The 72,089-nt window shown below is 40.1% G+C and overlaps 2 protein-coding genes across 2 annotated transcripts in view; both read left to right on the top strand.

Annotated features, from left to right (window-relative positions):
• The window catches only part of LOC124117088 (C-type mannose receptor 2-like), a 7,937-nt gene extending 4,697 nt beyond the window's left edge, over positions 1–3,240 (top strand). Inside the window, exon 4 of the mRNA XM_046478801.2 lies at positions 1–3,240. This exon is cut by the window's left edge and continues 389 nt beyond it. The gene's annotated coding sequence lies outside the window, so the exon portion shown is untranslated.
• Positions 3,241–26,019: 22,779 nt separating this feature from the next.
• On the top strand, positions 26,020–71,817 carry LOC124117081. The gene is made up of 34 exons (XM_046478790.2): positions 26,020–26,239; positions 31,983–32,114; positions 32,674–32,921; positions 33,302–33,433; positions 33,602–33,740; positions 34,038–34,145; positions 42,110–43,399; positions 43,696–43,797; positions 44,076–45,476; positions 46,331–46,429; positions 46,783–46,945; positions 48,277–48,461; positions 49,622–50,933; positions 51,104–51,177; positions 51,378–51,476; positions 53,451–53,595; positions 54,787–54,977; positions 55,489–56,943; positions 57,184–57,512; positions 57,732–57,950; positions 58,782–59,092; positions 59,512–59,626; positions 59,834–60,016; positions 60,390–60,689; positions 61,188–61,599; positions 61,891–62,108; positions 62,359–62,523; positions 63,134–63,398; positions 63,524–63,794; positions 64,424–64,570; positions 67,441–67,729; positions 68,496–68,564; positions 68,989–69,184; positions 69,348–71,817. Exons 1-34 carry the CDS (start codon positions 26,167–26,169, stop codon positions 71,123–71,125), a joined length of 12,615 nt encoding a protein of 4,204 aa, XP_046334746.2. The 5' UTR covers positions 26,020–26,166; the 3' UTR covers positions 71,126–71,817.
• Positions 71,818–72,089: the final 272 nt, after the last annotated feature.

Here is a 72,089-nt window from a genome sequence, read left to right as displayed (position 1 = left end):
CACACGTGAAGTCCTTTTAATGATTTCAACAGCTATACTTTTTGTGCATCCCATCGGTCGCGCCAAGCACACAATTTCTCAATTTTTGGCGCCCGAAAATCCTTGAGTAATTGTTTTGCTGTCAAGGAACAACAATATTTCGTGATTTGTCAAGGATCGATAATGAAATGTAGGTTTTTAGATATAAGTGAATGGGTGACTGAGTACGGTTTTACGCCGCTTTTATCAATATTTTAGCAATATCACGGCGGGGACCCCCGAGATAGGCTTCACACATTGTACAAATGTGGGTGGCGAAGCGAACCCGGGGACTGCCGTCACGATCGAAGGCTTTAACCACTAGGCTACACCACCGACCCTCAGGTATGATGAAATGAAGGACTAGCCTTCAATAGATTACATATAATACACAATATTTCATTTTGAAACCCGTTACATACATAAGGCATACCATTTGTTAGAAAATGTAACAACGTCCAGCAAAAAATACACGTGAAAAAAGCCAATCACCGCCAACTATACTACACTAGCTGACAAGAGAAACTATGCTCAATATAAAGTTAAAAGAATATTCTGAAATTAAAAAATGCATCTTTCAATACATATTCATGAAGACATCCCGATTTTGAGGTCGCGATTCAAAGTTTGCATGTGCATGCACGGCGCATAATTTGGAAGTTTGCGTGATGTTGGGAGCATAATACTCACACACGTGGTTTTGTAATGCAAACAACACACCATGCTTGTTTATCTGTCAAATGCTCATAAAGACCATATAATGTTTATCCGTAAATAACGCTTAAGTAATGCAACGACTTGCTGAACATCAACGTGTACTCACCGTGGATATGCTTCAAATAGGGGTGCCGCAAGACATTTTAATGTTCAACGAACGCAATAAAATCTCATTGGAGCCGGTAGTCCATGTGTGACGTCACGTCAACAAGACAACCATATTCGGTTGGTGCATCTACGGAATCGATACCAAACTGCAACAATTACAGCTCGGATAATTCCTGAGTTGTGACCAATTGCAGAACAGTACGAAACCAGTTTAGGGAGCACAATATCCGGCCCCAACGCCCAATTTTGCTTTCATGTCATCTTCTGGGACGCCTAGCTTGGTGCCGACACAGATGATTCCAGGTTTCATCTGGATTGCTCTGATTGTCGTGCAAGGGTCTACATGCGTCCCAAAGAAGGTCTTAGCGACGCATGCGTTACTCAGCAGCGTCGTCAGTTTGTGGTGTAGTGTCATGGTATGGGGTGGCATCGCAACTCATCATTGTTAATGGCAATTTGAATGACGTACGTTCTACCCTCTGTGCAAATGCAGGGACGTAACTTCACGTTACAGCAGGATAATGCCCGCCGACATGGTTGTAACAGACTTTTAAAGGCAGTTTTACATTGCTGAACTCCCATGGCCGGCTGTTTCTCCAGTGCTCACCCCCAGAGAACATGTCTGTGATAAGATTGACAGATAAGACAGATTGAACGGCGCCTATGACAGATTGAACGGCGCCTATGCCAGATTGAACGGCGCCTATGACAGATTGAACGGCGCCTATGACAGAGTGAACGGCGCCTATGACAGATTGAACGGCGCCTATGACAGATTGAACGACGCCTATGACAGATTGAACGACGCCTATGACAGATTGAACGGCGCCTATGACAGATTGAACGGCGCCTATGACAGATTGAACGGCGCCAATGACAGGACCTAATCGGTAATGCTAGCTTAGTTGTTTTCAATCATTCGGTGTCCTCAATGCGCCGCCGCTGGCTCGCCTGTATCAAAGCAAATTGCAGTCACATCCAATATTGACATTGTCAATTGAGTAGTAATACCATATCTGTTGCTACCAGGTATTAGTTTTGTCAATGAATTTGTAAGATAAAACATTGATGACAAAAATGACTAAATATTATGTTATTATTTTCAGTAAAATAATATTTACACCACTTTATATGAAGAAGTTAGTTTTCCCGTTAATATATATGTTTCCATTAAAATCATCAATTTAATTTTCTGACCGAACACATGTAATCTTTATTTAGAAAGCGACATTCTCATATTGGAACTCAGAAGCTGATATCAATTATGTAATGAAATGTGTAACTGTTCCGTTGTAATTCAGCTATGTGACTACCCTTTCTATTGCTTCCTTTGCTTCTTTGTATGACATAATATTCAGTGTTTGCGGCAATTTGGAGAAACATAAAGTGTTCTTGTTCCACTTTTCCAGCAGGTGTCGGTGATATATCAGACATTCATGAACGTATACATATGTCCAACAGATACATGGACGTTCGGAATATGTGAAAACAAAGGAATGAGTTAACGAATATTGTTTAACCCCGCATCAGCAATTTTCCAGCTATTCACGGCGGAAAACAAAGGAAGGTTGATGCTTAACTTATTTCTGGGTATTTGTGAGTTATAGAAAAAAAGGAACTAAAAAGAAATAGATTACTTTGTTCGAGTTTGGGCCCCACAAAAATGTTTTCAATTAACAGATATGCATCCTGTCAACGTTATTATTATTTTATGACTTGCTCCACTTTAAATATATTTTTACTTATATATATTGTTCTATGTAAATATTCACACTCGAAGGGTTGATTGTGTTTATGAAACTGTCAGGAAAAGTTTGCACCATTAAGATCCACTGTATGCTCCTCTATCCTTGACTTATTGTCTTTGACTGTGATAGTGTGAACGCTTTGGAAATCGTGAAATAAATTATCTCATTGTAACATTATAAATACATGTCTGATGTTTGTGTTCATATATCACAAGCACGCCTTTAATATTTAAAAGAGAGTATCTGAAAAAGTGTTCTGTCACAACCATTTATCATTTCCACTCAAGAACGACAAATACCCCAAACCCATTTGCTACGATAGCTTTGTGTTGAGTTCAAATGACACAACGCTGATAACCGTCCAATCTGGCATGATTAAAACAAGAAACGGTATCATCAGTACTCGACTCGTTTTGTTGCCAACGGTGTAAAAATACAACTGGGAACGCCTGGTAGCATGATGACTGCCCTCTTCGTCTTAATGTTCAGAATAACATCTTTCCAACTGAAAGTCTATTTATAAGCCAAATTCGACTCGACATTATTTTGTGGCACCCTTGAAGATCCCGGTGAGAATAGGTCTTCAGCAACCCACGCTTGCCGTAAAAGGCGACTGTGCTTGTCGTAAGAAGTGACCAGTGATCGGGTGTTCTGGCTCGCTGACTGGTTGATGCATAATCGTATTCCAGTTGCGTGGATCGATGCTCATGATGTCAATCCCTGGATTGTGTGGTCCGCTGTCATATAGCTGGAATACTCCTGAGTGCGACGTTAAATAAACAAACAACCAAACGTTATATCGCGGGCTCGCTGATACGAATCCGCAATCATGTATGTAGATACATACCAAACACTCCTTCTGATGAGTCATTTAGATATTTCCTTGTTATTTCATATTTATAAAGGGACGGTCGGGTAGCCTAGTGGTTAAAGCGTTCGCTCGTCACGCCGAAGACCCGGGTTCGAATCCCGACATGGGTACAATGTGTGAAGCCCATTTCTGGTGTCCCCCGCTGTGATATTGCTGGAATATTGCTAAAAGCGGCGTAAAACCATACTCACTCACTCACTCATATTTATAAGCGAGAGACGTTCTTATCCAAGTTGGTGAAAGGAGAGATAGTGACGCTACTGATCGACGTCCTGTTGTAAGGGAAGGAAGATATTAATACAATGGAAAATCGACGATGACCGCTTTGTTGGCATTATTATGAAGTGTATTATCCATTCTGTGTATTTGCAGTGATTGTATTTCCCAGTATAACATTTATGTCACATCTGTCATCATTTGAAGATGTACGTCATGAAGTAGTGTGAATAATTTTATCATGTCAGTTGAAACTTTTCTCATGATCTCTTGGTTGTAAACTATGTCTTTTTGATGACACAATACATGTCGTGGTAAACGCATTTATATTCATGTTGTCAACATTTCTGAGTGATGTACTCCAATTCAAGTAACAGCTTGTCGTCTCGTTCTGACGATATCACAGTCTACCATCTACTGCTGAACAAACATAAAAATCAATCACGACCTGACAAGTAAACACGCAGATTTGCATTGTCCGACCAGTCGACAACAGCAAGGGTGGAAGGTGTCCTTTTGGGCAAGTCGACGAGCATTCAGGGAGTATGCACCGCGTCACAAATGAGAATGGTTTTTTGAGGGTTGTTCAGCAGTAGCATTAATATTGTCCATGAATAGCAACTAGGTAAAACGCTGCAGCAAAAGCATGATAGACCAATAATTGTTGGATGTTGTTTTACGCCGTTGTCTGCATCGTTAAACTTATATTGTGGCTGGAAGTCTGTGAGGAGACCACATATTTTGTCAGTTTCAGCTGATATTTTATAATGTATGAGCCAACATATGTTATCTAACAAACATATTGCGACAATGTAACTTTTGTGGCAGACAAGATCTTATGAAGCATAATTATTGTTTTCACGGTTTGTCAAGGACAATATATATGTAGATAAAAACCCTGTGAGCATGTGGTGATGGTGAGGTTTATGTTGCTACAGGGAGATGAGCCACAACAAGCTCAAGCTATTAGCCCTGCATATATGTTGTCAGAGTGTAACAGAAATAAAGTGTGCACTTTCAATAGTCGTTTGACTTTTTTGTGGGTCCACGAAACTGCTGTACACCTTTCTATATTACAAATTCACTCCAACCATAATGATTAAAAACAGATGTTCCCCCCTGTTGTAAATCTACTTTACCATAAATATGTTTTGTAATATTTACAATTATATTGAACTCAAAAGATACTATTTTTCTTTCCTTTGTTTGGAAACCATATTCCCATACATTGTAACATTATTACATGGTTCATATAAACCAATCAACTTGTATGCATACGTTATTTGTGTCATTACACTCGTAATATCTCAACCAAAATAGTGCCATTGGCTGTATATGCCACCTGGCTGTGAAACTGATATAGAGGACGAATACCATATCTTAATAATGTGTCCAAAATATTTGGAGTTAAGACGGCTGTATTTGCCAAATTACTCATATGTGCATCCTTTTCTTTCCAAACGTATTCAGTTAATGCAAGACTGTCGCAGGAATGTCATTTTTCGATTGGCAAAGTGTGTGCACCACATAATGAATGAAAGAAAGATTGCATTTTGATCAAGATATGAAACTATTTATAATTATGTATACGCTTAGGCAAGTTTAAGTGGAGTGGGTGGGTCGGGATTAGTGGGGGTGCAAGTCTTCAGTCTTTTTTTTATTTCATCTGAAATGTTGAGCTGCTCATTGTGTGCTTTGATGTATACGGTATAACCATCTGTATCTGCCCTGAATCCTATAAATAAAATTTTACTTGACTTGTAAACAAACTTTTAAATTCAGGAAGACAGGTGCAATCACATGAATATAAAATTAGACACTCTGACTTTACCTTTACATTTATTTCTGACAATGTTTTCGTTTGTCGTATCATTTGTTGTTTGGGGCTGCATCCAGCAATATGTGTGGTTTCTTAGGTGAAAATGTTTATTATAGATGATTTATCATTTTTATTTTTATTTTGCAATATGGCCATATTTGATTTCCAATCAAAATGTCAAAGCTTCGTAACATACAAGGTAACAATTTCACCAACCAAGGGCCTCTATCCCTTTACGTAACCATATTTAAATTCCGTTTTTGTAACTAACAGCCTCGCAAAATTGCAGGTCTGGTCAGCTTAAAGGCATATTGGCGAGTGCGGCTTGAAACACCAAACAAACAAACCAAACAGCTTAAAGGCCAATGACTTGAACAATATATCATGTGTATATAACTTTTGTGTCCATAACTGCGATACTGGCATTGAGCCGTACTCACTCAGTCACTATTTATTTGGGTGTTTCTCTTTTGCATAATCAATCTGTAAGTAATAGCTCCCTCCCCCAAAAAAACAAACAAACAAAACCAAAAAAACAAGAAAACCAACAAATAATAATTACCCCCCACAAAACAACAACAACAACAACAACAACAACAACAACAACAACCCAAACAAAACAAAGCAAAAAACAACAACAGTTTGTTGAGAATACAAGTGATAGGTTTTCTTATCCAGGTTGTTTGATACTGTTTGGTATTGAGAGCTTTAAGCATTTAAAAACAGGAGCGCCAAAATAATTGCTGAGTTGACTATCTTCTTCAAATATGCTTACAACAGAATATTTTTTAATGTGAAGTTTACACGAACTACGGCTTTTCCATTGGAAGAGAGGCCGGTCACACAACCGCAAAGGTGACGTTCATAACCGTATTAACGACACGATTTGACATTCATACGTTTTTCACGGAACTGTATTCTTGAAATGACGTAAACACTGACGGACTACTTCCACATTCCTGGGGAAAACCCTGGGAATTCCTTTGCGCGTATACATACTCAAGAGTTATTTCTGGTCATTTAGGCCCTTTGATCTCGGATTCTGCGTTTTAGTATACATTGAGAAATGTCAGAGAGTTTGACTGCATGATCGTTCATAAATATCCTCACTACAACCCACCCTAGTGAACAAAACGTAGAAATGCACATCCACTATCGTAGTATCGATCCGTGTCTAGACTGACAGTTGCAGTCTACAGCAATCTATGAATTTACCTTAGTGTCTATTTGACACATCTGTATAATCACCTTTCATGCAATGATCGACCAACTGATCTATGATAAGTAACACATGTAACCGTCAGCGATTCATTAACAACTTCGGAAATCTCTCCCATCACGTTCATCCTGTCGGCCATTTTGACGTCATGTAAATGTATTGCGTTGGTTTGTTTGTTTGTTGTAACACCGCGCTCATCAAAATTCGAGCTACATGACAGCGGTCTGTAAATAATCAAGTCTGGACCAGACAATCCAGTCATTGATATCACGAATATCGATCCACGCAATTGGGATCGATGACATGCTTCAGCCAAGTCAGCGAGCCTGACCACCCGATCTCGTTAGTCGTTTCTTACGACAAGCATAGTCGCCTACCCCGAATCTTCACGGGTCAAATGTATTGCACTGTCATTGTGACTGACTTACTGAGATAGTTCTTAACAGACCTTTCACACCCAAATGATCATATTACTTAAACTTATTTCTTTTAATCAAACTTCAACCGATGTTAATGTAAAGCATGTTGAGCATACACACGCTCATGTGACCTCTCTTCTTGTGGAACTATTTTATTCCGCGATACAGCTGGATGTTGTATGGCTGTCAGTATAAACATAAAGTCAGACGTATAGATCTAGCGCTAAATCCCTCGAGGTATGAAATAGTGATATAAAAAAGATAAGAATTGACTTTCACTTTGTGTGAGTTCATTTGAGTATGTACCTTGATTGAGGGCCAAGCATTGTATGAACATGGCTATGAATGTTGGCTCATCCCAATTCAAGGTGGGTCATACTGTCGTTATAACTAATGTCATCGCTTTGTGGTTATGACTGGTATTTCACTGAAAACAGGATCAATAAAGAAGAGGAATTAATGCCTAGTTTTACATTATTGCACTGAAAGCAATGTTAAAGTGCAATGTTAATTTCTCTGAATTCTGAGAAATAACAAATCTTAATTATTGAGCAAATAGAATTTTTTCCCCAATTTGAATTCTAAGCGCAGTTTGGAATTCATGCCTTTATGTCCACACTGATTTCTTTTAATGGACTTGACTACAACAGATGAAGCAGGAATAACGGTCATTTTTTAGTTCATTGTGTTGTGAATTGAACAACTGATCGTGTCATGAACACACAATGCCCCCTAGAAAGTGGTCAAATGTAAAAATGTTATGTCTCGTTTAACACTTTCTCAGTAAAGTACAGATTCTCGTGCTTTGTTTGGTTGATCGTGACGTGCTTTTATAATTATTTGCGTAGATGTGAGATCATGAACGGAGCAAATATGCCAAGCTGTACTGACTGTTTAGATCCCACTGTTCGAAAGGATAATGTAGCCCTGACATTTTATATTTTAAAGGTTTCCAAATCTTATTTCCACATTATGATAAAATATTGTACGAGGTTGCTTAGATACTGAAGTAGTTAGAATGTGGACAATGGCATTTTAAATTCAAATTATACAATTAAATATGTTTCATATTTTAGGTAATCAAATGCTGTAATGTTATTATCATGTACAAATAATATAAGTGGTTTATCCCGTGACATCCGCCATTAGGTCAGTGTGGCACATTTCTGACTAGACAATAATGTTATAATTGCTTGCTTATTTTAAGAAAAAGTGAAACATCCATTAAAAGGCAAAATAATAAGGCCAATCTAACATCTAGGCATATTATACTCAGGAACAAATGTTCCTGTGACACGACATAAGACAAGAACCTGATCAAAGTAGACGCATACATCTGAAAGAATTCCTATTTTCAAACAGACAATTGACCAGTAAAACATCTTTACAATTTAATGACACATGTCACAGAAATGAGAACAGAATTGTCAATTCACATGTCAGTAGCGTGTTTGTACCCTCTAGCTTGTAGTCCGGCAGATATGTGAACTCTAGCAAAGCATTGTGCATTTTGTCATAAAAGCAAGAAACTTGGTAGAGTCATAGACCATGCCCTAAAGAACAATTCCAGAATAGGCGCCACCAGATAAAGTCGCTGTGTCAGCATTGGCAGCCATTTTGAAAATAGCGACTCAAAATCACTAGTGATGTAGAAACATTTTTGTATTTATTTATCAATAATGACTCTTTGCAGGTCCCAAATGACTGGAATATTGCCGCCAATATTAGTAGTATTAAACTACGTATGAATGATGCAGAAAATGGTCTTTTGTAACTCGAATCTGTGCAGAGAGTTAATGCTGAGTTAGCAGAAAGTGTAATTTCGTGGTGGTCGTCGTAACAGTGACAATGCATCAAGCCTATCAGCTTTATAGTCAAGAGCAACCTAGTCTATCAAAAAGACACCCAAAACTGACTGGACCAAGTGTGTTCTTTGCCAAATAGTCACAAGTGAAGCTTTGCAATTACTAGCAGAATCACAGCGACATGTTGTTGGTGTTGGCCATGGTTACTCACTTCAGACAACATTGTGCTTTTCCAAGAGCTGCATGAATTACCCATGCCCATAGATGTAAGAGCCTAGATGAAAGAGGTAGCATAGACAATACTCTGCAGGTGAACAGGGCAGAACAGAGGAAATCAAAAGGGAAATATAATGACCCTTATTCAGCAAGCACTAAAAAGTATACCCGACAAAGTCATCAACAGGATCCCACATTAGAAAATGCCTGCTTCTTCTGTGAGAAGGCATCTGTTACAGAGCAACTCCATGAAGTGTCCATTTTCCGCCTAGACAGTCGTGTTAGACAATGTGCATTACCTGCAAGACCTAGGACTCCTTGTGGAACTGATTGCTTGGGGCATGGTGTTGCAGGAGGCTAAGTATCATGCACCTTAAAAGCTTGCTTTGGCGTCCCTGTACAACAAAGCTGCAGCACTGCAAGATCAGGATGATCTTGGGCATGAAGCTTCCAAGGTCAGAATGTCATTGCCCTGGCTGAGCTGCTCTCATACACTGAGGAAGCCAGACTTGATGATAAGAAAGAACCTGTCTTAAAACTTGCTGATCTTGCCCGACGCTACTAGGCACGTTTAGAACAACTACTAAGAGTGGAGCAAAATGTGCATATCCATAGCGCCAGGGTGAAAAATCGGATTCTTGCTCACACTCCAGGCTTGAGTGCACACAAAGAAGGTCGTGATGTGCTTCTTGAATTTGAAGAAGACATAGGGCGTGTTCTACGCAAGACATGTGAAGACAACTATGACGATGAAGCCATATGCCTGTCAACCGCTTCCAAGATTCTTCGCAGAGATATGTTTGAGATGCGAGCAGTATTCACGAGCAGGATAATTTGATCATGACTGTCCGACTCTCAGTCACTCATGGCACTGGTATCCATGATCCTTGATGGCCCAAATATAAAGATCCAGGCAGATAGTGCAGTACATCTGGCAACTCTCAGTTTGGCTCAGCTACCTCTGTTCATCAGTTTCATTCATCGACAGGCTGACCGTACAGGAGTTCATCACACCAAGCAATAGAAACACCATTGCGCATGTATGTGGGGCTCACAATCGGAACTCGGAATTGGGACCTGGTACAAACGCTGTTTGAACTGGGAATGTCCATCTCATATGATCGAGTGTTGAACTGGGGTACCGAGTGTGTGAGTAGTACCATCGTGACCAGGTTGTGTGTCCTCCAAACCTGCGACAAGGGCTATTTACTACTGCCGCCATTGACCATATTGACCACAACCCCAGCTCAACAACAGTTACTGACCCCTTCCATGGTACAGGCATGTCACTTTTCCAACACCCTCATCCTTAGAATCTTGGAACTGACCACTGCGGTTGACAAAGAAGGATTTGTCGATACCCAAGGTTGATGGTCCATTCAAGGGGGGTGGCCAGGTGGTCCATCATGCATTGCAAGACGAGACGAGGTCAATGTCATTCATTGTGTAATTTCAACTTTAAAAAAGCTGATCGGGTTGATGTAATTTGGGAACGGTATCAGGAGAACAGTCTCAAGTCTCAGACCAGAAGTAAGCTGGACAAGGGCATCAAAAGGAGAGTTGAAGGATCCACCAGTCTCTCAGGAAACTGACAGCAGTTTCTCCTTGTTGATGTAAACAACGCAGAGCTGTTTGCATTCTTGTCAGAGTACATGTCACAAGTGGAAACTGACAAGCAGGTTGTAACCACATATGGCTCACAGGTTCTGTGCCATCCTTCACAAGACACCAGCCTACTGGCCCCTTGCCGTCACGAGGAGGCGGGTACAAGGATGATCCTGCACCTGGCAGATGCAGTGCACCATGGCTACCAAAAGATCCTCCTCAGGACAGTCAATACAAACATTGTTGTCTTAGCAGTGGCAGCAATAGTCAGGATAGAAGTCTAGGAGATATCGGTTGTCTTTGGAACTGGTCAGCACTTTTGCTATATACCTGCACACAAGACCTTTGCTTCGATTGGACCTGGGAAATCTAAGGCTCTCCCACTCTTTCACGCCTACACTGGCTGTGATACTGTTTCATCTTTCAGCACGAGGGTAAAGAAGACTGGTTGGGATACGTGGTAGGCTTTTGAGGAGGTGACCCCAACATTCCTAGCTTTTTCAGAAGGACCAGATGATGTATCTGAAGCTCAAGTGTCTGTGCTGGAGGGGGCACTTGAAAGGGTAGCCACATAACTGAAATACAATAGAATACAGTTACACGACATTTCATTACATAATTGATATCAGCTTCTGAGTAACACGTTTTTGATCAGAAAATTAAATTGGTCGTTTCATAAAAAGTGGTGGAAATGTTATATTACTGAAAATAATAATTTGCTTTGATACAGGCGAGCCAGCGGCGGCGTATTGAAGACACAAAATGACTGTAAACAACTAAGCTAGCGTTACTGATAAGTTCTGGTCCTGTCATATGCGTCGTTCAATCTTATGAAAGACGTGTTCTCTGGGGGAGAGCTCTGGAGAAACTGCCTTAAAAGTCTGTTACAACCATGTGGGCGGGCATTATGGTTGTATAAAATACTTTGAATGAATTTGATCACCAGACCAATGAGAACAAATCAAAACAAAACTCTTTCCTCAGCGAACATCTCCAATTTCCCCTCAGTCAAATAATGAATCATCCTAAGGCTTTGTTTTTGGTGTTTGGGTACATTTTTATTTGTTGGATTTTGTTAAATTTGTGACATTTAACATGATAATGTCACTGACATCATGATGGTCACACTACCCGGGATTTGACTTTGTCATTTCGTGAGTGAAATAACATAAACCGAGAGAGAATATTTTGACAGGTATAAACGCAATGATGGAATACTTATGGGTACTGGTCTCACCATGTCCGTGCCCCTGGATTCTCCAGAGTGGGAAATAAAAGCGACAAAACCATTTCTATAATCAGCTCCAGCCCTTGGTGTCTACATTTCACAACTTTTGAAGTACAATCGAGCATGTTCTTTTCGGCAAGACTTTAAAGAGCGTCATACAACTCTTGCTCCGAAGATGTTTGTTCAAGGTTACAACATTCAAGGCCTCAGTAAAACTTTCAAAAGGTGGACATTTCAAATTTTGACGGATCAGTGACGTGTGACACTGGTGGGGCAGGATACGCTCACCTTTTCGTGAACACCTGTTATCATCACTATTTCATAGTGATTCATAAGCACACATTTTTTCCGATTATGGAAAGGCTTGTCGCTTTTATTGTACACGGTCGGTAATGATTTTGTCACAACCTGTCCTGTTTGTTTTCCAATCAAACTACACGTGAAAATCATCTCCATTCCTTTAGGTCATTGTTGAAAATGTCCTCAGAAATTTCATATTACGAGTATCACTGTCTCGTTTCGTGTTGCCATGCGCCGCACTTTCAGAGAGATTAAAAATCTACAAACTCAAAGTGTTATCTTAATTGGCTTTAACGGATGTTATCCTCAATTAGAGAGTATTTAGATTTATTTATGTATATGCGCTCTTGGCGATAAAATATAAAAGCTATGATAGTATTGAATCCCCTTTATTCCATAAATCCTTTCAATGACCTTCTGTTTTCCAAAAAGATCTCTCTTGGCAAGTGAGCCACCATCAACGCTGCACGTTTCGAAAGCTTTGAAACAAGACATCTTTGTATGGTACAGTTTGAAGAACAGCTTTTCCTGACCAAAGTGTACTTTCAAGTACCCTTTTGGTCTAACTAACATGAAGGAAAAAAAGCATTACTTTTCCAATGTGGTATAGTTGTGCACGTCAGTAAAAAGTGCTATAGTTGTATCATTTCAGGCTATATCTAATATTCCAACCCTTTTCTTTCCTATCAGAGCTATCCCTTTTGTCCTGTGTCATCTCTGCATTCACTTGATTCCCCAACCTCTTCACTACATCCGTTTCCTACAGGTCATGTTAACCTTACATTAGCTAGCCCCTTCTCGTGGCTATTTGGATCACCTCCTCAAACCTAACTTCCTAAATATTTCCCTCGTCTACTTCTACTACATGTCCTTATCAATGATCTTCACTCTACTTCAACACTACCTCCTGCACTTTGCCCTTCTCCCAAACTCGCCAAACAGCCCACTGTACACCTCCAGTATCAAATAACTCCCATGTCAAGCTATCTTATGTCTGATAGTTCTAAACGTTTCCGGGGTGTAAAGTGTATGGGACATGTATATAAAATCATAAAAACATATAATGGATGTTTAAGATCACATTGTTATTTTCTATTATACTTTATTGTTACAATGGACAATGATACTCATATCATATTACCTACCTTCAGTCTTCGATGTTTTTGTGGTACAATTAAAACACATCAGGTTGACCTGATGACGAGTCTTGCAGATCATTTCAAGTTCAGGTAGTTGTTAGCAAGCAGCGTACCATGCAGTGCTGAACTCTGAATAATTTGAGTGCTAGCATTTGAGTCAATGCAGTGGGATAAACAGGATAGGCCAAGAGTGCTGGAAATATGGAAATAATATTTATTGCATTTGGAATATAGGAATATACTCTAATGGATGGAGACTTTGTATGTTTATTGTCGTCTAATCTGACCATGTACCTACAGTGTGATTATCCAAATAAAAATCATCCTATTCGACTGAACATAAAACCGTTCCAAAATTATATAAAGTCTCCCAGAGGAAGGTAAATATGAAGGCGTTAAAAGAAGTATGTCGTAAAACAATGCTAAATCCTCGATGGGATCCCGTGTTAGAATATGATCCCATCGACCTCTAGCACGCACTGTTCTCTTAGTTGGAGGATCCTAAATTCAATTGGTTGTCAGACTTGGTGACTCTGTGATTGTGCGTCATCGTACGCCGAGGGTTTGTTTGATTGTTTGTTTGTTTAAAGCCGAACTCCGCAATAACTTCCAGCTATAATATATGACGGCGGTATGTAAAAAATCGAGTATGAACCAGACAATCCGATGATTGTAAACATGAGCATCGATCTTCGCATTTGGGATACGATGACATACATCAACAAAGTCAGCGTTAGGCGCCTCTTACGACAAGCATGGGTTGCAGAAGGTCAGTTCTAATCTTCACGGGAGTCTATGTGTATGTTGTCATATGTGATTGATATTTGTATTGAAATATATAATGTATCCCATGTTCCTGAAGGTACATGTTTCCTCTATATAATGATGTTAAAAATGATGTTAGATTACTGCAGTCTTTTGCGTCAATAATAAATGTCCTTGAAAAATATTTTAACAAAAGAGGAAATGAAAGAAGAAATGTGAAATTCTTACCAAAAAAGATTCGCCACCTGTAAAAAAAGAGTCTTTATTGGAATAAACTAATTGAGCTTCGCAATACACCAATGTCGACGGAACTGTTTCAGAACTATTTACATTTACAAACTGATAGTTAAGCATTAAGAAACTCATTTCTTCTTCGACTGTGAAAATAAATAATCAGATTGTGTACTCACCGAGAGAATCCACCTCAAGAAGATCAAGTAATTATCTATCACGTGTATGCCTCAAGGCCTGTTATGCGTCCAGTGAGAATTGAGTGAGTGACTTGGGTTCAACGCACTTTAAACAGTATGTTTTGAAGTGTTCGAGAGACGCTGTATTCTTTAAATAAGTGTAAAGAACTAAAACGAAAAATGTCACTCACTTTACTCATTAAAAGTAACATTCAAAGGCGGAAAAACTTTCTATGTTCGTGAAAATATGAATTGTGCTTCGAAAAACTTGATTTATATAATACAATGTGCTGGATGGAAAGCGAGTCCACCGACAACAAATAAGGGACCCCTCTTGTCGGTGTATCCTTCTCAGTCAACACATTGATCAATGTGCCGGGAATCAAACACCAAATGTTATGATATTCCCGTTTTACAAATGTGAAAATGATGCACTGAGAAAGATAAAAGAAGTTAGTTTATTTATACTTTCAAACCAAAATTAAACGGCCTGAAATATTTCAATTAATTCATACAATTATTGTACATTTTACTTCCACTACAATACTTATTTCTGTATGTGTCGTACGCCTGCCCTATCGTCCTACGCCTGTCTTATTGTGACGTCACAAAGTTAGTTTGCACTATGACGTCATACTTTGTTCGAGTGCATTGTGACGTCAACACAGCATAACGGTGTAACTGTACTCTTTTATATTTATATCATCACGCGGCGTAATTGCATGGTTTGTCAAAAGTGATCTTTCTCCTGACGATCGATCATAACATTTATGTTTCATGATCCCTACTTTGGTTGGAGAGTATAAAACGACTTACCCATGCACTTTTTCCTGGTATCAGTTGAGTCTGTGACATCCACCACCAGTATTTCATATGATATAAATTGGTATTTCGGTTCGTTTGCATGATCATGAACACAATTACTCAAAAGGTCAGAATTTAAGTAACACAAAGCTCTCATTTGTACTTTTTGATGTTGTTAGGTCAAGAATGGGCATCGAACTACGATGTAAGTACAGGCATTTGAAGTATTCAATTCTTCGATAGGGAACGAGATAGTAGTGCACGGGCATGACTGCTTATGTGCATCACACGTTCAGGGAGGGATTGCACGGGCCACGGGCAATGTTTTGGGTGTATTGGGCGTTAGATTTGAACACGAGAAAGGCGACATACCAAAGAATTATGAATTGGGCGAATCTGTGATTCGACCCCTCGACCATTTGAATCTGGTACACAGATCTGTGCCACCGTATGTTTTGATAAGCGTTGTCCCAGGACTAGAAGTCCTACGGAATAGGTAAGGTCATAGTAAGCTAAGAAACATTGTGAGTCGTATGAACAATGGTTACGAACACATGTACAGTATGAGCATGTTCACACTGGCTGGCGCAACCGTTGGTATGATATCAGTAACCAGAGCGAGTGAGTGAGTGAGTTGGGTTTAACGCCGCTTTTAACAGTATTCCAGTTATATCACGGCGTGTCAGCTTAATGTGGGAGGAAAGCCCGAAGTGATGCAGGTCTCAGACGTTTACCACTTCGGTGAAACCCACGAGCACGGGTATGGTGCTGACAAACCTAGAAACATAATCGGGGTGAACCGGGATTCGAACCCACAATCATAGGTTTTTGGCGTGCCCAAGGGACGCAACTCTGCACAGCGAATCGCGGCGCCTCAGACGACTTGGCCACCCGTGCCCCCTCTGTAACCAGACACACATTATAGAGACTCCGAATCAGCCAGTCCTTGTTTTATCCCCTTAATGTCGGGCGCCAGGCAGGGTAACAACAATTATCATCTTTTAGTTATAACGCCCTTCCGACCCCGGGGCAGACGCACTGTCCTCTAAACCACAAAGGCAGTTTCTCTTCACCGATATATCTAAAATTGTAGAGAAACCTTTAAACGGGACATACCACATAGGGCATAAATATAACAAAATCGGAAACAAAAGACATAGGCCTTTATTATTCATAACTGTACAAAGTGCCAGCAATTCCGTACATTCTATTGCAATGTGAGCGGAAGTGTGGAATTATAAATTCATTATCATTTGCCAGTATTCGAAATAGGATAGGGGAAGGACAATGAGGTAAAAGGCCATCATACTTGTGCCTACTGTCTCACACTAAATCGTATTAGTACAATTATTGACCCCCTGAGAGGATACCGTAAGTCCATGTCAGTCAAAGAATATTTCTGCCTACTACTCCTTTAAACGTGGAATATTTGTAATTTTTAACTGTAGCTATTATTTAGTACAATCGCCAGCAACTGACTGGATGATGTAAATCCTGCTGGAGTCCATGCAGGTAGCAAAGGTACTGTAAGTCCCCATGGTCCCCAGTATGGTGATCTACCTTCAGCGATCTATAGCCCGTTTTAATCTTGTATTGTTATGTATAGTGATATCCTTTTTATGATTCCATACTAGTCTTATATCTTTTTTTTATATAAGTTTCAATGTATTTCTTATGTTTAACCCTTGATAGTCACGATATGGCTGAAATATTACCTATGTGACCTTTTAACTCACTCACTAAATCGTATTATCTAACAAAGCCACAAACTACCATCCGAGAACATTTTTAAACATTAAAACTCTTTACCTCTTTACCATACTGATTTTTTGTAAAGGCATAAGGTATATACACCTCAAAGCGTTTCTTCAATCACAAAGATTAATTGATTAACACAATTTAAAAAAATGTTCAGTGAAGTTTCAGACCTATCTGCAACGGACCTATCGGACCTATCTTCATGGACTCTGTTGATAGCAGAGATTTCTTCTGATTAAGAAAGGGGTTTTGTCACTTTATTACATATAATATTTTCAGAGACATCTTCAAATGTAATATGTTTCGTAAGTGTTCATTTATCCGATATTTAACACCTCTTTAACACCCGAACCAACACGCAGATGTTCTTAACTGTGCGCCAATTCCATTAATTTTGTTTCGTAATTCATACTTTAAACTCCATCATCCAATCCTTGGTTGATATGCTAGTAGTACACGGACAAAGTAATTGTCTTAAACGACAAACAACAAGAAATCCAGCGCTAGTGCCATATGGGCTGGAAAAGGAAAACAAACGATTCCTCTTGGGGGCAAAGGTCATTTAATAATGACAAATGTTTAATCGAAACATAAAACCTCCGGGTGGGAGGGTGGGTAACAAACAGACTGAGAAAAATCACCTGCACAACGTGTAGTTTGCAAGTTACGTTTGGCACCTGTGACGTGTCCCTTGCAACAATAAAAAACAAATACCGCTTACAGCATAATCAGCCACTGACAGTCTGGATTGTCTCCCCTTGACTGTTAAATAAATGGACAGTAAATCAGATGCCATGGCATTGCCGTTTAAATTAAAATAAACTAAGGTTTATTTCTCACTTAAACTCCATCATCCAATCCTTGGTTGATATGCTAGTAGTACACGGACAAAGTAATTGTCTTAAACGACAAACAACAAGAAATCCAGCGCTAGTGCCATATGGGCTGGAAAAGGAAAACAAACGATTCCTCTTGGGGGCAAAGGTCATTTAATAATGACAAATGTTTAATCGAAACATAAAACCTCCAAACCCCCCAAGAGGAATAACCTGGTGAAAGTTCTGTGGTTTGACTTAGTTCACTATCCCTGCACTGAGAGATTGAGCAAGTTTCTCATGCATTGCATCATACACTGTAACATAGCGCTCATATGCATTGGAGCGCCAATCACCACGTAGCTTTATAAGCAAGGGTGGAATGCCAATGTCAAATGCATAGGAACATCCGCCTCTGCGGAAAGAGTGACCGCTGTATGCACCAGAATCATAACCACATTTGTCCAGATAATATTTCAATGTTTTAACAAAACTTTTGTAAGTTAAACTCTTGAGGACTCCACTTCTGTCCACATATGAAAACAAAGGTGCATTTGAATGTTGAAGTTCTTCATTATATAGTGAAAGCAAATGTTAATGGAAACAGTTTGGTATAAATATGTCTGTTGAAATACACACAATACAATGCAATACAATGCAATAGCACGTGATCCCGCACGAACACACTTGCACAGGTCTCACGCACACGCACGCACACGCGAGGGGGGGGGGGGGGGGGGAGGAACACGAAGGTAGGTGAATACACAAGTGACTCGGCCAACAGGAGTATCACAGTGTATTGTTACAGTATTAAGGTAAGATTAGCATGATAAACATCAGACATATTTAATTACTATTCAGTACCCTTTCCACTTATGGGGCATAGACAGTTCTGGGAATTGAGCTCCTGGGAATCACCAAACGAAACACCAAATAAGGAGCTGTTGTCAAGAGTTACAAGACATGGGATGCTTTAACTTGAACGGAAAAGGTTATCATTCCATATATTTCCAATGATATGGTAAACGTGTGAAATTGTCTCCTTGTATAAAAATCAAATTTTCTTATTTATCGTTTTTCTATGAATTTTTAATCACCTAATTCAGAGACTTTACGCATAACTATCTCATCAAGATCTACAGGTTTTACCGATATTAGCGAGTGCTCGTGTACTTTGCGTTGAACTCGAATCCATCCAAACCGGACCGTGTCCGAGTGAGTGAGTGAGTGAATGAGTAAATATGGTTTTACGCCGCTTTTAGCAATATTCCAGCAATTTCACGGCGGGGGACGGCGGCGGAAATGGGCTTCACACATTGTACCCATGTCGGGAATCGAACCCGGGTCTTCGGCGTGACGAGCGAACGCTTTAACCCACGTTGTTAACTGACAAAACCATGACCGGAAGTACTATACACTATGTTACTTAGTCTGCTAGAACAATGGACAAGGCCTACTCCTGAAGGGAAATGTTTTTCTTGATTAAAAAAATCTTTCTGATCGACTGACTGACTGACTGACTGAGTTGGGTTTAACGCCGCTTTTAACATTATTCCAGTTATATCACGGCGTGTCAGCTTAATGTGGGAGGAAAGCCCGAAGTGATGCAGATCTCAGACGTTTACCACTTTGGTGAAACCCACGAGCACGGGTATGGTGCTGACAAACCTAGAAAACATAATCGGGGCGAACCGGGATTCGAACCCACAATCATAGGTTTCTGGCGTGCCCAAGGGACGCAACACTGCACAGCGAATCGCGGCGCCTTAGACGACTGGGCCACCCGTGCCCCTTTTTCTGATCGAGCTTGGGTGATAAAATGTTTATTTTAATGTTCTAATAGGGTCTATAAGTCACCCATATGGAAAACCCGACAGAGTTATCTCCCGGGACAACTCTCCGCTCTCGACTACAGTCGTACGAAACAAGACAGATGACGACTACGCAACACGTGTTTATGAATAACAACCACTTTATTCTTCACATCGACTTGTCAGGCTCCCTTCATTAGATGACCCGTATTGATTTAATATATAATTACGTGCTGATATGCTTACAAAAGGTTGAATGAATGTGCCAAAATACTACCACTATGACCGTCCTGACTACGTTATTTGCAGGCACAAAACCAGCATTCTCCATCCCAACATCAATCACTGGAAAAAGGAAACTGCAAGAAACTATTGAAATACAGAGAAGCCCGCCATTCCCAAACGCCAATGCCTACTTAAAATTGTAAAGTATCATGTCTATGTCATCTGAAAATAATAATGAGAAAACCCTTTTTATCATCATGATCATGAGAGGTACACAGTCATAAATCACTGAAGTTTAGTGCAACATTTAGTTTTCTCAATTGATCTAATTCATAGTAAATACTTTCCATCGTAATTGTGAAATATACTGTTAACTATGTTATAAATATTGTTGGAAAGAATGGCGTCAAGAGATAAACTATCACAATCAGGGAAATACATCGAGCTCTAGTTTTAGGCTACCCACCAGGGCTGATGGTAATAAATATTTTTACAGAACATATGGGGCGCAGATCAATGATTAACTGTAAATATGTTAAATTAATAACCAAAATTAAGATATTATCGTGTTGAAGGGCGAATGGGTGTCTCGGGACGACAATGGCGTTTCCAGTTGTTTGTGTTATCAGTGACAAGTTCCACACATTACAGTGAATTCACAAGTATATATAATTTGTCAAATTGTTAATAAAACTGTAAAATAAACTATTAATATATTCAGTGTGGGGAAAAGTACATGTGGGTAAATGTATTATAAAATGTCTTATGTTTTCATGTCAACGTGGTTGCGAATTGCACAAATAACAACAAACGTAAAATAATTTGTCAATCGGTAACACAACAATACTGTTTACCACGCGTGACCTTGGACATGGCCTACTCCTGAAGATAAGAACAGAAGCGGCGGAAACTCACATTTTAAATAACTGTTACATGTGATCAAACGGGTTTATGTCTCTGAGAGGCAATTAGAGAATTAGATAACAGTTATGGGTGTATGTGTATCTGTTATCTAGTAAAAACAAAACATGGTAAGATAGGAAAAAACCCATTTAAAACTGACATTCATTGAGTGGAAGTGGCATGGGATAAGCTGTGTACTGGATCACGTTGTTATCTTAAGGTGTAAATTTGGCAGACAAACAGACAGATACTTTATTAAAGTCTTACCTTAGGTACAGCTACAATATAAACATGTTAAAACATATACACATGTACCCGACCGGAGACTAGTATATACAGAATGAAGACAATACCTTTCTTCACATGAAAGTTAAAAATATCTGTTTAAAATATGGACGTATAAAATTCTCCTTAACTTAAGGCACTTTCCATCAATAAGACATTAATGCGCTACGGCAAGATAGCATATGATGAATGGTTTTGGCAACGTTGAATGATTGTTTCATTTGATATTGTAAATCCGTTCTTCTGTACATTAGTTGAAGGTGAAGGTGTAAAACAATCAATATGTTCAAGATTAGAAGATGGCATGAAGAAACTTCAGTGAGCGATAACAATGAGTGAATTATCACCCTTGCCGACCGCTCACACAGGTAGTTTACAAGACTGACATCTACTCTCTAAAATGAACATATCTTACATGATAAAAGTTGTTAAAACATCTCAATAATAATATAATAAAAAGGAGCCCAGAGACTCTCTTCATTTTCAGATACTGATTCTGCAGTAATCTAGACTTGCCGAACATTATAGACTTGCATGGCCTGTATTTGATATATTTGTATCAGGATCTGTGTGACAGACTAGTGCTATTCCTACAGTGACAATATTCGCCTAAAAAACTGCCGCTTAGTGCATGCGAATCAAGGGCGGATAAGCGTGTTTCTTATAAACCCTATACTTAAAGTCTTGGAATGACGTTTAGAAGTGTTTGTTTGTTCTTTAACGTCGCACTCAGCAATATTCCAGCTAAATGACGGCGGTCTGTAAATAATCCAGTCTGGACCAGACAATCCAGTGATTGATGTCATGACCATCGATCCACGCAATTGGGATCGATGACATGCAACAACCAAGTCAGCGAGCTTGACCACCCGATCCTATTTGTCGCCTCTTATGACAAGCATAGTCGCCTTTTACGGCAAGCATGGGTTGCGGGTTTGTACAGGGGGATGTTTAGAACTCTGATATATTTAATGCCTGGTTCCTGAAGAAAGAACCGTGAGGGGGGGGGGGGGGAGAGGGTTTGAAGAGGGAGAGAGTTTTCTTCTGAGTGAGTAGTGAGTATGGTTTTACGCCGCTTTTAGCAATATTCCAGCAATATCACGGCGGGGGACACCAGAAATGGGCTTCACACATTGTACCCATGTCGGGAATCGAAGCCGGGTCTTCGGCGTGACGAGCGAACGCTTTAACCACTAGGCTACCCGACCGCCCCAGTTTTATTCTGAAGTGTAAAGGCTGTATTTAAGAGTCGTTCACAAGCTTAGTCGTCAACATTCCCAACAAGCCAGTGACAAGAAATCATGACACGCAACAATTCAATGTCGCTACCTAAGGCCCTGGTTTCAATACTAGAATCCCTTATGTCTGAGAAGGGACCAACGAACCAGACAAACACCTGTTTTTACCATGGTTCAATATATAGGCAAAGATCCATTCCTTCCCAGATCTAAATTCTTTCCGCACCTCTGCAAAAGATGACGTCATCAACCTCACAGCGTAATTCATCAGCAAAACTACAGCCAACCCCACAAAGAAGAAATACTCCCCGCTCACTCAATTGGATAACATGTTTGCTACTCTCCTACTATCATGACAGTTGGTCCATGCACCATAAAATCTCCACAACAACGCCTGGCCACATCAGGAGTGAGTGAGTGAGTGAGTATGGTTTTACGCCGCTTTTAGCAATATTCCAGCAATATCACGGCGGGGGACACCAGAAATGGGCTTCACACATTGTACACATCAGGAGACAGCAACCAGCCATGAACCGTGACATATACTGACCTTGAAAAATGTAGCATTGTCGCCCTTTGTTAAAATAAGAAAAATATTTATCAAAGCGCGACAATGCGACAAATGGCCAAAATGTCGCTTTGTCGCGCTTTGGTTAATTTTGACACTTTTTGTTTGTTTTTGTAAGGACGACACTGCGACAACGCGACAACGTCCCTACTAGGATTCCATTGAATAGGGACATCATTCTTGTCAGGGTCAGATTCAGATTAATTTGTTTACTCAAAAACACTCAGGGTGGTACAAGACTTAAATACAAAGTAGACACAGTTTATGGATAACAACTTCTTTATTTATTCTAAAGGCGACGCTTCGGTATAGATCCTTATACCGTTGTCAAGCAAGGCTACTTTGTCATTGGTCAACATCTGTACTCTGCTTTTTCAACAGGTGTATTTTGCACATCTACCATGTGGCAACCATTAAGCGGACATCCACAGAGAAAATGAAGTGACCTTCGGTTATTTTCGAAACCACATACCACAATAAGAAGTCACTACGCTGAACAGACGGGGCATGTTAGCATTTTGACGCAAAAAATGTTCGATATCAGAGGTGAGGTGAAATTGGGTTTGACGTCGCGTCCAAGATTATTGCACTTATATAGCGACGTGCATGTACGTGTATGTGTGTGTGTGGCTGCTTGTACTAGTCCGGACTGATGTCGATGTATAGTGCCAGCACACTGAGATACCATGCCGCAGTTTAACATGAATACTCCACTCAGACACAGTATACTGACTCCAAGCCGACCAGTCCTTGTTTTAGCCCCTTCATGCCGAGCGCCAGACAGGGTAACAACAAGTACCATCTTTTAACGTCTTTTGGTATGACGCGGCTGGGGATCGAACCCCGGACTTTCCGCTCTCCGGGCGGACGCTCTACCATTAGACCACGGAGGCGGTCTGTTCGATATCAGAGTTTGAGCTGGAGTAGCACAGAATATCAAGCCCTCTGGTGTTCGTGAAATATGTTAGAAAGGGCACCCGATACTCCACTTTGATTGTATATCATGGTATCCCGGCGTCATTGGACGTTGCTCATGCTACCAACCACTGGTTTGCATAGACCGGACTGGATTATTTACAGGCCGCCGTGGAGCACTGCTGATTGTGGCTGAAGACAATAGTCGCTGACTCGCTTGATTTATGTCTGCAATGTGTCAAACTTTTCACGTGTATCTAAAGCATACATCAGTTCTTCATTTGCCGTCAGGCCTTGATGATTGTGGGGGATAGAGTGGCGGAGTGGTTTATCTACAGGACCTGCTGCTACCATTCGGGAAAGCGATTGTACTACCGAATCTATAGTCAGTACAGCCCATTACACGGGTAGTGTTTGTGTCATTAATATGTGAGCGGTGGGATAGCCTTGTCAACAAGTTTATGCTTCAAGTCGTAGGGACGTATTAGACGCCCTACATGAGTATAATGTGTGAAGCCCACTTCCGGTAACACCCGACGTTGTAAGGCTGGAATATTGCTAAAAGCGACGTCAAATCTTAATATTGGATCTCCTAACATGCAAAGGCGAATCCGCGATTTTGAAAAAGGTGGGGCACAGGACACCCACGTGGATCCGCCAGTGAATATGTATGTCTCCACCAGGTGTCCACTTAGTGTGGACAGGGAGACGGGTGGACCAGGATGCCGCAATTCCTTGCGAGCTCAGCCGTGCCGGAATCTTCGGTTCGAATTTGAGAATTCAATTCAAACTATATGAAAACGCAATTGGCATGTTTCTCTGACTGTTTAGGGACCAGTTCAAAAGTTCGATGTCGAAAACAAATCTAAATTCCTTAAGGTGTGTCTATAATGAGACTATGTGGAACAATGAGAGACTATTTATGTCAATAATGTTCATCTACTGTTTCATCAGAAAAGATGAGACCCATACCTACATGTACTAACAGCATAACTAACGCGAATGTTATTGAAATGTCCCAGCAACCTGTTAAATGCCAGCATTCACTTCACTTTCATTCATATATTTGAAACAATAATGTATCTAACATTACTATTTATCACTTTATGATATTTCAAGTGTAATTTTGACGTGTGAGATTGTATTTTTTTGTAATTTTGTAACCTAATCACGTTATCCAACTAAACGGAGCCATTTTCGCGACGTGTCCAAAAGATGTGTTGATTTATCTTAATTTATCATTCGTTAATTTAACGCACCTTGTGCAACAAATTTATACCTCTTGGCAAATTATATAGTTCGCTTTGAATAGTCTGACATGCCTCAACTCCTTATGGAGAAGTTTTACGTACGAGTGTGTGTGTGTGTATGTGTGTGTGTGAGAGCGTGCGTGCGTGCGTGCGTGCGTGTGTGCATGTGTGAATAAACGGTCGCTCATCATGCTGAAGACCCAATTTCGATTCTCATATGAGTTAAGCTGAGGTAAGCCCGTCCTGTGTCTCTCGATGTGATAGAACGTGGATATTGCTTTAGGCGTCGTACGCCAATGATCAATGATCTCATTTCCTGTGACTTTTAGTCTATCAGCGTATAATCTACGCCTCGGAGTCAGTATACTGTGTCTGAGTGGGGTTTTCATGTTTAACTGTGGCATGGCATCTCAGTGAGCTAGCACTATAACTCGACATCAGTCCGAACTAGTACATGCAGCCACACACGTACATGCACGTCGCTATACAAGTGCAATAATCTTGGACGCGACGTTAAACCCCATTTCTCCTCACCTGACCTCCACTAACTTGACTGTCATGCAAAGGTTCGTCAACACAATCCATTGTTCACACAACCAGGCCACCGTCCATAACCTATTTACGCATTATTTCGTAATAAAGGCGCTGTCTTCCTCCAACGTGAATGTACTCAGAGTTTTAGTAAAATACCCTGGTTGCAAGACTCTGTGTTTGCTCGAAGGTTCTGATATCACGTTGGGCCGTCGCGGCTGGGCACATATTGCGACACCGACAAACCCTTACAAAGCTGACCTACAAATGCAAGGAAGAAATAACAGTCTCGTTTAAACAAGATAGCAGGTTATTTCGTGGACGCTATTTAAAGGCGAATCTAAGAAGATGACAATTGGTTGAATCGCACTTATATAAAGTGTATGCTCTTTGTGAGTTGATCAGTTATACGCGGGAGCCTGCAGCTGTGTGCTGGTTATCCGCTGTCTACCCATACAGGATGTTGAGTGTCAGCGGCGGGTTGGCCGGGTACCTCGTACTGGTTCACACGATCGCTGTCCCTACTCTCACGGGTGAGTACACTATGGTTACATGTGAATCCGTTTGTCGAGACGTAGACGTTATCGTTTAGCGGTCAGCGTATCCATGTGTGTTGTCGTTGCATGTACAATCACAGCAGAGCTGGCTGATGGGGGCTGTAACAGGACTTGCTACAACGACTATGACGGCAGGACATGCTTCGAGGACTGTGACAGGACATGCTACGGGAACTGTAACGGCAGGACATGTTACGTGAATTAAGGCGACAGGATATGGTACGACTACTGCAACGGCAAGACATGCTGCGTGTACTTACCAGGATATGCCTGTCTGCAAATTGAGTGTAATTGTCTGGTAGTGCTAAACCAAGTAGAAATGGATAAATATATCTTAGACGGGTACGCTCTTCAGTTTTACCATTTTACCATGTTACAGATATAAAGGAAAGCAACATATATTATCATGACCACCCGATCCCCTTAGTCGCCTTTTAGGGCAAGCATGGGTTGCTCAAGACCTATTCTCTCCGGATCTTCACGGGACTAATATAAGATAGTCTAAAAATAAAATAATTCATAATAGCCAAACAAGAAATAGTTTGTACACAATATTGGATATGTAGACTCTTCATTATGCTAAAAAAGTGAGAAAAAACCCAATAACTCGTATGTTTTGTGAATGTGCCTAATCTATTTGTATGCAATAAATTACATTAAGGATATAAAACGCAAAACATGTATTACTCAATATACCTGATACAGGGAAATACTGAACCACGCATTGTATTGTAACATATGCTGTTGATTTAATAATGCACACGATGTAAAATGAAATAAAAAATAAGAAGCTTATACAACAATGTAAGAAACAACATAAATCTACATATTGAAGCCGTGATATGGTGCAGTCTTCTAGTCTACGTTTTTTGGTTGGCAAGTCGCGCCTCCAGCTGTCCCTAATTTCTAGTCTGTTGTCCGTGTGAGCCACTTGGGGTCAGTCGGAAACTTTTCGGATTTGAATTTTGAAATTGGGGTGACTGGCACTGACGAACTACTTTGAATGACAGACCGGTACAGACTAGGAACAGCCTTGTACATGGTCGTTATGCAACGGAAATGATTTATTTCGGAAAACACATAGATTACCAATATATGCTCACATTATGATAAAATATTTGACAGGTGAAAGCAATTCACATACTGGTAATTTACTAGGCTTGGCTGGATCATCTATTTCATCCTGTGTTAAGCTCACCTATAAAGAGTGAAAAACTTTGAATTAAACGAGAACCCTTCGTCGATAAATAACTGACATACGAAGGACGCATGTTCGTGCCCTGTCACTGAATACCAGCAGTATTCACTTGTGTTCTGAGTTGGGGCGAGGGTGATGAAATTGGGTTTAGCGTCGCGTTCAAGATAAATGCACTTATACAGCGACGTGCATGGGGTTGGGGTTGGGGTTGGGGTTGGGGTTTGGTGGGGTTACAGGCCGCCTAAGCCACATTTCGAAAATAGATAGCCAAAATTGATGTGGTTCGCGGGGCAATCGTTACGGTTGCGTGATTGGGGAATGTGGGTCTCGTGGCTATGCTGTCAAAATATGCTTTGTTACCGTTTTTAACAAAACAAGTCTTGTTTTCTCATTTTTTTATTCAGATCATAACAGGGATAATATATTCATCAAAACATTGCATTGATGGATATCATGACAGGTCATATTACATTGTCACATTACAGGTCGTGCAATGTTCCTTTGAGGGTAATTAATTTTCCGTGGGTAGGGCTAGGACAGTTTTCCGGGGGCAAATGTCCTAGGGGCCGTTTTCGAGCAGGCAGTTACCGTGATACTTATCTGTCCCCGTAATTCCTAATAAGTAACTTTTTCTAATACCATTTTTAATCACTATTTACAGGCGTATCTTTGCAATATTGCCGATTTCAGATAAAATACAATTAAATACTCTCTTAGAAATGCGTTCTGTAATCTGTTTAGTTGTATAAGAGTTTGAACAGTATATCAGGTGACAGTAGCATGTTGTAAGAGGAAAAGATCGATATCGGCGACGTTAACCACTATCATATAAAATTGTGCTGACACGGTGAGGCGACGAGCATGCATGTAGGTGTGTGTGTGTGGCTACTTCTACTGGTCCAGACTAAAGTCGTGTTTATAGTGGTGCCCAGCTAACACAAAAATGTTATAAAAACACCCCTAAAGCATTTTAGGAAACGTTATAGAAATGTTTTAAAAAATGTTTTCTTCACGTGACTTTGTATGGTTCCAGAATTTTTTTAAAAACAATTTCCGGAAACATTTGGTTATAACGCTTTTTTTGTAAAATATTTCAGAAATGCTTTTGGAAAAACGTTTTATTCATGTGATTTTGTATGGTTGAAGAAACGTCTCAGAAACATTTCCTGTGAACATTTGATTATAACGTTTCTAAAATGTTTTGAAAACGAACCAGGGTGTTGGCAAAGCTTAGCGTTTTGCTGCCAATGTCCAAAACGTACAACACCCACTCACTGTTGATAAGATACAAATGATTAGGACATGCATGTACTGAGAAAACACAATGACCGATATGGTAATCCATGCCATGTCTTCAACATTCAGTCAACAAGGAACTGGTTCACTGAAATCCCATGCCGCAGTTTAACGTGAATACACTCAGACACAGTATACTAGTCCTCAGTCCTTGCTTGAGCCCCATAATTCCGAGCTCCAGGCGGGGTAACAAGAAGTACCATTGTTAACGCCTTTTGGTATGACACGGCCTGGGGTCAAACTCCCGACTTTTCGCTCTCAAGGCAAATGCTCTACCACTAGGCCACGGCAGCGGTCTTTTTGTTGACAAACCAAAGATCAAACACAAGGCGGATCTCATATTCAAACTCTTGAAGAGTTGACCAAAGCACGCCTCAGGAACGCAGCTCTGTACAGCAAATCGCGGCCCCTCAGACGAATGATTCACTTCACACTAACAGTCTTGGACCTGTCTAGACACATTGTCAATGAAAACATTTTTTAAAAATAATTAATATAATATATGTTCTTTCTTCAAAAGAACCTTTCCTCTTCCTGTTCATGTGGAATCAAGGAAGCTAGACTTGGTTTATTTTGATCTTAACTTACCTAGGTGTTTAGTAAAATATACTGTATGTATTTCACAGTCATGGCGCAGGACTAGGACCTTCCCTCCTCAATTAATTCTAGGAGTTCTAGAATGGAATGTCCGACACACATTGGGCTAGACAATTAATGGCGACGAGAACATATTTATATATACAAGAATATCCGCACTTTAGGTAGGGGGGGTCCATCAATATCACGGCGGGAGCCAACATAATGGTATCCTCATGTGGGGATTGAATCCCCAAAAATTATTTACATTTAAGTTACATCAATTAAACCGGATTCCAATATGCCCAATGAAATGGATAAACTACATCGCAACTGTTAAGATGTCGTATGTCGTCGTAACCACGTGGTTACAATCCGGGGGAGAATCAGCAGTCAGGTTGCTGTGAGCGGTTATATTTAGTTTGGTTAATAACGCTTTAAATACTCATCTGCACGTATTTTCTTTTAGTTTATGCCGGTAATGTATGTACGCTGAACATGCTGCTATATATAGCCTAAGTAAAGTCACATGACTGCCGGATAGTAACTACGTGATAAAAAAATGTCGCTTTTTTGGTTAATTAATCATCGCAATATGTCGTGATAAATAATCAAGTGTTGACGACTAAACTGTTACGGTATGTACTGTACAAATTTAAAGAGATTGTACTTGTATGGTATTTGTCGTTTTCGACGGGCTTCAATTTGCTGTGTCATGTTGTATCCCTTGGGTGTGACAGAATGCTTTGATCGTCATCGAATCCCTGATTCACTCTGAACATGAATCTTGACGGTAGCCGTCCTGTGGTAAACGTCGCAGACCTGCACCACTTTGGGTTTTCCTCTTATATCAGAGGAGGTACATCAAGTGGTCAAGCCATGGCAAAACTGAAAATTGTTCAAAAACTCTGAAACAGTCCTATTCAAGCTACACTGACCTCTCTACAACACAAGCAACCTATGAATCACTAGTGGCGTAGATGTTAGATAAATATTTCTCGGGCGACTGAAGCTATTTTCATTTCGGCGACCAACCTGCTTCGGGCACATGTAAAGTTGATGTTACGTTACATCCCCTAGTTTTCCGCAATAGAGCGTTCCCATAGTAAGTCAGTGCAAACGATATAGGCTTAAATTAGGCGTCAAAAAACGACTTTTTGCAAACTTGACTTCTGAGAAATTCATGCGCCGCACTATGCTAATGGTATGTCTTTAAATTCAATTGGCTTTACCGCCGCCGTGGTCTAGTGGTAGAGCGTCCGCCCGGAGAGCGGAAGGTCAGGGGTTCGATGCCCGGCCGCGTCATACAAAAAAACCCGTTCAAAGATGGTACTTGTTGTTACCCTGTCTGGCGTTCGGCATTAAGGGGCTAAAACAGGGACTGGTCGGCTTGGAGTCAGTATACTGTGTCTGAGTGGGGTATTCATGTTAAACTGCGGCATGGTATCTCAGTGGACTAGCACTATAAATCGGCATCAGTCCGGACTAGTACAAGCAGCTACACACACACACACGTACATGCACGTCGCTATATAAGTGCAATAATCTTGGACGCGACGTTAAACCCCTTCACACCTCACCTCACCTCAAGTGACTTTATTAAGCATTTGCCTCTGGATCACCCAGCTGTATCTGGGTACCCGGTAGGATGAGAGAGTAACTGAATCCAACTTACATCTTCCAGCATCTTGCAGGCATCATTGGTTATATTCTCTGTGATTCGTTTCATTTCGTTCGTTTGTTGTTTAACGCCGCACTCAGCAATATTCCAGCTTTATGACGGCGATCTGTAGAATAATCGAGTCTGGACAGGACAATCCAGTGATTAATATCATGAGCATCGATCCACGCAATTGGGATCGATGACATGTATCAACCAAGTCAGCGAGCCTGACCACCCGATCCCGTTAGTCGCCTTTTACGACAAGCATAGTCGCCTTTTACGGCAAGTGTGAGTTGCTGAAGACCTATTCTACCCCGGAATCTTCACGGGTCTACTCTTCAGTGAGTTCAGATTGTAAATTGAATGTACACTCATCCATTGTTCGTGATAATATCGCGTAAGTGCTTCGAGCACACGCTGTAACACTTTTCGCTTTAGAAATGTAGATATTGTTATATTTAAAAAATATCTCTCACTTTCTGTGAGTTGCCTCGAGCATGAATACAGTCAAACAAAAGTCCATATACTTTAAACAAGTCAATCCCAAATGTCACACACATAAGTCTAACTTGTGATCCCGTAATTAATTATGAATTTGATACTTTTGTCACGAGGGGGGAGCTCAGGATTTTACGAGCTGAATTCATGCACACCCCTTGACGAACTTCGGTAAAATGGAAATTCCGTATAGCATGAAATCTTCCCATGAAAATATACAGCGCACAAAGATTAACAGGATTATGGGAGCGTAACAATATATGTTTAGTCATTTATTATGCTAATAAACATATTATTTGTGGGTTTCTCATGACAAAATATTGTAAAATCTTTAGTGGAGGATTGATGACAAAGTACATACATTTGGGGGGCTTTATTAAGTATTAACTTTTACAACTCTCATTCCTGTGATAACTTGTCTAAGTTTACTCACAGTTGCATGCAATGTGCAGGTATATATAGATATATATTCTCTTTCTAACTAACAGCACTAACAGAATCAACACAGTGTGATGCTCCTCTGGGTTTTGAGAATGGCAACATCACGGACGATCAATTCTCTGCTTCATCATCTTTAAATTCCCGCTACACAGCAAATGCAGCAAGACTTAACGTTGGGGGTGAGCAGCTTTTTATTGTGTTTTTTTGTATGACCTTTTTGTATTGCTATAGTTTGATATGTGCTTCACATTAACTTGTCTTTAGCAGCAAACTGAAAAAAACATCACTGGTAAAATAAACTAATGTGAACATATGTTATATTGCGACACTGATATCTATTCTTTGCTGGCTAACAGTATACGAGGGTAAATCGAAAACATCGTGGCCTCATAGGCATTGCCTTTCTTGTATGAGATTCCAATACGTTTATGAAGATTTGATAACACCAAGTTACAGAATGATAGCTGCATCTGATTTCGAGAAATCAACTATTTGGGAATTTTATAGGGGTGCGGGAAACTGCAAAAATGAAGAGTAACGAGCTGTGATACAGTACCTGCATAAAAAGGCATGTCACCAAAGCAAATACACGAACATATAAATGCACGCATGGAGATGACCCAAGAGAATCAGCACTAAAGGAATTTACATCTTCTGATTCTGAGACTTGTAAGATATGGGTATTTGTTTTATATATTCTCCACTCCACTCCACTCGCAATGTGTCGTTGTTTTCCAGATGGATGGGTCGCCCAACAGTCTAATGGCACAGAGTACCTTCAGGTTGACTTGCTAACTCAGCATAGTGTAACCCGCTACTCAGTCCAGGGGAGCAAGAATGGCTGGTTCCCCGGAACAATGGTGTTGTTCTACAGCCAGGATAGTCTTGTCTGGGAGAGATATGTCACCAGCAATGGGACACAGACTCTGGCAGGGCCTCCAGACTACAGGACTGTTGTCACATTCGACTTAAACCCAGCTGTGCAGGTAAGGGTGACACCACCTACATCCTCGGACTCGTTAGTTATGGCCAGTCATGATATATATAGATCTTTGACCGCTAGTTAGTGAGTTAACATTCTTCTTCACAGCTACTGGTGGTATCATCTTTGCACAACATATTTTTCATTTTGAAAAAGAGCCCACTGCTCGAGGATGGTACCTTATATAATAGAATAATGGAACATGTGAAGGAGATACATTATGTAGATATACGACATGATCGCATATTCTCTCTAGAGTGTTAAGTCACCCATACGGTGTAGGTCATGCGTCTGTGTAGTGTCCTTTAGCTCAAACTTCTGTGTTGTTGATACAGTTTCTCCTGTAATGTTGTCTTTGTTAAAGACCTCATAAACCTTTTGCAGGCACGGTACCTAGCATTTGTACCTCAACGCAGGACATACAGTAGTTATGCAGGACTTCGCCTGGAGTTGTACGGGTGTGAGGCAGAACAACAAATCCCCTTTAGACATACAGAAGTCACCCAGGACATACAGGTAAGCAGAGATTCTGAAGAAAGCATCCCCATATACATCTAAATCTTCATCAGAATCCACATCTGTATCTAAATCATACAAATCTACATTTATATACATCTACATAAACATTTCTACATCTACGTCTACATGTGCACCTACCATTTCAAGATCGTATTTGTGTTCCAGGGAAGTCATGAGTGGTTACCCAGCCTGAGTCCATATGTCATTAACACTGTCATCAAGATTCGTCCAGCAGCACACGTGAAAATACAGCCGGGGGTCAAGGTTATATTTAATTCTTCACACGCAGGATTCACCATTCTTGGTAAGAATATGTGGGCAGTTGTATCTTAAACGTACACATCTAATTGTACCAATGCCAATTGCAATTATCAAAACATAGGTTGTTTTCCTAAACAAGCGAATCGTTCACCTACCTTTGCATCATCGCATGCCTATGGATAACATTCTCAACAGGTTCTGGCTGAAAGTATGTTTTATTGATAACTTTTATTTGATGCTGTGTGTCTTAGTGATGTAAATAATGAAATCAGGAAACCCTTGAACGACTGAAAGAATAATTGTTCTTATTGATTATTATTTAGTATATGTTGTATCTCAGGTACATTGGAGGCCAGAGGTCTCAGTGGATTGCCTGTGGTTTTCACAGCTTCAACTACGTTCACAAACCGGACAAACATGTGGGCAGGCATTGAAGTTGTCAGTCAAGGTATGTGCACTGTGGTCTTGTGGAATAGTATAACAGAGAAACCACCTCTCTGCATACCAAGAAATGTTCCACCTGTTTTGAATTTGTCCTAACTATCCCATGAAGGAATGACACCAGCAACTATGTTTCTAAAAGGCTGCCAGAATCCCAACTCAATTACGTACATGGCCACAATGGTAGCCATATCTAAAATGTTATTTTACACCATTACTCGCTGCATGTATTTCTAATTACAAATACTTCGTTGTTAAAGTCAATATGCAGTTAGAGTACAGGCAAATACGTCCAATGAGTGGTCACTATTTTAATCAGGTGGAGTATAGCTATATGCTGATAAAGTACTGGAGAGTATACAGTTTTCATGGGCGTGAAACTCTCGTGCATCACGAAACTTGTCATTTCAGCATGACAAGACTTTAACAACAAACAATGGGTTCTGTTACTTATTTGATACCAATAACGACATTTTGTAACTGTTTGATAAGTATTTTAATAAGTTCTATTCCATAGCAATCTGGATCTCTTTGTCGCCTTGCTTAAATTTGAAAACTGTTCCTTTTCCTGGACTTGATTGGTCATGGCAGAGACAGTTTTGATTCCTCAGTCTGAAAATCCAAAATATAATCTTGAACAATTGTATCTTATATTCCTCAACATAGCGCAGTCTATCTGATAAAGATGTCTTTTGGGTAGCCTTTCTATATACAAAGACTGAAGCCACTGGTTTAATTCTTCCGCCAAAATTGTGAAAAACCTCAAGTACTGAAGACCTGAAAATTAACAAACTCAAGTCTGCTTGCATGTCAGTGACAGTTTCGTACGAAGGGAAAGGTCACCACCGGAAAAAGAAAAGACAGCCGTAATCTACTCACAGCGTTTGACGCTGGACATAGGGAATGTTATTGTTCACATTTGGAATGTTTTGGGTCACATAATCACGTTTGAAATTGAAAGTCGCGAAAGTGGTCGTGTGCGTCACGCTCATTGGGACCTTCGATCCATCGGTAGACATTGCATATGGATATGGCTCGATTATAATTTATGCAGTAGCTCTATGCATAAGTAATATAGAATACAAAGCGAATTGAATGCGTGTGACGATCTTGTTTGGTTTAATAAAGTGTGTGTAAATGTATCTCGCTTTCGTGAGATTCCTTTAGTTCTGCCTTGTAGTTGAGAAAGCGAATGACGTCACGCGATTTTCTTTATGAAGGTTAAAAGTAGTTCCGGTGTGACAGGGGTCAAGGTTATCCAATCAAAACGAATAAAACGAGGCCAACCTTGTACGACACACGTGTCACGTACGGATTTAGTATCTTACCACCTGTATCTTCACCACGTGGGTAATAAAAGTTTCTATTTTTATGTATTGCCCATTCTATCCAACTGTTAAAACCCCACTTTGTTTTAATCCTGGATTAAACTGGGACTCGATCTGCAATCAAATAATCTATCATGGCTGAAGTACTAGATGCTGAACGATCATTATCTTTTGAGGCCGATGTTTTTCAATTTTGTAAAGTTTCAATCATCCAAAGTTTGGCTCAGTTCAATATCAGATAAAGTTGTATTTTCACTTGCCTGAGATAACCAAATGTCTTCATCACTTTCTATGGTTATAACTTTCTCATGAAATTGTGAACAAGCGAGCAATACATCTATAGAAGGACACGGACATGCTGGGGTAGGTTGCACGAACAGAACAGGTTACATAAAGTCATGCAATCTGCTTCGATTGTGAATGTTCTGCAGTATAAGTTCGCCAGTATTTGCCTGTGCTCTAAGATAGATAGAGAACTTGTGCCAGTACTTTATCGGGATACAAACGTACTGTCCTCGATCCATTACTAAGTATTAGCCACATGTTACTTTTTTCTATACAATACTTTTAGCCATGCTGTGAATGACCAAAATTCAAGTTTCAACAACTCTTCTAAAATCACTGGATGTTTGAAACTGTACTATTTTATCTTATCCTGACTCATACTTATTTCTTATCTCTCTCTTCCGAATAGGTAGTGGAAACGTCCTGTGCTGTTCCCAAAGAACAGAGAAAACAGCTCACCCAAACGCGCCCTCACTCTGCGCATGCGCACCGGAACCATGTGACCAAGCCCATTAACTCATCACTCTCTCTTTTTCGCGCCATCTTGGCAGCTGGAATTTTTTTTCTGTGCATCATAATCCAAGCTTTCCATAAAAATTCACCCTTTTTAACAAAATCTTTTGCTTGGATTATCTTCTGTGATATTCTATACATCATATCTAACGATTATTTTATATATTTGGCATTAGAATTTTTCGTAATTTGGACTCAAATGCAGCCCCTATCGGAGATCATGAAAACATCTAACTGATGTAAATTACGTTTTTCAGATTCGGACCCTCATCCAACCTGTACCAGCTGCACAGTACAGAGCTGCACTGCACAGAGAATAGATGCACATTCTGCGCCCCTTTGGGGAAGGAAGAATTTAGTAATTATCTTTTTGCAGTGTTGAGGAAAAAGATGGATCGGAAACGACGTGAGTCATCACGCTCATTATCATCCACGGAGACCGCTAAAAGTAAGAAGAGGCGAGAATACGCCCTGCCCTTCGTCACAGGAATTCGATTTGATATTATTCAAATTATCCCGCTGAATATCGTCTACCAGTAAGAAGTCTAGAGGGTCTAAGAATAAACCTACTGAACGCTTTAGTAAGGCTATCAAACAGACTTCATCCGCAGTCATGAAGGGGGTTTTAAGAAAATCAGCTGTTTCTTCTAACCAGAAGAAAGCCTGCGCTCAGACAATTACGTCCGCACAACCCCAGAGGTTCGCGCAGCCCGCAGTGTCCAATTCGGCTACAAATACAACCGATATATACCTCAATCAGCCTCAGACCTTCGCGCAGCCCAACACAACAATTACGCAATCCTCTACCTTCGCGCAGGCGTCAGTCTGCGCGCAGGCTATTAATCAGCAAGAGTATACACAGACGCCAGCGTTCACGCAGGCTCCCGCCTTCGTGCAGCCTTCACGCAGGTTCCCGCCTTCGTGCAGCCTTCAACGTTTACACTGCCAACTACCTTCACGCAGCCTACCTTTTTTACACAAGGTACTTTGCTAACGCCTGTTATTAATACAGATGTGATAGCAAATATCACACAACAAGTCGTAATGGCTATGCAACAACAAATGTGTAAACAACCTGGCATGCAGTCGACTACCTCTTCACACAATAGCTCGCAGATGTTGCAGCCTTCATTTACGGCTCCGAATCCTAACGCCTCCTATCTTCTGCGAGAGGAGGATATGTTCGAGCCCCCTCAAAATGATGACACATCGGGGGAATATTACCCTTCAATTTATGAGGATCATGAATTAAAGGCGTGGATTACAGATAGACTGCCGATATCATCACCGTCAAGAAATTCTTCTCCGACTGATACATACTGTATCAAAGGGGACGATATAGACACACTAACCCTCCCACCGATAAAACCAATCTCCAACATTGCAGAGAATCTTAATGTTTCTTTTGCGAAAGCCACGAAATCACAAGGACTTCAAACACCGAGCTCTAATTCTAAGAAATTCCCCATGCACGCCATGTCGCAATTTCTTCGCTCACCGGAGATTGATGAAGATTACTCACTCATGTCAGACCCCAAAAGTAAAAAATCTTATCGCATTGAGGAAAAGAAAGTTGCACAACCTTATACGACTACAAGACATGCATTCTTTGGACAAGCGATGTCACGCACTATGAACGAAGCTATGTTCTATGAATTAAAAGAGCCTAAGAACGACCGCGAAAGAATGCTACTTTCAGCTCTCGTCAATCAAAAGAAAAATCAAGAAATCATTTCTGATCATATGAGTTCAGTGTCGGCAGGTTTAACACTACTACAGCGACAAAGTCTTATTAATAATTCTAATTGGTATACCTATACCAAAGAATTATTAAGACAACCCTGGGAGGCCCCAACCATTTTTAATGGTAACATACGCAAAATCAAAGAGAAACTACAGAGGCGGGAAATCATCTGGTTTTCGCAAGTCACATGACACGTCACATGAAACGTCACGTGATGCCGACCGCGGCAGCAGATCGAAGTGATCTCGCAATATTACCAGCGAAGATGGGCTTTTGAACGACAGGGAACTCCCCCCACCAGCCGTTCATGTACAGCATTCCCCAGTAGGCGGAAGATTGGCAAGATATTGGATGAATTGGGACATTCTAGGAGACGAATTTGTTTCCAACTTTCTAAAAAAGGCTACACGCCGACTTTACTCAAGAAATCCCCGTTATCTCGCAAGCCACCGGAAATACCTTATCGGAAAGAATTGTTGCCGAAGTTAACGAAGCAATCAATTCACGTCTCAACAAGTGCGCGGTCGAGATAATTCATCCAGAATTACTAACGCCGGGTTTCTATTCGCCGATCTTTTTGGTTCTCAAAAAGAATTCAAACGGAAAGTTTCCTTTGATTTACAACATGAGAAAATTCAACAAGAAATACCTTCCAAAACCGGAGGATTTCAGAATGATTCAACAAATGATAAGACAGCACGACTATTTCGGAAGCATCGATCTACAGGATGCTTACCTACTCATTCCAATAAAACGGACTTTCAGGAAATAATTACGTTTCCTCTTTGAAGGAAAACATTACCAGTGGGCGGTCCTGCCCTTTGGAATTTCCACGGCCCCGTGGCTAATTACACGAGTGACCAAACCAATTTGTGACATTTTTTTCACAACAAGGGAATTCGTTGTGCTTTTAACCTAGACGATGGGATATAAGCCCATCAATCAACAGAGCTACAACCAAATTTCACCCTCAAATTATTAACACAACTGGGTTGGTTAATAAATTTTCAGAAGTCTGATCTACAACCATCTCAGGACCTCAAATTTCTGGGAATCAGATTTCTAACCAATCAGAATCTGATAATGGTACCAGAAGATCGGTGGATAAAAATCAAGACTTGTTTGCCAACAGCAATTTACAAGAGATCTCAGTCAACGAATGGCAAGTGATACTAGGCTGACTCACGTCAGTCCAAGCGTGGACGGTCCGAGGCAGACTACACTTACGCCCTATTCAGAGATTTCTAAATCCATACCTAGAGTACCAGGATTTAGAACTGCAACTACCACAAACATTGAGGAAACACCTCTTATGGTGGACAGTGAAATCGAACGTTTGCGAAGGAACTTGTTTAAACGAGCCGGATTACAACAACCACCTATTCGTGGACGCCTCACTTTAAAGCTGGGGAGCTCACTTCAACAGAGAAGTAACAGCAGGCCTATGGTAAGAGGCAGGAAAGCTCTACCACATCAATTATCTGGAATGTGAGGCAGTAATCCGTGCATCATTTCACTGGACCCCACAGTTAAGAAAAACGTCTGATGATCAGAACAGACAATTCAACTGTGGCATATAATATAAACCTTGACCCTCGTGAAGTTGACATTTTAACTTTACGAGCTAGTAGACAATCTGAACTTAACAATAAAGACAAGACATATACCAGCAGTGGCAAATGTCTTAGCAGACGCCTTCACCAGACAAGCCAAACCATCACAGACAGAATGGAAGCTACACCCAGAAGCATTCCAACTGGCTATAAAAGAAAAAAGGTTGCCCATTAGATAGACCTATTCGCAACCACATTCAACAATCAGATAACAACATTTGTATCACCAGTGCCAGACCCACTAGCTTGGTCAGTCGATGCTCTGTCAATATCATTGGAGGGACTAAACGCGTATGCGTTTCCTCCACCAGCCGTATTACCACAGATATTACAAAAGATCCTACACACAAGCAGCCTACAACTGCTTTTGGTAGCGCCTTACTGGCCGGCGAGAACGTGGTTTCCAGATCTCGTCGAACTAGCAGGAAATCCAATATTAAAACTTCCAAAAGTGGCCAAATCTACTGTTTCATCCTCACTCCAATCAGGTCCATCCAAGACCAGATCTATACGAACTTCACGTATGGAGCATATCAAGAGCAGTCTCGTTAAAAGAGGATATTCCATGAGAGCAGCTAAGGCAGTCTCCTTAGCACTTCGTAGATCAACGAGGAATCTCGATGACGATAAATGGAAAAGTTTTGACCAGTTTGCAACAGCCAAGGGTTTTTCTGCAGCCAAAGCTACTATACCACAAGTAGCAGATTACCTATGTCACTTACGAAGTACAAGGAATCTTAAAGGTTCGACACTGTGCACTTATTTGGCCGCTATCAGTTCTGTACTGACAATGGCTAACGGGATAAAACTTACTAAAGTTCCCGAGCTGATAGCCCTACTCAGATCCTTCAGACTTGAGGACCAACAGAAAAGATTTAGAGCCCCAGCATGGGACCTAAATATAGTGCTACAACACCTAACCAGTGATGCATACGAACCGCTCCAACAGGCCGACTTTAAACACCTGATGCAGAAAACCCTATTTATTCTGGCATTAGCTACGGCAGCCAGAATGTCTGAAATCGATGCGATAGACTTCAATCGCATCACATTTGACAGTGGTAACAACTCATCAGCACACCTTGGCTTAAGATGGGACTTTATTGCAAAGAACCGGTTACCAGGCCAACAGACAGACAATTCCATGTTCCGGCTCTTTCCTCCATCCTTGGTGCAGAGGGTACAGAGGATTTATCACTATGCCCAGTCAGAGCCTTAAGATTATACCTACAAAAGTCTAAACCTAGAAGACAAGGTTTTAAGAGACTATTTATTCCTTTATTAAGGAATACACACATAGAGGTATCCAGAACAACTATCGCATTTTAGATGAGAGCTGTTATTCTCAGATCATACAGAGCAGTGGGATTGGACCCCCCTTCAGTCTCCAACCCTCACGAAGTAAGAGCCTTAGCCTCAACTTTGGCACTTCACGGCAACTGCTCCATAACAACTATTATGGATGGCTGTTTCTGGAAATCAGATACAGTTTTCGCCAATCACTACCTCAGAGACCTTGCTACAGAAGACTTAGCTGGTATTCACCAATTCGGACCATTAGTTGTGGCACAACTACTCACGAATCCTACCAGACGACATTAGAAGATCACACTCACCCAATATCACGTAGACTTGTTGACGTCAGGTTACTGTTCCATAACCAACGACTGAGAGTCCATGCCCCCTGTTTTACTATGTAATTCAGCACATGAGTGAGAAATGATTGTGTTAAGATTATTGCTCTTCTCTTAACACTTGAATCATTTAAGGTGAACAAGATTTTAATCTTAGAAACCTTATAAATCCACAAATCTATATGATTTACTTCCATTTTGCTGCTCACAAAAAAGGAAGGTGGTCCCCAAATAAAGAATTTACACAGAAGATTAACAACGTTCCTATAGGGTTTAAAGAACAAATCGACGTTAATCACACATACAGGTGGAACCCACCACCTACTGTGAGATTCAAGCAATAAGATAAAATATGTATTTTTTAGAGTAAAAATATCATTTATACTTATCCTGACTCATCCAAATGAGTACCCTCCCGGCCTTCCCCTCTTTCCACTGATGTGTTCCGACCATTAAGTAGGAAATAAGAGAGAGTGATGAGTTAATGGGCTTGGTCACATGGTTCCGGTGCACATGCGCAGAGTGAGGGTACGTTTGGGTGAGCTGTTTTCTCTGTTCTTTGGGAACAGCACAGGACGTTTCCACTACCTATTCGGAAGAGAGAGAGATAAGCAATAAGTATGAGTCAGGAGAAGTATAAATGATATTTTTACTCTAAAAAATACATAATTGTGAATATGACATAACCGTTAGTGTCTCTTTCGATTCACATTCGCGTATTTGGATAGTCTACCCTTTTTAACGTCACAATCATATAAACTTTTCATGATATTCCTCCTTTGAAAGTTAAAATCATTTATATGTTGATGTGTCCTCAAGTTACCCACATTCACCAGCCCTTTTGTAACTTGCAGGAAATTTGTCTTTGGAATTCAGTCACATATATGGAGCAGGTGTCGGCGTCCAAGGAACTCTCGGAGCCATGACTATAAGACACTGCAACATCCACCACAACGACAGAGGGCTAGATCTAAATGTTGGGGATACAGTCCAAGACAGGATTCAAATCTCAGGAACCATCATATCAGACAACACCCAAGAGGGCATATACGGAAGCAATTGGCCAGAAGGGAGTTATCACATTGGTATAGAAGATAGTGACATCTTGCGTAATGGAAAAAGTGGTATGGTATTTGACAAAGAGGTTGTGCTATTTGCCAATAACTGTAGATTCTCTAACAATAAAGCTCATGGAATATATCATTATTATTATGGTGGCATGGGATCGAGTAATGCAGGGTATGCCAGAAAACTGAACATTACTTTTGATAAAACTGAGTTCAAGGAGAACCAGAAAGATGGCCTCACATTGACTATACAAAATGCAGTCTTGGATATGCACATTTCTATAACAAACTCTCAATTCACCAACAACAGCAAAAATGGTGTTCACATTCAAGGAGAATTCTCAAGCACCCGACCTGAAATATTGCTTTGGAATAACACCATGGAAGGTAGCCAAACCACATCCTACCAACTGATGTATATTGAAACTGGATCTTCTGAATATGGACATATTTTTATGACCAAAAATTCTTTTCTATCACAAAACGGCATCCGCATACAAGGCAGAAATGATGTCGCATTTAATATTTCAAATAACATTTTTACTAGCATTAAACGAGACACTGGCATACTTGTAGAGGCAGATAACACAGTCATATTTGGTAACATCTTCACCAACTGTTCAACAACGTCAGTGATTCACACAAAGAATGTCGGAGTACAAATCCACAACAATGTCTTCATGAACCCACAGACACTGTACGACGTGTTTGTTGATGTGGACTATACCGCAAACCATAGACTGAATGCAAGCCACAACTTTTGGGGAAGTAGTGACAAGTTCTTTGTTCGGTCCAGAATGTGTGACTTTTTCTGTGATGTCACAAAAATGATGGCTGAAGTGGATCCATACTTTGTCTCAGAGATGCTCATTGACATGTCATCACAGTTAGACTCTGATATGTTTGCTTTAGACAATCGAAACATGATTGGTGGAACGTTGGACTCACCAATCATACTTCAACCAAACCAAGTGTTATATGTGAATAGAAGTCTGTACATTCCAGAAGGGATTGAGCTGACAATAAGCAAGAACAATATATTGGTGTTTCCAAACAAGCAAGGGATTTTTGTGAGAGGTTAGTTTTCATGTGAAAATTTCTATTCGTGTAATGTACAAGGTTTTGAATGTGTTTAACCCCCTATCATCTCTTAAACAGTATCTATTGACCTGTAACAAGTACATAATTTGAGTAAAATTCGTTAAAATCTGATTGGGATCAATTCATTTGAGTAGATAATTTGATCATACTCAAATTAACATGTTAGAAAAATATGAATAATGAATGAAAAGACTAAGAATAATTGTTATATATTATCAACTGCAATGTTAAAGTTTTATATGTTGCGCAGGGTCCTTTACTTATTATTTCAGGATTATTAACAATACAAGGTGAGGCAGATGCTAAAGTTGAACTCAGGAGTGATGGTTCTCCTAGCAGTCAACGATGGGGTGGCATCATATTCAATGCCACAGGTAAGAACTTACTTTCCTGTTGTGAGAACATAGCATTGTATACACGTAATTTCGAAACGGCTTCGAAAATCATAAAGCAGATCGGAAGGACTATTAACTATCCAAGAAAGATTCAAAACAACCACATTTTCTAACCCGATGAGAATTATGTGTAGCTATAAAGCACATATTGTCACTGTCAAAGTCGCTATAAACAGCATATGTAATGGTAAGAGAGAACACAGTAGTTTGACATACATATAATGACAATCTCCCTGAAAGAGCTGTGTATGTTTCAGGATCTTCCCTTCGTCACACCACATTGATACACGCAGAGACAGGAATGAGTTTGTCCATCAATGTTTCTGGAGAAATTAGATCTTCTGATACCGTCATTACACAATGCACAACAGCCATAGCTGGACAACTGTGGTCGAATGTGTCGTTGACTCTTGAAAGAGTACAAATAAATGAAACTAACAAGTTCATAGTTTTGGACAGGCTTAGTTCACACACAGTGTCATTAAACATCAATGACAGTGAAATTGAAAGTTCATATGGAATACGTCTTCAATCGAATGCAAATAGTGGCCGCGTTAATGTAAGAATTCACTCTTCAAAACTGTACTCCAGATTTAAAGGATTTGTAATGCAGTCATGTAATTCAAATGTCACCATAAGTGCATATGATTCTGTTATCGAGGGTGGATCTAATTCTGATAGTTTCTACATTGAAGGAGGAGTAATGAACATAACATTTAGAAGAATATCAGTGATTGGAAATAGGGCAGCTTCATCTTTCCAAACATGTATCAGTCATCGTCCAAATGTTGCACCTGGAGTCATAGACATTCAAGATTCTCTCTTTGATATACAGTCTGCAGATATACTGGACTTTGGAGGAACATACAATCAATATACTACACCACATGCTGTCCTACTTATCAATAACACATTCCGTACAAAGGAACAGTATGAAGGTGTTGACGTTTTTTTGTGGAGAAACAATCTTCCATGGCATTTACAGATACATGCCAATATATTTGAAAATTGTGGAATAAGAATGGGAGGAAGCATTTTGAATTCATCAATAGATGGTAACACTTTTGTGAATGGAAAGTCCCCGTTGGACATTAACCTTCAGACGCCCAATGATGGTAGCACAAGGATTAGTACAAATCTTTTTCAAGGTGGCCTTATAACACTGAAATCTGAAAGGGACGGAGAAAGGTTTTATGTAGTAGAGAACACCTTCAACTCGAGTACAATCATTCTAAAGAGCCCCAATGTAACTTTGAATGAGAACACTTTCCTTGCTGATCAAAAGTTTAACATCAAGTTTGAAGGGGATGGTTACGCAGACAGAGAAATCAACTCTACATACAACTATTGGGGTACCACAGATGCCAAGGATATAGCACGGCGAGTATTCGATTCATCATATGACACTTCTCTTCCTACAATCAAACTTGTACCTTTCTATGGTTTGCCCAACTTGACCAATCCCCAGTTCCCTGTTCATAGTTTTATTTCTGCTGATGGTACAATTGGTGGTAGCATTGGTGGGACTGTTACCCTTGCACCTGAAGACAGCCCATACACTGTGGCTGACAATATCATGGTCGGAAAGCTGGAGACACTCACAGTTGAGGCCGGAGTGACTTTGCAGTTTCAGAAGGGATTTGGAATCTTTGTGGAAGGTAATTATTATATTTTCATCTGCTATTTAAAATTATTTTACAATATTCGTATACTAGTTACACAAATATCATTAACTTCAATGTGTATTATTAATATCATTCAAGTACCATTTCATATCTTACTCTTACTTCATATTTATTCAAACTGAAACTGTTAATATTGAACATGATTTTATAGCAGCATATAATGTAAATATTTTGAACGGTCAGATTGTCAAGTTTGTGATACACTTCCTCATTGTTTGTTGTTTTTATGCACTGTTTTTTAAATGATAATGATTTTAAATTGTTGCATCGGGTGCCAAAAGAAAGCTTTCAAAGAACTCCGACTTGTTTTGTTATGGGTAGAAATTTCAACATGAGGGGCATTAGCAGAAGCGATGTCATTACTTAATTGTTCGCCATTCGCTTGTACAGATCTGTAGCTCCATAGATCAAGTTCTGATCCTGGAGTTTCTTTCATTGACAAGCATCTCGCCTTCTCCACCAAACACTAACTTTGCCATGTGATATGGATGATGTCACTCATTTTGAAAGATCATTATGCGACCAATCATGGGTGATGTTGTAATGTTGAGAGAGTTCTACAGGTGATAGATTGTTGTTGAAGGTGGTGACAGTTGTTTGTGTCCAATTTTCACCATCAACTCTTTGTTGTCTCGAACGCCCCTGTAAGAATAGCTGTTGAACTAACAAAAGAAATGACGCATGGCTTAAATCCCAAGTACCGAAATTGAATGACTGTGATGATATATTTACATTTATATTATATGTTTCTTTTCATTCCATTATGTTCATACTCAATGTGAGATAGTATGACCTGACTGTTAAATGTAAAGGCATATCATATTTAGGTGTACTTATTGTTCACGGCAACAAGAGTCATCCTGTGAGGGCCAAGCCAGTTACTCCTGGGGAGAAATGGTCAGGAGTAAGATTACTTGGGAATCTGTGTAAGTGAAGGATTTTTTACTAAATATTATATGTGTTCGGGAATAAGATTGTAGATTATTTCACGATAGAAAAACCGATGCCCGAATATGTACTAACATCCCGCCTCGGAATTGAGATAAAATGTTAGGATTGGAAAAAACAACAAATATCATAAATTATATTCAATTATCCCTTACCTGTTACAAAAATGATCATTTTTAGATATGTGTTTGCATAAAGCAGAGAGAAACGTTCAACTTGACACTCAAATTTGTCAACATTCCACATCCTTGATTAATAAAATTCAAAAATGCATGACAATATGTTATGGAAGTAACCAGGGTGTGTCAAATCACTGTTTTTAATTCAACAGACCGTCCGTTTCCCATTGATGACACAAGTGTCAGACTTGTCGGGGGGATGAATGAGAATGAGGGACGTCTTGAAGTCAAGATTAATGGAACATGGGGGACTGTCTGTGGAAAAGGCTTTGACAGAGCTGATGCCAAAGTCGTTTGCCGAATGCTTGGATATGAGTGAGTGTTCTTTTAATGTTTGTATATCACATTATAACGAATGACAGAAGTTGTATTACAGAATAGTCAAGTTTGTTCCAGCTTTCCCCTGCCGCCAGTATATAATCGACTCTTGTTCAGGTAATGACCAAGTGAATACATGAGCAGTGATCAAATGGTGCTAAACTACACAAATGAGCCACGTACTTCATCCCCTTTAGTTATCTCTCACACAAAGTGGATTCTTGGGACCTTTTCTTCGTTTGAATCCCCACGTGGATAAGCTGTTGAGAAAGAAGTCTTATGCCTAGCTTATAAAGGCTCAAGTCTTTCTGGTCATTCCATTCATTGTTCATGGTGCATTTCCTCTCTTGGTCTTGGTTCTGAGTATATGTATGTTTCGTCGGATAATTGAGACTAATTATTCTCTGGCGTGGACGTTTCATATTTACATTGTAGCAGAATTGAAAAAATAGATTTACTGTATAATTGGCAGTGAGATAGTCAAACCTATCAGCGAAATAAAACACCTATCACTGCTGAATGAGGATAACCTGATATCATGATATCATATATCGTCACCGGTGAAATTCAATATAAGTATATCACGTGTCGTTCAATGAAATTTGTTTGATTTCATGACACATTACAAAAGTTTCGGTAAACCAAACTGTAAGTCACAAATTGGTTCATGGCTATATGGTAGGCATTCGAAGGAAACGATAATGCATAATGCTTTTCTTAGCGTTTTGTTATAATAATTGGTTTTTGTACGAACTTGGATGTTTTATTTAATTTAGTTAAAGCTATAACTTTACTGATACACATACCATCAAGTCTTGTTGCAGACAAACACAAAAACTCAATATGGGTGGTTTTGTAGACATTGTAATCAACTGAGTGAGTGAGTGAGTGAGTGAGTGAGTTGGGTTTAACGCCGCTTTGAACTGTCTGTCTGATTCTGTGACTTAGACAGTTCAAAGCGGCGTTAAACCTAACTCACTCACTCACTCACTCAGTTTATTACAATGTCTGCAAACCACCCATATTGACTAACAAATTTCAGTTAAATCACGGCCTGTCAGCTTCATGAGGACGGAGAGCTCGAGGTGATGCAGGTCTGAGACTTCGGTGAAACCCACGAGCACGGGTTTGGTGCTGACGAACCTAGAAACATAATCGGGGTGAACCGGGATTCGAACCCTAAATCATAGGTTTCTGGTGTGCCCGAGCGACGCAACACTGCACGACGACTGAGCCACCCGTGCCCCCTTGAAATGAACTGAAATGAACATGAACCTTCGGATAGATATGTGCATGGGTTTGTCATGTATACTTGTATCTATCTGCAGCTATACGATATCACCTGACGTTTATTCTGGATCAAATGACGGTTCGGGCCCCATACATCTTGGCTACCTTAGATGTACAGGCACTGAGGACACACTCCTAGAATGTAGAAGTTCAAGGTTTAATTGCAACCACAGAGACGATGTAGCGTTAAGATGCAGTGAGAAGCTACTTCCTACTCTTCAAGGTAGGTGTTCAGCACCGTGTTCACCATGAACCCTTTTGTCTAATCTATAACAAAGTAACAGATGGGAGGGGGTACATTGAGTCAAGTCACTGCTGGTCAACAGAAAGTTCCTTGTGTTGAAGGGGAAAAATGATCGAAAAGATAATCTTGGTCAATCCTTTGCCTACCAGAGGTTCCTCCAATCAGGCGGCGGTCGGGTAGCCTAGTGGTTAAAGCGTTCGCTCGTCACGCCGAAGACCCGGGTTCGATTTCCGACATGGGTACAATGTGTGAAGCCAATTTCTGGTTTCCCCCACCGTGATATTGCTGGAATATTGCTAAAAGCGGCGTAGAACCATACTCACTCACTCACTCACTCACTCCTCCAATCAGCATGAACGTGTAATGGTGTTCAGCACAAAATGTGTACATAACGTGTATGAGCTATTAACATATAAAGTCCAACATAACGCAGGATGGAGACCTGAAATTTATTACATGAATTCATAGTGGTGAAATAAAGGTATCACAGTGGCAATGTTTTAAGAAATTTACTAAAAGTATTTCTACACTTCCATCTCTTTGTCTTGAATAACTTCAGATCGTCGAATCATTAGGACCCATTTAGACCCACAATATCTTAATAACTATAAAAGGAAAGAGACTGTCAGATATAATTTGACTTTGATCTTTGTGACAAATGCATGTTTTATTCTCACAATACAAAATATCGACATAGGCATAAGCAGTTTAAAAAAGGGTGATTTAATGGGTTTTCATGAAGCATGTTTCTAGTATTTGATACATGAACTTGTCTTTGGTACCCGCTGAATTTCTTTGTAGGTGTAGGAAAAAATGTAGAACAAAGAAATGTTGACAAAGACATTTTGGGTCCAAGATTTTTATTGTGCAAAAAAGCCAAAACGTGCAAGTAATAAAAAGAAACATTCATATGTGTCAGTTGTAGTGATAAATCTAAAAATGGTATAACTATAGTCCACTATTTTAACTTGTAAATTTGACAGTTCTAGTGGACCAAAAAAGCACTTATCATACGTTCCTACGTTCTCCTTTACTACATCTAGTGTCTTCACAATATTTGGAAATAGAAGGAGTAGAAATGAGAACCAAGTATCATGATTTACCAAGTGGTATATAAATGCACATATTTGTAATTGTAGATATACGGAATGATGTGCAGATTCGTCATTTCCATATGAATGACACAGATATTGGTCTTGAAATAAATGGAAATATTACGGTCATGGAGAATGTGATATCATCCTACTCAAGTGGACACGGTGTCACTTTCAACGTTGGAATGAAAGGAATGCCTCCTGTTCTTATTAATGGACTGGAGGCAGTACACAGCCATTTGTCTGGGATCATAGTTGCCTTCAACACAGGTGATTTTGCAAGCAGTTCACAAATCAGGATATCGAACTGTGATATCAGGTCAAATGGAGAGTATGGCGTTTACATCCAGCGATATGTGGACATTTCTTTGACGTCATGCCGCTTTTCTAGGAATACTAAGGAAGATATCCGCGTTGAAAGTCATGCCTTCATAAACATTCTAGGCTCAAACTTCTCTAGCAACACCAATGGTGTGTTTAAACTGAATTTGAGAAGGGGTGTAGATAATCTTTTCAAACTTTCTTTTAGAGATTCACAGTTCCATGATTATGTTTTTCCAAAGTGGTACAACCGCTGGGGTAGTGGAAGAAGTATGTTTCGTATTCCGTCAACAGGTTTATACGACTTGGATATTGAGTTCATTAACAATACATTCCACAGAATAACTGGCAATATGTTTTACTTTTATTATTATTACGAATCCAGTGCCATACATATTAGGAACAACACATTCCAAAACATTACTGGCAGTATTATTCAGCTACGACCACCAAACAACAGACCTTTTCAGTTTTCTTTTGTAAATAACACTGTCAAGAACACCACATCACTGGTATCTTCTCAGTCTTTAATGGAAATCCGCGATGAGAGAAATGCAGAAGGTCAGGTCAACATAGCCAACAATCTCTTTTCTGCAAATAAAGCTGCCCAGGTAATACGACTTGGAGATATAAGAAAACTCGAAGGGAACATAACAAAGAACATATTCAAGGATAACATCTGCTCCGAGACTGTGAATGTTGCTTCATATCAGTTCAAACTGAGGAACAATGTTTTTAGCAACCCATCTGCCACGTGTGAACTAGATGCACCAACGTTTGAAAGATGGCATGCCATTGATGCCCGGTGGAACTTCTGGGGGAAGCAGGAGATGGATTATGTCGGAGAGAGTATTTGTGGATTTGACATTGACATGGAGAAGGGATTTGTGCATTATCTGCCTTACTACCTATCTGAAGAGTTCAGTGATGTCTCTAGAAATGATCAGTTAATATTCAATGGTGGTGAGATCACTAGTCAGGTACATCTTCAAACGTCTGCATCACCGCACAGGATAAGGAGATCAATATTCGTCAGGTATGTACAAACTAGATGTTAGCAGAACTTAGATAAAGAACATGACATAGTTATGCAATGTCTAATGATCCTTGAGCTACAAAATCATAATTGGCAATTCCTAAACAATATCAAAACCTTTATTCGTTGCTTATTTTGACTCAAATTTCAATTCGTTTCTTTTTTATTAGGTCAGAGGGCATATTACACATTGACAGTGGTGTGGAACTACAGTTCCATCCGAAAAGAGGAATCTACGTTGATGGTATGGACACTTTCCTAAACTGGTCTTTATCAAATTGTTGTCAATATTGTAAATGTAACGAGGTCGAGACGTTACCAGACATATGTTCCATCAGGGCATAGGATTGTCGCATGTGAAATTCACTATAAATGCTCCCACTGCGATTAGGCAATCTCATTTCAGTGTACTCCTGCATTTATCATTATCCCTTTTGTTGACAGGCGTGCTTGTGGCTGGAGAAGGCGGTACTGCAGAAAGAGTCATATTGACTAGAGCAGCAAACGAGTCCTGGTTTGGCGTTGTTCTTCCATACAAGACAGGTAATAAGCTTTCATTTGAGTAAGTGAATTTGGGTTCAAGGCTCTTATAAACACTATTTCAGCTACATCGTGGTGAGTCAGCATCGTGTTGGTGAGGAAAGGTCAAAGTGGTGCATTTTATGGAGTGAACATGGACATGGTGCCGACAAACACAGGATCATACAAAAGATCAGAGAAAATCTGGTATTCGATCGCACGATCGTCAGCTATACACCGTGAATTCCAGTGCCTTAGACAACTGGGCCAGCAATGTCCTTTTTATAAATATATCTTTCAAAGACCATTTGAGAAATTTATAAAAAACATACATCCATTCACACCTGATGTGTAGTTGCACTCTTCCTAATAATAATAATATAAGCGACAGAATCATTTCCATGATCGTAATAAATCTTAGCTAAAAGCAGAGTCGATCCATGAAGATCCGGAGAGAGAATAGGTCTTGAGCAACCCATGCTTGCCAAAGTGGCGACTATGCTTGTCGCAAGAGGCGGCTTATGGGATCGGGTGGTGCGTATTGAATTGCGTAGATCAATGCTCATGATGTCAATCACTGGATTTTCTTGACCGGACTTGATTGCTTACAGACCGCCTCCATATAGCTGGAGTGTTGCTGAGTGCGGCGTTTTCCAACAAACAAATATAAGCAGAGTCCACTGTACGACCCCGACTATATTGTAATCAGATGTTTATGAATCACTATCAAATAGTGATGATACCAGGTGTGATGATACGTGGAAAGTTCAGCATATTTTGCTTCACCGGTGGCACCCGTCACAAACGCATGCAAAGGCGAGCAAACTGTTAACCTGGGATATGTGGAGCAAGTCAAAATCGGGAATTTAATCACATGTCGTATTTGTCACTGATGTTTCAAATTTAGAATTGTCCTCCTTTTGCCTTCCACAAAACAAGTATTGAAATCTAGACTTAGACATTGAATGCTTAAGTGAGTGCTTGGGTGAGTTGGAATTTAACGTCATATTGGCAATATTCCAGTCATATAGTGACGAGAACTGATTCATTGATAATAAATAATATTATATATTTAGTTTGAAAAAAATCTGATTGTCGATTGACAGGATAATAACTAGATAATCAAAACTCGATTTAAAACTATTTAAGAACATTTAAAAGAAAATATTATTATTCAACAACTCAACATAAAAATGGGCTATAGATCGCCAGCAACCAAAGTTAGGCCACCCCACTAGGGACGCGTGGACTTAAAATACTGCAGGACTTACACTATCCCTTCAACCGTCAGCTACTTGCGAATGCATACAAGGTTAGCCATCATTGTATAATGACAAATACACAACTTTTAAAATTCTGGCATGCATAGAAATACTTTCAATGACATGAAACTTACAACATTACATAATTGTACGATAATTAACGCACGCACGCACGCACGCACTCACTCGCACGCACACACACACCGAGGGTACAGTCACAGCTACTTTTGCAGCAGCAACTGCCAATGATTCCAACATGGCTTGGTTAGCCAGTAGCTAGGTCATTCATTTATTCATCAATTTCACGTTTAAGAGGCGTCAGGCAACAAACATATATAAGTGGCGTGCTATCGGAAGGGCAGAACACACTTACCCTTTCCGAGAACACCTGGTGTCATCACTGAACTTCAGTGATCCATTCATAAAAAAAATCGCAGCTATTTTGACCAATGGAGTCTCTTTTGGTGAATAATCGTGACTGGTTATTTTTCGGCCTTAACATATTTTATTTACATATAATGGTTGTGTTATTTGAGGTCTTGGGAGTGGGAACAACAACAAATTTGGTAAAGTAGGGCGCCCAGGCTTTGGACGACAGCTGGCAAGTACAGAATTGTTACTTTTTAATTTTGTTTCACCTTTTTTAGTTTGTGCATTTTACTGGTAGCAACATCAAGCATTGATTTAACTGTCTGATTCATTGTTTCACTTTGAGATGTCACGATCTTTTTTGCAGATGGGGTATCTGAGACAGTGAGACTGGCCAACGGAACAACAGCTAATGAAGGACGAGTTGAAGTGTTCGTGAAAGGGTCATGGTCAACCGTATGCAATATTGACAGGAATGAGGCGCTTCTTGTCTGCAGGGCATTGGGTTATGGGTATGTATGTTATTAGTGAATTAAACATTGATTAATAATGTATCTGCCGAATCATGGATCACCTCCATGGTCCAGTGGATAGGGCGTCTGCCGGGAGAGCGGAAGGTCGTGGGTTCATATCAACCGCGTCATATCAAAAGACGTTAATAGATGGTATTTGTTGTGGCCCTGCCTGGCGCTCGGCTTTAAGTCAGTACACTGTGTACAAACAGCCACTCATCCCCCCCCCCCCCCCCCCCCCCGCACACACACACACCCGCACACATTCGCACACACACACGCGCATGCACACGCGCATGCACACGCGCACGGACCTGCACCGCACGCGCACGCACACGCACACACGTTCGCGCGCACGCACACACACACACACACGTCGCTATATAAGTGTATAAGTGCAATAACCTTGAACGCGACGTTGAACCCCATTTCACCTCGCCAAATCGTATGCCATGCCATTGTATAATCTGGCATTCTGAGCTGTTCGCAAATATCAGAATAGCATCAACATTAGACCGCATCTTACAACAAAAAGACATTTATTTGATAGCACTTTCTCAAACCCGATAAGTTTTAAAAACTGACTTTACTTACTAAACATTCCAGAAATTGTGACTATATATTTTATGTAGCGAACTGTGCGAACAACTGAGAGAGTCTACCTTCAACATTAAGTAACATCAACACAGTTTGAAATTTGTTGCTACCTTATCACAAACTTTGACATCGTGTTTACAGAATCACAATGCTGAGGCCTCCTATCAGTGAGCCATTATGACTTTTCATTTTGTTGTGCACTTCAGAATAAAATGTTGCAAGGATGGCTTACATAAAATCTGTGCTGGGTTGTTTTGCCTCATATTGAAGTGCTATTGTAATCGATCCTTCAAGTCAGTTGTTTGCCTATTGAAATCGTTAACTTTAATGATGCCACTGACTGACCCCTTTGTCAGGAAATAGTTTTTTTAATGTTTTTTTTCATTTTGTCCTAGTAGATAAGAACTGTTTTTAACTGTTATTTTGTATTCTAAACCTCAAGCTACCACGTTCGATGTTCGAGAAACAAATCAACTAATAAATGCATATTTGAAATCTGTAACTTTAAAACACAACCAAGACTTCTTAGCCTGATGGTTTTGTTTTTTTATCAATATAAACTTTTCGGTACTGACAATACTGACAACATTGCAGATCGGAGGAGTTTGCAAACTACCAGCATGGTGGGGGAAGTGGACCTGTTCTCCAGGATCTGAACTGTGATGTGGTGGCCTCCTCCCTCTCTGAGTGCCAGCCCAGCTACTCTACCAGTAGAAACTGTAAACATAATCGAGATGTTGGAGTCAGATGCCATCAGTTTGTAGCTCATACAGGATCACACACGTGTAAGGAAGATTATTATATCCATATGGATGATTAAACTGATAGTTTTCAACATACTATCTTCTTGCACAATATCATCGTAACACAATACCTATTCAGGAAGAAGGGAAACATATCTGTACAATGAGTATATTTTGTCATTTAACAAATGCTAGACCCATCCATGCTATTTTTGGATCCACTAATAAATCTTGCATCGTATTGTAAATGAAAGTAAATTAATATTATTTAGAGCTATTATTAAAATTTCATGTACAGGATTGGATGAAGTGCAGATTTTTATTATTGATAGTGGTGTAACGCTCGCTCTAACTATTGATGCATTGCATTTTGCTTGTCAATGCCTGATGGTAATACAAGTTAAAATATTACCTGTTAATATGTGTTGACATGACGTGAAATAAGATACGGGTTTACCTCTTCACCTGCCTCAAAATGCCTCATCATGTAATAATGGTGATCTTTTGTATCCTCTGTGACTCTCCGGATTTATTGCATATATTCTGTTTCCAGTCTCCTACCTGAAAAGTGTGTCAATCATGGATTCTATAAGTGGTCTTGTAGTGCAGACTCCCACGGTCCGCTTATCCAACTGCCACGTCAACAACACTGAGAAAGTAGGACTCACCATCCAGACCGATACCATAGACATTGACCTGAATGGAACAGTCGTGGAACATGGGCGGTCAACAGGTATTTTGACTAATGTTACTAAACGTTTCCGTCTCAGGAATGGCACGACACAACACAATCAAGGAAGTGGAATAATCTTGTCTGGAGAAATATCTCGTACAACTGTTGACAAAATGGACATCGTTAACAACACTCTCCATGGTTTGGAAACACAGTTAAATAGACTTAACGACGCTACAATGTTAGAAATCAAGCACAACAATTTTGTGGATCATGTTTGGGAAGGGTCGGGTCTTAAACTAGATAAGTATCTTCAGCCGAACAGCATGGTGTCCCTTGAACAGAATACATTTATTAACAATGTCAGGTCCATGGATGTCAGACTGAGTAGTAATAATTACAATAACAATAACAAGAGGTGCCTCATCAGAGGGAATATCTTCAAATCAACTGGCCCAGTATCGGTGTATTCAGAATACTATACATCTGTTTATATTGAAGACAATACTTTCAAGAATTCCTTCGGTGGAGACAAGTGCTTCTTTACTGTGGATATATATGATACAAGGGATGGTGGCAGAACTCAGAATATTAGTCTGTCTACTAATAGTTTCCAAAATATTACAGGTCGATGTGTTGTTTATGTGAAATCAACAATGTCTCAATTTAACGGAACGCTCACCTATAACCAGATATTCAATTCTCCCACCAGTGAAGCAACAGTCATTTTAAACTCGAAAAACTTTAGTCTTCATTATAACACGTTTGATAACCCGGGAGCTGATTATGAACTGAAGATTCTGTTGACTGGAGAGGAGGAAATAAACGCTGAGCAGAACTGGTGGGGAAGTGCTGATGCAGCTATTGCCAGGGAACGAATTCTAGACAAGGATCTTGACCAGAGGCTTCTTAGAGTAGACTTCCTTCCAATCCTCACTGATCAAAATTTCGATTGTTCTGAGGTGAAGAATTGCAGTGATAAGGGCGAATGTGTTCGTCCAAATAGATGCAGATGTGGCGAGGGGTCGGCTGGAGTGGATTGTTCTGATACTGACTGCTCTGGTGTTGGCAACTGTAATGGAAACGGTTTCTGTATAGGGCCAAACCAATGTGATTGTACTCTGGGATGGGAGGGTCTATCCTGTGTGCTTGCTACATGCCATGAGGTTAACGACTGTGGTGGAGATGAAAGAGGATATTGTGTGTTGCCTGAGAAGTGTACATGTTTCCCCCAGTATAGCGGAGCCGACTGCTCCCAGTGTGCACAGCTGAGATGGGGAGACAGTTGCCTTCCTTGCCCTCAGTGTAATCATGGATCATGCAACCTCACAAAGGGTAAGTAATGAATAACACAATAATGTTCCTGTTTACATTTAATCATTTAATCTTCTAGTTTAGAGACTCGTTTATAAATTACATAAGATTAAAATTTATACAATGTGGTATTGTTAATATACATGTACGACCGCAGGAATGGATTTTGTCTGTTTAATCAGTACTTATTTCATATGCCTGCATATGTGTAAGGTATAACATTTTATTAACATTTTGAATGACCATGTCTGATTCGAATAGGCGACTGTGCATGTGTTGCTGAAAACTGGTCAGGAGAATTGTGTGACACGTGCAGTGAGACGTTTTATGGTCCCAACTGCCTTCCATACACAAATGTCCTCAACATCATCCCAAGCTCTGGCCCTGACACTGGAGGTACAGACGTCCACATCTGGGGACACAACTTCCCGGAGACAGAAAACAGCATCTTCTTCTGTAGATTTGACTCCACAGTGGTCAGTGGCACACGCCTGTCAAAGGAACACATCACTTGTAAGAATCCGCAGCATCAAGCGGGCATTGTAATTGTTGAGATTTCTCCTGATGGACTACAGTTTACACGAAATCAGGTAAAGACTTGTTCTACATATATGCAAGTGAGAGCGACTGAGAGGGTATTGTGTGAAGTTGTTGGTTGTTTGTTAAGGATTAACGTCCTGTTTCATTCTCTTATCGTCTTGTAGGAACACGATAGTGTGTATTGTGTGTGTATTTATGTTGGTATATGAGCCAGTAAGTTCGCAAGAAAGGAAACAGAAAATTTAATGTGTATCGTTCCTGTTGTCCAGACAGCTTTCACCTACTATGAAGTGTGTCCACCTGGAGCGTGTGGGAAGACGGACACTCCTCCTCATGGTCACTGTCTCTATGGAGGATGTGTGTGTGTACTGCCCTGGTCAGGGGAGGACTGCAATGTCGAGTTGAAGGCACCGGTTATCTCAACAGTTCAAAAGAAGCAGTTTGCCGCTGAAGGAAATGAATATCAACTTCAATTAACACTCATTGAGGTAAGTTGTGTTCTTCTTATTATCACAATAAATGTGACATGTCCACATAGTTTGGTAAATGCATTTTCCCCAACAGATCTAGTTATCTGTTTAATGCTGGATGAACAAAGATACACTAATTAATGAGGAGCTATTTCTGTTGGTTCTAAATTGAAGTTCAGGGAATCACTGCAAATCAGAAGCGAATAATCTGTGATGACAATGGAATTACCTCTCTGTGTCTATCAGAACTCAACCAGCTGTGAGACACAGACATGTCTTCAAACACTGATTTTCTGGGATCCATTCAGATAATGTTCATCTCTGCGTTGCCTTTTCTCCCTATTCAATCTGTTGCGGCAGATGTTCAAGACCTGTTCTTCTCTAGGGTTGGCGTTTTGACTGCAATTGATGATGCGCTGGTTTTATACAACAATGAATAACATTATATACAACTGAACCCCCTGCTTACTAGAACGTAGAGATAAACACATATCTTTCATTCATTCATATCTGTCAAACTGAATATATATGAATGTTACCATGCCAATTACCACGCTTTTTTATTTATATCTCTTAAAAAGCGATTTCTGGACTGTTGTTGTCTCACTCTTGTCTCATTGCCAATAAATTTTAAGCATGAGTCAGGTGAAAGGTGGAACTGAAGGTATATACAAATATATAAATCGTTTCGTTTGCACGAAAGCTTATCATTTATATATTTTGCCAGAATAAGGCTGCAACCTTTTGAGTTGCTTGAAGATTCAATTACTTGCTGTTTAAAGAGTGATTGTCAAGCTTTGTAGTGATGAAATACCATTGACAATATCCAGTGTGGTCCTCAATTCACAGGGCAGTGCTCCAATTGATTGGTATTTGTTTGGAGCTCCAATTGGAATGACAATTGACCAAAGGACTGGGCTAATCTTCTGGGAGAGGACGGTAGCCTGTGTCCAGCCATATATCATCAACGCCAGGGCTTCCAACCGTGTAGGACGTTCAGAGGTCCAGTGGTCATTGACAGTCCAGCTGTCCTATAACATAACAATAGAAGAGGTGGCGCCTAGTGGGGTACTCCCTGTTCCGAAAAACATACAAATCAGTGGAATGGTTACTTATTTTAGTGGAACAGCTCAATCATTGATTGCTTTTGTGGATGTGAAGTAAGTATACTAGATATCTTGTTTTATGTATTCATTGACAATCACAACGGAAACTTCAAGTTCAACTTCACAGTTTAACTATCACAGTAATAGTGAGTCAATTAATTTATTTAAATAGGAATCTTATAGTATGGATTGCTTAACAATGAGGGGCGGTGTGGTAGTATAGTGATTAAAGAGTTCGCTCGTTACGCACAAGACCCGGGTTGAATTCCCCACATGGGTACAGTGTGTGAAGCCTTTTCTGGTGTCCACCACCATGATATATATGGAATATTGCTAAAAGCGGCGTAAAACCATACTCACTCACTCACTTAACAATGAGGATCTATTCACGGAATGATTTTTGTTCTTTGAAACGTATCTTGTCTGCGAAAAACATACGCATGTGCAACATACTGAGGTGGGGTCTGTTTCAGGGTACGAAATAAAGGCAGAATCACAACGATTTCCAATGTGACATCACCGAGGAACAGGGAACGTTTTGAAGCAGTGTACTTTCCAAAGGCTGGCGACAGTGGACAGTTTGAAGTGGTGAAGTATACTTATATCCTTCATTTAGGTGACCGGTAAATATAACCGCTCTAAAGCCTTCAGTTAGTGTAACATTATTTAATACTCTTGACGTAGCGTTGGCTGATGAAAAAACATATTTGGTATCGGTGAGATTGCATGTTACGGTGTGGTCTTTTTAAAAGATTGATTGCATAATTAATATGATTAAATTAATTACTACTTCAGGATGGCCGTCACCCATCCGACAGTGGGTTCACTCCTCAGAAATCCTGGAGTGTGTTGGGGATGACATGCGTGCCTGGGTATGTGAACAGACAAGCCTACATGGACACGGACGTTGTGGAGATGCGGGGTGTTACTGTACTCAAGAATGATGGAATCAATGGGATCAATGGCATCACAGCTAGAGTGAGTTTTAATGCAGTACCTTCGTGCATGACTTTTCAGAATACATGTACATGTATAATAATAAATTTCATAGACATTTTATCATGTTCTCTCGCCGAGAGCCTTGAAACGAACGACAGTAGCGACCTACATAAAACATGCATATTTTTTTATCTACTTCTTCTGATGACACATTATGATAGAATCAATGGGATCAATGGCATCACAGCTAGAGTGAGTTTAAATGCAGTACCATTGTGCATGGCGTTTCAGAATACAGACAGACAGACATTGTTGTCATGTTCTGCCACCGAGAGCACTGACACGAACATCGACAACAGCAAATAAGCATTATGTTGATGTGTCAATAATTAGTCTGTGTTTGTGCTATCAGGTAGAGGGAACTGGTGGTCCACTAACATCTGTAGTCGTGAGAGCAGGAAACAGACTATCAAGTGTTGGCTCTCAACCCTTAATAATATTCTTGGACAAAGATTCTGAAGTGTCCATAGATCTGATCCTCACAGCATCCCGTCCTCTCAGGGGCGTTATTGCTGTTGTGTTCAGCACACCCGACGGCACCACAGTCAGAGTTAGAATAAGATTGCAGCTAAATGTCAGGAAACCTGTTCTGGTCGTCTCACCAACATCACTGTCAGACAGTGTGCCTCGAGGAACACAGAAAACTTTCCAGGTATGTCCTTTGAATTGGAAATTATGTTCTTATTATAGGCGGCAACTTAATTATTACAGTGTGTATTTCTTTCACCGGTGTAGTAGGCTCAAACGACTCCCCCTAAATTTGACTCTTGAGTCATATGGGCCTCGGCTCAAATGACTACCCTAGCCAGGCTCAAAACACTCCCTCTAGGCTCAGCTAATTCCCCTTCTGGGCCCAAATGACACCCATTGTTTTGAATTAAAATGATTACAGAAAAGATCAAACATATCTTGTATTATAAAGGTTTTCAACCCCTCTTCCTCAGTTTCTATTCTGTGAGAGTCATTTGAGTCTGGGAGTTATCTGAGCCTTCGACGGGGAAGTCGTTTGGTCCTAAGGGGAGTCATCTGAGCCATAGTTATATTTTGGTCTATAATGGCGACATCAACCATAATGTTTTTATGTCAAAAAAGAATGTCAGGAATGCTATGTCAGCTACATTTTGTAATTCCTGGTTGCTCATGTCAACAGGTGAATATCAAGAATGAAGGTGAAGTCACAGCTAAATCACTCAGAGTAACAATGCCTTCAGAACCAAGACTCACGATGTCTGCATACTCCACAACAACTAGAATAGCTTCAGTAGATGGCCTCGACCTACAACCAAACGAGACGGCCATCTTGGTTTTGACAGTCACGACTGGTGCAGCTGATAGTCTAGGGCAGATTAGTGGCAGCGTCGCCCTGAACTCGGATCTCTCATCGGCCAGTATCTCCTACAGGTTCTATGTGTCATCCCAGGAGAAACTGAACATCACAGTTCGGGTAGAAGATGAGTACACATACTTTGCTTCTGACAAACCCTTGGTGTCTGGAGCTGTGGTGACACTTCGAAACCCTAGAAGAGGGTACACGGAACAGAGAATAACCACTAACCAAACAGGCATGTTGGTCTGGACATATTCCTCAGCATACAAATTCCATGATAATAAATTATCAACGTGGCATAAATTGTGTTTCTTGAAATATATTTTTCGTTAATCACACATGAAAACTATGGTTGTTTCGAAATTGATATTAACAAAATAAGCCTGTTTTCATATCATAGCTAATACTATTATTTACTACCTACAATAGATGGTTGACATTTGTTTGATGAAACCACTGAAGACCACTACCAGTCATATGTAGTTGTATTTCTTTAATTGCAATGGTTGAGGTGTTCTCTTCACAGAGTTTGTGGTGTTTGGGGATGTGCACGAAGATAAATACACTCTGACAGCCACCGCTCCAGGACATGGATCCTACTCACGGGTAGTCATTGCGAAACCGTCAGACGCCTCCTACACCATTTTCCTGCAGAGAGTTGCTGTAAAATACACCTGGACTGTCACCCGAACAACATTTGAGGACAAATACACAATCACACTGGATTCTACCTTTGAAACACAGGTAAATTAGAAACACTACTGGTACTTAAAAGGAAAATAATTTACCTTAACTCGCTAGTTATTTATTCAATAGGCATGTTCATTATTGTACTTATATTATTGAGGGTGGTCAACTTACATTGTAAGTCAAATTTCTAAAATAATTATTCTCGTTAGTTAGGTGTACATTTATTAAATCATGGAGTTGACATCATGTGTATATGACTGTACATGATTGATATGTGCTAATTATACATGAATGATATGTAAAGGTACCCATGCCCGTTGTCACCGTGGAGCCAGCCAACATCAATTTGATACCTTATGAGGAAGGGAAGAGAGACGTGATAAATTTCAACATCACCAACCATGGCCTGATAAGGGCAGACAATGCCAGGTTTGCTCTGCCAAGTCATCCAACATTGATCTTTACACAGGTGAGTATGTTGCTTTTACCTTTAACAACATGGTTACAATGTGTGAACACCATTTCCCGTATCCCCCAAGCACATATTGATTGAATATGGCTAAAAGTATTGCTGAAACTATATTCAGTCACATAATTTCTCTCAAATACAAGATGAAAGGGTAAGAGAGTTGCATCCCTTATCCATGCCAGGATGTTTTGAATACTAAAAAACACCCAGTTTACCATCTTTGATCTAAAACATTCGTGGATCAAATTTTGAGGTAGACTGAACGGGAATTTTATTGGTGATCGTGTATAATAATCGTAAACACACGACATGTGATTAACCCATTTTGAGATATATTTTAAGTTACATTATTATGGAATGCAAATTACCAAATCACAAGACTTACTTATATCGGTGCTGTAAATAGACACTCTTAGTCACATATTATTTCACGTGGCTTTAAAAACAAAGTCACTTCCAAACTGACAAACTGGATTAACATATAATTTCAATATGATTTCAAAATGTGCGGATTTGGGCAATCAATAATGAGCCTTTAAAAAAGTATCCAGTCTTTATGTGAAAGCTATGCGTAAATCATGTGATAACATTGTCTGCATCTTCTTCATAGACTATAGATCCTATAGGAGGTGTAGAGGCAAATACAAGCATCATTGTTCCAGTCTTGGTTAAACTGAAGCCTCGAGTGAAGAGGAACCTAGGCACATCAGCATGTGGTTTGAAAATGCTTTACGATTACTATTGTCGTGGTACGAAAACTGGAGGCCAGGACATCACATTGACCCGGGTGTATCCAGGAAGACCTCCACTGCCCTGTGGTGGCGGAGTTGGAGGAGGAAGGGGAGGTGGTGGAGGTGGTTATGTTGGAATATCAGGTAATATGCTTACAGAGATCACTCATAAATATATTCATATATATGTAACAGAATGTAAAAAAAGTAAAAGCATACCCTAAATGTTCCTGTGATATGTTTTAAGGAAATGGAGTGTTTGGTTTTAGGTACTGGTGGTGGTGGGTCATCTCCATCTTGTTCAGTTGTTGTCTACAATCCCGTGACTCCAATCACCTGCAACTGTGCTGGGACGCTCATCAAGACGTGTGCTTTGGGTTTTCATCCAATTGCTGGATGTGCTGTAGCAGTGACTGGTTTCTCTGGTGCCAGTGGCTTCTGGGGATTTGCAAAAGCAATCTTTGACTTTGCTACTGCATGTGTCCTCCCGGTTGTTTGTCCTCAATGTGCTCTGGGTCTAACTTTGTGGCAAGCTGTTGTGTAAGTTATACATATATAAGTGTGTTATAAGTAAGGTCATTGTTTATTCAAGGTTATTAAAAACACGCTATGAGTTAGCAAATCTCATTGTCTCAGACCTGCATTATTTTTAACTCACATTAGAGGATTTTGCTAATATCTAAACATGAGCAGGTCTTGACCCTAGCTGTTTTGCATGGGAGTTCATGGTTGTCATGATGGTACAAACGTGACCCGAATTAGTGAAACATTTTCACGTTTGAAAACCAACTGAAACTTTTCAGTGCAATTAATGGCTTTCATGCCTTGTCCTTTCATGGCACAAGTATGCTGGTTTACTATCACATGCATGTATGCTGGTTAACTATCACATGCAAGAAGGCTGGTTAACTATCACATGCAAGAAGGCTGGTTAACTATCACATCCAAGTAGGCTGGTTAACTATCACATGCACGTTCGAAGATTAGAATCTCACCTTGATAACGATAATGCTCCTTTGGAATATCGGCACCATACTCGTGCTCTTGGGTTTCACAAAATGGATTGAACTTCAACCTGCGTCACTTTAATTTGGGCTTTCCTACAGTGTAGAGATATTCTGAATTAATGTTCAAAGTACGACTAAGCTCTAATCATTCACTCTCTTCAGGTGCATATACGAAATGAACAGAGGCTGTAATTCAAAGCGACGTCGACGTGCCACAAATGGGGAGATCATCCAAGGAGTCGTGAACAGTAATGCTGCCCTCAGGAACTACATGATCATGTTGGAGGAACTCTTTGGAGGACAAGAAATGTAAGGCACAATTTTTCTTTTTGGTACAAGTGAACATTTAGTATTTATCATCCAAAATTGGCGTCCACATGAGTGAGTGAGTTGGGTTTAATGCCACTTTTAACAGTATTCCAGTTATATCGTGGCGTGTCAGTTTAATGTGGGAGGAAAGCCCGAAGTGATGCAGGTCTCAGACGTTTACCACTTCGGTGAAACCCACGGGTATGGTGCTGACAAACCTAGAAACATAATCGTGGCGAACCGGAATTCCAACCCACAATCATAGGTTTCTGGCGTGCCCAAGGGACGCAACCCTGCACAGCGAATCGCGGCGCCTTAGACGACTGGGCCACCTGCCCCCTGCAGGCCAGCAAACCGTCATCGATAAACCGTGATGTCATAATCAAATGACCTCACTAATCTGTCTTCCACTGAAACAGGATAGTTGAAGTTTGTACACTCACTGTTTACAAATGAACAAGTTGGCAGAATGATTTTCACCTTTGTGTCTTTTGAAAAGAGCAGAACTTTATTTCATTCAAGATCATGTAGATAGTAGGTTGAGGTTAGTAGATCAGCATATTTGATTCTGAATATAACTATTTCTCATTTGCAATAAATATTCCACTGAATTGAGCAACTGTCTTTATACACTTATTTTATGGGATTTTAATCAGGAGAGCATGCATCCACCACCTATGCCATTACGAATACATCATGTACAGAAACGTTCATCGATATGTATTTGAATGACATTTCTGAATTAACTGGTCATGGAAACAGGTGGAAACGTGATAATTGAGCCATATTAAAGATGGAAAGGTTGCATAGATTCCCAGACAATAGTGTTACCAGTTTGATAACAATTTGGTGTAGAGATACGTTTTCCCCAAAGTGTTGTTACGTAACATTGCTGTATATAGCTTTTCATCCCGATTCTCCGTACAACATATACACGGTGTAAAATGGGTACTATTCATAGTTCATAGAGATCTTTATTTGTGGACATTTTCAATAATTGACCTTTATTCGAAACTTCATACTTCTGCACCATGTAGTAAGATTGGTGCAACTAATGCGTCAAATAATTTAAGTTGACTGCTAATGGACAGACCCGTGAAAATCCAGTTCCTCAGAAGCCCATGCTTGTCGTAAAAGGCGACTATGCTTGTCGTAAGAGGCGACTGACGGGATGGGGTGCTAAGGCTCGCTGACTTTGTTTGATGCATGTCATCGTATCGCAATCACGTTGATCGATGCTCAGGATGTCAATCACTTGGTTGTCTGGTCCAGACTCAATTATTTACAGACCGCCATCTTATAGCTGGAATATTGCAACGTGCGGCGAGAATTAAGTATTTTTCTCCAGATACCCTCCCTCCACACGTTATTAGATGCGTTTCATTAGTTTCTGTTTACGTGTTTTTAACAGAGCCTTTTCTAAATACAGCGTGTCTTTCAGTAAAACTTTCAGTGCTCTCTAAGTCTGTGATTCAGTCTAGATGGGAAGAGTTTACTTAGACACAAGAGCAAAATAAAGGAGCTGCAGTTTTCAGGAGAGGGCACAAATCCGTATTTTTTACAACTGATTCCAACTGATTATTGTTCGAGAATGTATCCATTTTCTAAAACTTTGTTACGTAAAATAACGTACCTTTGACCTTGTCAGTAGTATGTGTGATTTAGACATTTACAAGTCAGTAATTACAAGATCTGTGTCATGCCTGTTCTTCTTGAAGTGGTCGCACAAATCCCCAATGGGAGATACCTCGCTGTCACTTTGAACTCCACTATTTTCCAGAAAGATTTACCATCTTCAATGGAACGTTTCTCGAATTTTTTCTGCAAACTATTTCTATGTCTATTGTGATATCTGAGTTGTTCTGTATGCTTTACTGACATTAAGGAGGCGAGACCTATTATTTACGCATTTATGTTTATTATATGCTGATCTGGGTGCATGAAACTTCCCTCTTGTAAATATACACTATTTTCGAAACCAGATTTTACGTTTTCTGAAAGTCATTCTTTTTTAGATTTAATCAAACCTTTATGATCCCAAAAGTAATTTCGTCTGTTTTAATAAAGATATGGCTTTACCCATTAAAACCCCCGTTAACTATATTTACATCATTAATGTTATTGGTCGTACTGAATTTCTGACATAATGATTTAATGTGTGTAATATCAATGTTATCTAAATGGTTCGTGTCCAAATGTCAATCCCACATTCTTATGCTTACATCTTGGTCATTTTCCTGCCAACGACTAAATAGTTCTGTTATCTGACGAGCGAATAGTATTACATGGAGTAAGTATTAATTACTTGCCGTTTATAGCCTTTTTAAACAATTAATGTCGTGTGTAAATAGGCAGACATCTACGACCCACAGCATGAACCAGTTGAATTTAATAGAAAATACTTTACACACAATAAAAGTTGACTACCATACAACCACAATTCAGGGTCCGTTCCACAAATTTATCGTAGCGTTAAGGTGATCGTAACTCCCATACTTTAGGATAGACTAACGACTATCGTTACGCTACGATCGCTGTGGGGAACGGGGTCCTGAACCACAAAGTTTACAAACACGTCACAAAACCTATGACACAATATGTGAAGTTTTGCTGCAAGATACACCAGCGAAACAACGCCAAGTGTCGTCAACCTTGCGACAGGGTTGCTGGGGTCATCGAGTGTGCATACGCTCCTCTCAATGTCAATAGATAAGCCCAGAGATGTTGGGAGTGTTCAATATTTGTTTTTGAACCTAGTTCTCGCTGTACATCAGCAAGCACTTTGGAATTAAACACTGTAATACCGGCGTTTTCATATTAAACAGTGGTATCTTCAACGGGCGAGTAATAATGAGGGTTTCTGTTTTAAGGTTTAGTGTGTATGACAACAGTTGGACGTCTTCCTTCAACCTGGCCCTGGCTGATGACAGTGCAGGAGGAGGTTTCCTCTCCTCCAGTGAGATCGCGTCCATTGTTTCTCCGATGAACTCCACACAGAGTGAGATTGTTGAGAAGTTCCTGCTTAGGTGGAACAAAACAATGACAGCTTGGGAAGGTGGAACACTTGCTTCACTTGGTCCTAAAGACGATGTCATTGCCTACAATGTCCTCATGTCCAGATTTGAGCAGTTTAAGGCTGACACAGACAATGCCAAACAAGTAAGTCGGAAAGTTAACATTTTAAGCAATGATATTATCTTAGTTGAGATTATTTCAGCTAGAGGTTAGAAAGGACATGTGTAGTAGCTTTTGTTCATGTGCGTTTTTGTCATTTTCAATGCGGGTTGGGAAGGTGGAGTGACATGTTATCACATTGTTCTATTCATTAACTCAAAATGAAATAACGTCATCCATGCATCATTTCATCTCGAATGTATAACATTACTCGAAACTCGAAACTACTGGAGTCGAGGGGTCGGGGTGGTGATGGCTTACATCACTCATTCAAGAGGGACATATAATCCATAGTTCTTCCATGACTTTGGAAAGTACTTTTGATCGGTCAGTGGTTTCAAATCATAATAATCACCTCTGATCGAAGCAGCCATCCTCATAGGAGCTAATGTTTAAAGAATAGTACATCCCATACATTGATGGGAGGTAATTAAATACACATTGTTTGAGAATGTACATTGACACACGAATCATCGGTGTTTCGTAAATTGACGTTGATAACCTATTAAACAAGAGTCATCAGAAGATGGTAGCATTGAGATTAACATAAGTTCGAGGTTAGAATTGGTCTACAGCATCCCCTGCTTGTCGTACGAGGCGACTAACGGGATCGGGTGGTATTCTTTGCAGATTCTTAATTTGCCAATATGAATAAATAAAACTGATTTAAGATAGCTGTTTAAGCAACTAATATAGTTATCATGAATCTTCTTTTTCACATATATATTTGCGATATGTTTTATCACTGTAGAGAGGATTTGACTCCATATTTGACGATTTTGGAAATGCAGTCAATGCCTATCACGAAAACGAAAAGAAGGTAAATAAATATCGTAGATTGTGCATTCTTGTGCATTGTGTACTGAACGTCAACCAAACGTTTCAAAGGATGACACAATAGTTTCAAAGACAATTACATTGAACTTAGTATTTACATTAATATGATCATAACCTTTTTAGGTATAGTCAGGCCACTGATATAAAAAGGTCCCCCTATGCCAGCCAAAACAGTGAGAAGTGTAATGCTTGCTTTTTTAGAAACAGTCCTATCACCCTAAAAAACCCTTTGCCGCTAGTAAGGTACTTACTGGTACAAGTTCCTAATTACGCATGTGAACATCTTTCAATAGTACTGGAATAAGAGATTTCTAACGTGTTTCAGCCCTTTACTACATGTAGATCATTCAGTGCAGACCACGTTTGGTATTAATGTTCAACTGAAAATCCATGTATTCTCCTTTCAGAGTAGCAGTGATGATGGAGTGTGTGCAAAGGTTCGAGTACGTATTGTGCAAGATCTGGTTCTCACACGAGATGCATTCACTGCTCGATTAGAGATCGAGAATGGTGAACAATCAGCCCTGGATAGCATTCGGGTCACCGTAAACATCAGGGCCACGTATGGCGATGAAACATCTACAAATGACAAATTTTCAGTTGGTAAGTATTTCAGTCGGACATACTAAAACTCCTATCTCAATCATATATAATGAAACGTAATGCGTTTAATATGGTCTTCAAGTCGTGTATGATTCAGGTTTAAGCAATTTGCAGGAATTATGAACTCTCTGTAGGATATTCCTCTGTATGATTCCTTCCTCAGGAACCCCAACACTGGTGGGCCTTACTGGAGTTGATGGAACTGGCAGGCTAGAGACAGATGTGTCAGGTACAGCAGAGTGGCTTATCATACCCTACTCCACGGCGGCAGTCAAGGAGGACACTCTGTATGATGTCGGCGGGACTCTCTCTTACACAGTCGATGGTTCGAACTTCTCCATCCCTCTCCTACCAGACACAATTACAGTAAAACCAAATCCCAGCCTCACTGTCAACTACTTCCAGGAGAAATATGTCCAGGGGGATGACCCAATGACTTCAGATGTGGTGGAGCCAGTTGTTCCCTTCACACTTGCAGTCATGGTCTCCAATGGGGCATATGGTGTAGCCCGCCAGCTAAAGATCACCTCTGCACAGCCAGAGATCATTGAAAATGAGAAGGGATTGTTGGTCGCTTTCAAGATAATAGGAGCACAGTTGGATACACATCCTGTCAGTCCTTCCCTGTCTATAGACTTTGGGGATATTGAGTCCTTTGAGACCAAGACTGCTCGCTGGCTTCTAACATCTACCCTTAGGGGGAAATTTTACAACTACACAGCTACCTTTGAGAACATTAACCCCCTTGGTGATCCTCAGTTATCCATTATGGAAGACCTTGGATATCACGAGTTGGTCCATCTGGTGAGACTCGAGTCTCCAAATGACACCAGAGACGACTTTCTGGTTAATGATATCATAGATGAGGACGAAATGCCTGATGCCGTTTTTGATAGTTCAAATGGATTTTATTCAATTCCAGTAAGCTCTTCAAACGTCATGACCTTCAGTTTACAAAGAACTGAGACAATGGGAAGCCGGTCATATATTTACGTAGACCTTACTGTTATGATGTCAAGGAGATCCTTCTCAAACTATACCTACACTCGCCCGGTGAACAATCTGACAAGAGATAGCGCGACTGAAACACTTCTGCAAGTCACCAGAGATGATGGGAAGAAAATTTTGGTTGGACCTAATGCCTGGCAGACATCCTATTACCATGATAAGTTTTACTTGCACATATTTGACTATCACAAGAATATTACTGAATCAACTACTATCTCTTACTCACTGGTATTTGGACCTAAAAATATGTACAAGCCGACATTTACGAAGAGTACTTACGAGATATTCGTTGCATTTGATCAACTGCCAGGTCCTATTTTTGAACTTCAAGCTACGGATAAGGACCCGAATACGCAACTACGCTACAGTCTTGATGGGTCTTCTGTTTTCACAATAAGTGAACTGACTGGAGAAGTCAGAAGCCTTGAACCACTCACAAATACACTGTATGAACTGACTGTGACAGTAACAGATGATGGCGTCCCTTCCTTGAGTAGTTCAGTCAAGGTTGTGGTGAAGGTTGGTGACGACAGCTCGTCGTCCTCAACATCAAGTACAGTTTCAACGTCTACCGACAAATCTTCAGTCACAGGAGTTTCAACCCAAAGATCCACCTCCAAGGTTTCAGGAGAAACATCAGCTGTGACTGTACCCGTTAGCGTTTCATCCACCACCGTCACTGCTACGTCCACAACAACAGATTCTGTTATAAACAGCACGAGTGCTGTAGACGCAACCTCTGTTACTACGGCCTCATCATCCACGTCCAGTGAAACTTCAACAGGTACTGACCTAAACGGCACAATTGTTTCAAGCTCACCTTCTGTGTTTGCTTCACCTGGTACTACATTGTCAACATCTAGGTCGACAAACAACCTGTCCCATGTTTGGATGTTGGTGGTACCGGGAATACTGATATATATGTTACAATAACATACATGTCACTGTGAATATTTGATTTGTCCCATTTGTTTATTCTGTCAAATGTTCGAGTGAGCTTAGTGAGCATTAGTTTTAAATCTTTACATTTTTAACTTCTTCTCGGAAAACATAAGATTTTATTATGTTGACATGTTGAATGAATGATTGCTCCATTCTCTTTAATTGTCATATAGATAACATATGTAAGTAGAGATTTTCTGAGAAAGTAGTTGCCAGTAGTGAAAATTATTCTTTGTATACCAGAAGTTCATATTTGCATTCGATTTCATATAGTGCTTTCAATTATAATCAGATTTTATATAACAACAGTTTATGGCATCTCAGCTCATGCATATGGATACATAGTTCCCACTAGATATCGTACTCGCAAATAAAATAAATTGGTGTGTCAACTTTTGCAAGAAATGCATGCTTTTCTGTAGCAGTTGCGTGTTTGTGACTTGATTCCATACATGTACTACAATGTTGAAAACCAAAGTTTACTTGTTTGAAAAATACACTAAAATATTGGTGTCACAGGAACTTATGTTGTGGAGTATCATACATATTACGAATAGAGGGCACAGGTGGCCCAGTCGTTGTGGAGAGTTGCGTCCCTTTGGCACTCTAGAAACCTATGATTGTAGGTTCGAATCCCGGTTCCCCCCGTTATGTTTCTAGGTTTGTCAGCACCATACCCGTGCTCGTGGGTTTCACTGAAGTGGTAAACGTCTGAGACCTGCATCACTTCGGGTTTTCCTCCCTCATTAAGCTGACATGCCGCGATATAGCTGTAATACTGTTCAAAGCGGCCTTAAACCCAACTCACTCACTCACCAATACGAACAGGTTTTTTTTTGTCAAGATTATGTAAAGATATGATTGTTAGTTGTTTTGTTTTTTTCAAAACTACATCACTGTGAAGATGTACGATAATGTACACAGTGCAATTGTAGTATCATCTTTTTCTACATGT

This window comes from Haliotis rufescens, unplaced genomic scaffold (assembly GCF_023055435.1).
Source record: "Haliotis rufescens isolate VD_foot unplaced genomic scaffold, xgHalRufe1.0.p SCAF_12, whole genome shotgun sequence".
Lineage (NCBI taxonomy): Eukaryota > Metazoa > Mollusca > Gastropoda > Lepetellida > Haliotidae > Haliotis > Haliotis rufescens.
The sequence above is the reverse complement of the archived record's forward strand: the minus strand, read 5'-3'. Positions and strand labels throughout refer to the sequence as shown.

Coding starts and splice junctions, on each gene's coding strand:
- LOC124117081 (XM_046478790.2), top strand. CDS start 26,167: ATGTTGAGTGTCAGCGGCGGGTTGGCCGGGTACCTCGTACTGGTTCAC. Junction 57,513..57,731: donor TACAGTTTACACGAAATCAG/GTAAAGACTTGT, acceptor CCTGTTGTCCAG/ACAGCTTTCACCTACTATGA. Junction 60,690..61,187: donor GAACACAGAAAACTTTCCAG/GTATGTCCTTTG, acceptor TCATGTCAACAG/GTGAATATCAAGAATGAAGG.